Genomic DNA, 72,089 nt, shown 5'->3' on the forward strand with positions numbered 1-72,089 from the left:
GTTTTTGTTTTACCACAATAAGCACTCCAAACTTCTCATGAGAGCTTACAAAGTAGTGTGTAAAATAACATGGGGTGGGGAGAACAGTGAGAAAGCTGCAACCGTGACTCAGGTAAAAAGGTGAAGGGAGGGCGAGCACAGTGGCTCACGCCTGCAATCCCAGCACTTTGGGAGGCCAATGCGGGCAGATCATGAGGTCAGATCGAGACCATACTGGCTAACACAGTGAAACCCCGTGTCTACTAAAAATACAAAAAATTAGCCAGTCATGGTGGTGGTGGGCACCTGTAGTCCCAGCTACTTGTGAGGCTGAGGCAGAAGAATGGCATGAACCTGGGAGGCAGAGCTTGCAGTGAGCTGAGATCGCGCCACTGCACTCCAGCCTGGGCGACGGAGTGAGACTCCATCTCACGAAACCAAACCAAACCAAACCAAACCAAACCAAAAAAAAAAAAACGGTGAAGGACTCTGATGCATACATAACTGGGGATGGACATAAATGAAACCTGAAGATATTAGAAAATGAAAGCAGCACAATTCCTCTAAATTTAGAGTCAGTTGTGTAGCCTGGGTACAGACGCCCTCTCCAGACATGAAGAATCAATGCCATGTTTTCATCTGAATAATTTTCATCTCCTGGAGCCACCAACTCACTCCAACTGGAACACTAATTATGGAGTGTGTATAACACATGGTAGTGCTTTCATACATGTAGTCGTTTTCTGTGTTTGTTCACTTCATTTATGTCTAAACAACACCACGTCTGATGTAGAGACATAGGAGTTGGTAAAAAAAGAAATAAACACTACCATGACTGATGGCATCTCCCTAGTGTTCACCTAAAGAAATTAACACAATAAGATCAATAAACTCAATGATGTTAATTATAAAAATTAAAAGAACAACAAAGGAAAAATTGACATAGAGTTCTCCAACTGAAAAAAAATGTACTAAATAAAATGTTACAATACACTTACTATGGAATTACATGTTTACATTGTTTTGCAAGCACCATTAATTTCCAATTTCCAATAATTCTGGAGCAGATTATATAAAGAATACTTTATAAATTTTGATGCATTAGGTCTACTATCAATATCAGGTAAGTAAAACCTGGACTTACATAAGGATATTCTGAACTAGGAACCATAAGGTTTTAGAAAAATGAATTCAATACATATGGGAAAAACATTTGCTTTGAAATTCTTTAAGGTTTTTAGTTTGGTAGTAACTTATCAACACTTTAAAAATTACCAATTTGTTCTAACACATTTTCTTTCTTCTCAAAATAGGTACACATCCACATTCAAATACAATTACTTGCTTCATAATTCTCTTACATTTTATCTTTAGAGTAACACGTTTATATATTAAACTTTCATGTAAGTGAAAACTTAGAGTCTATGTGTGTTGGGAAGGCCATAGAGGTTGCATGTTCAAAGAAAAATGTAAGATAACATCTTCTACATACTCATTTAAGATTCAGAAATATATGGCTTTTGATTATATGCCTGTGTAATTTTCATAATAACCATCTTAATGACTCTATAGTTCGAAGAAAAATAATAAAAATGTAACCTATGGAAACAGTATTCTCCAACGTATTTGAAGTTTAAAGTCACTAAGGACAAGAATCACTAGAGACGCCATGCCACCATATTACTGAACAGTATGTTGTTACTGTCTGTTACCTAAAAACTTTAGTAAGGTAAAATAGGCTAATGTTGGTGGCAGGATAACACCTAATTCAATGCACAATTGTCTTAACACATTAAAACAATTTTGTTTTATTAAAACAAATGAAGTTCACACAGTCTAAGAAAAGCATTACAAAATCCACTATATTAATGTACAATCGGTAAAACAATTTACTAAAATTTGAATAATGCACAAGACTATTACTCTGAACATCTATCTCATGCAGCACTTACAACAGTTTTATAAGTCAACCACAAAAGCTTCTCCGTGTAGACTTTCTTCACACACCTCACATTTCAGTGTCCTCAATCTTCTGTTGAAAAGCATATAAATGATATCCTAATATGGAACCTCTCAAAGCTCCAAGCAGCAGAAATTGACCACATGCTTTTACACAGACACTAGGAATAAAGACACAGCATCAAGTAATTTGAGAGTTGAATTACATCAAAATTTGCCTTTGTAAAAATCTAAAACTCTTTCAATGCAAAAAACAGTGTACTTTGAATACAGTTTTAAGTTCTAAAATATTAGTCTCTTATTCCTGTTTAGCCTAACTAAATTATGTTAACTTTGAATTATTCTTTGTAATCAATACCCTGATTTAGAATAACATTGAAAGTGTTAGCATCTTAGTGGTTTCTACTGTGAATCTTCTGATATTCATTCAGACTTGATTTTTGATTAATTTTTTATATTTATTGCATCTGTTAAATGCTTTCATATAAACTCTCTAGCGTTTTCTAAGGTGTACTTTTAAAACATTTTTTTCATATTCATTACAGTTGTAGGGTTTCTTTCCAATATAAATTCTCTAAAATTGAATAAAATTTGAGCAACTGTTAGAGGGTTACCCTTCAGCATAAATTCTCCCATGTACAACAAAATCTGTAACATAAGTAAAAGTATTGCACCAATCTTTGTATTTGTAATGTTTTTCTTCAGGATAAAAACTCTTATGTTACTCTAAGGCTTATATTTTTGAAGCCTTTCCACGTACAAATGTATCACTAACATTACACCTTGTGCACTCGAAGGCTTTTATTTGGTGACATCTTTCCACAGATAAATGTAATGTGTATCATTATACTTTTATTGCTTTTATCTAGCATAAAACCTCTCATGAGTAAGCTCATAGCAGTTATTAAACACTTTGCCACATTCTTTAAAATCAGAATTTTTCTCAGTATGAATTTTCTTATGTGCAATAAAGTGTGAGCAGTGGTTGAAGACGTTCCCATATTCTTCACATTTGTAGTGTTTCTCTTCAGTATGAATTATCTTGTGACTTCAATGGCTTGAGCAAGATTTAAGGACTTTGCCACATTCCTTATATTTGTAGGATTTCTCGATAGTAAAAATTCTTACGTAGTAAGGTTTGAGCAGTGAGTAAAAGCTTCCCCACATTTTTTATACTTGCAGGATTTCTCTCTTCTTTGAACTCTCTTATGTTCATTAAGATGTGAGCATCGTTTAAAAGCTTTGCCACATTCTTCACATTTATAGTGTTTGATGGCAGTATGAATTTTCTTATGTCTAGTAAGGTGTGAGCACCGATTAAAGGCTTTGCCACATTCTTCACAGTTGTAGGGTTTCTCTCCAGTATGAATTCTCTTATGTTCAGTAAGGATTGAGGACCAGTTAAAAGCTTTGCCACATTCTTCACATTTGTAGGGTTTCTCTCCAGTGTGAATTCTCTTGTGTTTAGTAAGGTATGAGAACCTCTTAAAGACTTTGTCGCATTTTTCACATTTGTAGGGTTTCTCTCTGCTATGAATTACCTTATGTTCAGTAAGAATTGATGATGAGTTAAAAGCTTTGCCACATTCTTCACATTTATAGGGTTTCTCTCCCGTGTGGGTTCTCTCATGCACAGTAAGTAGGGAGCAGTGGTTGAAGGCTTTCCCACATTCTTTACATTTGTAGGGTTTCTTTCCAGTGTGAATCGTCTTATGTTTGGTGAGATGTGAGTGCCGGTTAAACGCTCTGCCACATTCTTCACATGTATAGGGTTTTTCTCCAGTATGAATTTTCTTATGTCTAACAAAGGGCGAACACCAGTGAAAGGCTTTTCCACATTCTTCACATTTGTAGGGTTTCTCACCAGTATGGATTCTCTTATGTTTAGTAAGGGTCGAGCACCAGTTAAAAGCTTTGCCACATTCTTCACATTTGTATGGTTTCTCTCCAGTGTGAATCCTCTTATGTTTAGTAAGGTATGAGAACCATTTAAAGGTTTTACCACATTCCTCACATATGTAGAGTTTCTCTTCAGTATGAATTATCTTATGATAAGAAAGGCCTGAGTGAGATTTAAAGACTTTGCCACATTGTACACATTTGAAAAGTTTCTCTGTAGTATGTCTTATGCTTTGTCTCTTTAGACTTGATGATTTACTAAAGACTTTCACACATTTATTATATGGGAAAATTTTGCTAGGTAGAGTTGACAAACACTGGTTAAGTCCATTATAAATTTCTTTTTGATCCTTACACTCACCCACATTTTCCCCATCTTTCCTTAAGTGTAAATCCTCAAGTCCACAGCTTCCATATCTTCTCAGTATCACCTTTTGGAATGAATCTTTCATGCCCTGTTCTGGCAAAAAGTCTTCAGTGCAATGAGAAGACACAGCTGGAATATAAAATTAACAAAATATCCCACTTGTTATTTTCAGTCAGATACATATACTTTACAAAGCTAACATAGAAAATTAAGAAAAGGACAGAATGACTTACTAGATGCAGCTGGGAAACACTCACTCCAAGGAGAGAAAACAAAATGTTGAGTAAAACATCACACTCTAAACAGATCTTTTGAGAGAAAGCTTAATTCAGAAGAAATGCAGACACTGTGGCTGAAGAGGAAGATGGAAAGCTTGCTCAAAGTCACTGGGCACCAGGACTGCCTCCTAGATCCAGACCAGACTTAAGGAAGGGATATGTGAAGAAACCCCATGGCAACACAGTCTAGCCATGGACCTCTGAGATTCTCACTTTGGTTCCTTCTCCTTGAAAGGCATTTCCCAGCTAAATCTAGCCTGAGCTCCTGATTATAGGATCTCATGTGATCCCTATACGTCTGTGAACTGGCAGGGGGAGCCACCTGGAGAATAGGCAGAGGCGCAGCTTAAACTCTTGTGGAGATCTGAAGCTTTCACTGTGCTGTGCAGCTGTAGCTGACCATAGGTGCCCATCCTCCGAGGCTCTGCATCTTGCACTGAGGGGATCCATCTCCTGCTGTCTGCCAGGCTGAGAGGGAGCAGGATTGTAGCTGTCATGGGACTGAGGTGAATCTGATCCATGCACCATGAATCTGGCTGGTCCTGCAGAAGGGTGCCCACAGCACAGCATCCACTTACATCACAGATGGTGCTTGACCCCAAAGGGCCAGAGGACAAATCCATGGGCCCAGTGCCAGCCGCCCAGGTCTTCCGCACACTGACTAATAATATTCAGCTGATATATGTGGTCTGAGCTTCAGTGGGGTAGAAGCCCACAGTGTCAGCACACAGAGAAGAGTGTGACATGGGAACATGAGCCAGCTTGGGAGCTGGCTTCCCCTTCATTCACATGAATAAACTGGGAAGGGTGTGGCCAGATGACCAGCCATGGTTTATATCCCAGGAAGCCTAGCAGCCTAGAACATCTGGAAGAGCTCAGCCATTTCAATGCAGATGGCTTGGAACAAGCCTCGCCAATTCAGCCTGCTCCCAGGGAAGACACTGGAGACAGACCTGCTGAGTTGAGGGACCACAGACTGGGTGGGCCCCACAGCCATCCGCTGGACTAAAAATCCTGGGCTGCAGGTGCAATACTGGTTACAAACCCATGGTGCAATTGCCCTGCCTGGTGATTTTCCATCCTCGAGCCGCTGCATCACCAAAGGACTCACAGAAACATTCCAAAACCCACCCTTACTTTTGCAAACAAAGGAGAACGGCAGGACCCCTGATATAAATACGGGTCTCCGGCCGGGCGCGGTGGCTCAAGCCTGTAATCCCAGCACTTTGGGAGGCCGAGACGGGCGGATCACGAGGTCAGGAGATCGAGACCATCCTGGCTAACACAATGAAACCCCGTCTCTACTAAAAATACAAAAAAAAAAAATTAGCCGGGCGTGGTGGCGGCGCCTGTAGTCCCAGCTACTCGGGAGGCTGAGGCAGGAGAATGGCGGGAACCCGGGAGGCGGAGCTTGCAGTGAGACGAGATCGCGCCACTGCACTCCAGCCTGGGCGACAGAGGGAGACTCCGCCTCAAAAAAAAAAAAACAAAAACAAAAAACGGGTCTCCTGGTGACCTAAAAGTGTGAACTGTCCCTAAGGGAGGGGGGAGCACAGACCACCAAAGCCCTCCTTGAAGCAAAGGAAATGGGTGCAGTGCCAGCAGTTGAAGGGAATATCACCAAGGCCCCAAAATAAATTTGGAGAGAAAATAATTTCTCACACACGATCTTCCCTCCCCAGAAATCTCTTAAGCGCCATGTACTTGGACTGAAGCCTGAATTCCACCACAAACAAGAATCCATTGCTTCAACACGAAGCACTCTATGAAATCCACTGCAGGAACTTATCTACAACCCAGGGACCTAGACAGAGCCTCTGCCTCTGAAAACAACCTTAAATGACACCAGCTGATTACACACAACATACACCACAGCCAAAACCTCAAGGAAAAAAAAGAATTAAAAAACATTTTCAAGCCCCATCCAAATCACAGAAAATTCAAAAGCAAAAGAAGCACCAGCTCCCTCAGATGAGACAGCAAAAGAACGCTGGCAATATAGAACGCCAGAGTGTTTCATACCTCAAAAGGATCTCATTAGCTCCTTTGAAAGAACCAAACACAACTTTATTTTTTTTTTTTATTTTATTTATTTATTTATTTTTGAGACGGAGTCTCGCTGTGTCGCCCAGGCTGGAGTGCAGTGGCCGGATCTCAGCTCACTGCAAGCTCTGCCTCCCGGGTTTTTACGCCATTCTCCTGCCTCAGCCTCCCGAGTAGCCGGGACTACAGGCGCCCGCCACCTCGCCCGGCTAGTTTTTTGTATTTTTTAGTAGAGACGGGGTTTCACCGTGTTAGCCAGGATGGTCTCGAACTCCTGACCTCGTGATCCGCCCGTCTCGGCCTCCCAAAGTGCTGGGATTACAGGCTTGAGCCACCGCGCCCGGCCAAACACAACTTTAAAAATTGTAAATTTTACTACGGGACTTTCAAAATACAATGCAAAGCCTTAAAAACAGAATAGACGAAGCAGACGAAAGTATTTCAGAGCTCAGAGACTGCTCCTTTATATCAACCCAGTCAGAAGACAGTAAAGAAAAAAGAATTCACTACAAACAAACACAGCTTCTGAGAGATACGGAATTATGTAAAGGGGTCAAACTTATGACTCATTAGTATTCCTGAGAGAGAAGGAAAAAAAACTAACCAACTTGGAAAACATACTTAAGGATATAATCTCCGAAATATTTTCCCATCTTGCTAGACAGGTTGACATAAAGATACAAGAAATTCAAGGAACTCCTTTGAGATACTATACAAGACAATCATCCCTAAGTATAAGTATAGTATCTGAATACTATACACATAGTATTCAGACTTTCCAAGGTCAACATGAAATAAAAAAAAAAAAAAGGCAACCAGAGAAAAGGGTCATATTACCTAAAAAATGAATTCTATCAAACAGTGGACTTCCTCACAGAAACCTTACAATCTGGAAGATATTGGGGGGTCTGTTTTTAACATTTTTAAAGAAAGAGGGCAGGTGCAGTGCTCATGCTTGTAATCCCAGCACTTTGGGAGGCCAAGGTGGGTAGATAACCTGAGCTCAGGAGTTCGAGACCACTCTGGGGAACATGGTGAAAGCCGGCCTCTATTAAACACAAAAAGTTAGCTGCCTGCCTCTATTAAATATAAAAAATTAGCCGGGTATGGTAGCGCTCACCCGTAGTCCCAGCTACTGGGGAGGCTGAGGCATGAGAATTGCTTGAGCCCCAGAGGTGGAGGTTGTAGTGAGCTGAGATTGCACCACTGCACTCCAGGCTGGGCCACAGAGTGAAACTCCATTTCAACAACAACAACAACAACAACAACAAAAAGATTAAAAAAAAGAAAGAAATTCCAGTCGGGAATTTTATGTTCCAGCAAACTAAGTTTCATAAGCAAAGAATTCACAAGCAATCACTAAGTGAATTAACTACCACTCAACTGGCATCACAAGCTGCTTAAGAGTGTTCTAAACATGGAAATGGAAGAATGATACCTACTATCACAAAAACACACATACGTACATAGCCCACAGACCCTACAAAGCAACTGCACAATCAAGACTACAGAGCACATGAAGCGAACAAAAACTAAGATATCAATATTAACCTTGAACACAGCAGTCTAAATGCTCCACTTAAAAGACATGAAGTGGTGGCCAGGCATGGTGGCTTGTGCCTGTAATCCCAGCACTTTGGGAGGCTGACACAGGTGAATCACCTGAGGTCAGGAGTTTGAGACCAGCCTGGCCAACATGGTGAAACCGCGTCTCTACTAAAAATACAAAAATTAGCCCGTAGTGGTGGCACGTGCCTGTAATCCCAGCTACTCGGGAGGCTGAGGCAAGGGAATCACTTGAAACCGGGAGGCAGAGGTTTCAGGAAGCTGAGATCATGCCTGCACGCCACCCTGGGTGACAGAGTGAGACTCTGTCTCAAAAAAAAAATAAAAAAATTCTAAAAATTAAAACGAAAATGACACAAAGTGGCAAATCAGATTAAAAAAAATAAGACTTAACCTTCTGCTGGCTTTAAAAAACTCATCTCACGTATAATGACACCCATAAACTCAAAGTAAAGGGAAAAAGTAACATCTATCACACAAATGGGAAAAAAACCAACAAACAAAAAAATGCAGTGGTCACTATTCTTATATTAATAAAATAGATTTTAAACCAACAATAGTAAAAAAGACAAACACATTACATACTAATAAAGGATTCAATAAATAAATAGATAAATCAATAATATTTAACTATCCTAAATATGTATGCACCCAACATTGGCACACCCAGGTTTATAAAGCAATTATTACTGGACCTAAAAAAAAGACTTAGCCAGCCATAGTGGAAGACAACACCTTACAGATAGCATTACAGATCATCAAGGCAGAAAACTAACAAAGAAATTCTGGACTTAAACTCAGCACTTGACCAACTGGACCTCATAGACATCTACAGAATAATTCATCTAATGAACACATACATACATTCTCATCTGTGCACAGAACATACTTTAAGACTGACCACATGCTCAGTCATAAAACAAATTTCAAAAATCCAGAAAAATTGAAATCATCTTCTTGAAACAGAGTGAAATAAACTCAAAACTCAATAGCAAGAGGAACCCTCAAAACTACACAAATACAGAAAACAAAACAACTTGTTCTGGAATGACTTTTGGGGAAACAATGAAATTAAGGCAGAAATCAGAAACTTACTTGAAACAAATAAAAATGGTGACGAGGCTGGGTGCGGTGGCTCACACCTGTAATCCCAGCACTTTGGGAGGCCGAGGTGGGCAGATCACGAGATCAGGGGTTCAAGACCAGCCTGGCCAACATAGTGAAACCCCATCTCTACTAAAAATACAAGAAATTAGCTGGGCGTGGTAGCAGGTGCCTGTAATCCCAGCTACCTGGGAGAGTGAGGCAGGAGAATCACTTGAACCCAGGAGGCAGAGGTTGCAGTGAGTGGGAAATAGCGCCACTACACTCCAGCCTGGGTGACAGAGTGAGACTCCGTCTCAAAAAAAAAAAAAAAAAAAAAAAAAAAGTGACAAAATGTAACAAAACCTTGGAATGTGGCAAAAGCAGTGTTAGGAGGGTTTATAGTGCTAAACTTTTATACCAAGAAGATAGAAAGATCTCAAGTTAACAACCTGATACCTTGCCTAAAGAAATCAGAAAAACAACAAAGCAAATCCAAAGCTAGAAGAAGAAAAGAAATAATTCAAATCAGAGCAGAACAAAAAAATATTGAAACCAAGAAAACCATTCAAATAATCAATAAAATAAGTTTTTCTAAAAGATAAACAAGATCACTAGATCTCTAGCTAAGTTAACAAAGAAAAAAAAAAGATCCAAATAAGCACAATCAAAAATGACAAACTATCAATAGACTAACAGACAACCTACTGGGAGAAAGTATTTGTAGACTACGCATCTGACAAGGGACTAATGTTCACGATCTATAAGAAATTTAAATCTACAAGAAAAACAGAAATAATCTCATTAAAAAGTGGTCAAAGGACATGGTCATTTCTCAAAAGACATAAAAGCAGCCAAGAAACGTGAAAAAATGAGACAAAAAGGGAGAAAAAGAAGGACAAAACAGCAACAAAAATCAAAACAATCAATAAAATGGCAATGGTAACCCTTCTCTATCAGAAAATTAAATATTCATGGAATAAACTTCCCAATCAAAAGACATAAACTGGTATAAAAACAAGATTCAACTACATTCTTTGTACAAGATACTCACTTTCAATCTGAAGAAGACAATAGACTAAAAGAAGGATGGTACAAGTCATTCTATTAGAATGTTAACCAAATCAGAAGAAACTAGGTCAAAATTACATAAGGCAAAATACATTTTAGGTCAAACACTGTTATAAAATATACTTTGGTCAAAATTCTCACAAGAGACAAAGAAGGACATTAAATAATAGTAAAAAGATTAATTTACTAGAAAACGATAACATATATATAATCATCAGGTTCCCAAATATATAAAGTAAACATTAACAAAATTGAAGAAATATACAGCAATATAATAATAGTAAGATATTTCAATATCCCACTTTTAGTAATAAGTTATAAAGCAAGGTAGAATATTAAATATAAGAACAGAGGACTTCAAAGCACTCTAAAAATTACACCTAACGGACACATAGCAAACACTCCACACAACAGCAGAATACACAATCTTCTCCATAGCTCACAACACATTCTCTTGGATATATCACTTGTTAGGGCACAAAGCAATTCTTAGCAAACTTTTTTTTTAAATTTTGAGACTGAGTTTCGCTCTTGTTGCCCAGGCTGGAGTGCAATGGCACGATCTTGGCTCACCATAACCTCCGTCTATTAGGTTCAAGCGATTCTCCTGCCTCAGCCTCCGGAGTAGCTGGGATTACAGGCATGTGCCACCACATCTGGCTAATTTTGTATTTTTGGTAGAGATGGGGTTTCTCCATGTTGGTCAGGCTGGTCTCGAACTCCCGACCTCAGGTGATCTGCCTGCATCGGCCTCCCAAAGTGCTGGGATTACAGGTGTGAGCCACCATGCCTGGCCTAGCAAACTTTTAAAAATGGAAATCTTATAGACTATTATTATGACCAAATGGAATGAAACTAAAAATTAGTAATAGAAAAAAATCCACAAATATATGGAAATTAAACACAGTCTTAAGCATGCTCATGTTCAAGGACTGGAAGAATTAATACTGTACAACATCTTTACAGCACCCAAAGTAATGTTCAGATTCAATGTGATCCCCTTCAAATTCCCAATTTCATTTTTTGCAGGAATAAAAAACAATGCCCAAATCAAATAAAATCTCAAGAGACCATGAAGAGCTAAATAATCTTTAAAATGAGGAAAGGTGTTGGAAGCATCACACTTCCTGATTTCAAAACACATGACAAAACTACAGTAATAAATGCAGTTTAGTACTAGCATAAAGGCAGACAATTAGACCAATGAAAAAGAATGTAGCACAGATATTATCTTTCATGTATATGGTCAAATAGTTACTTGCACACCCATATTAATTGTAGCATTATTCACAAAAATCAATAGGTGAAAGAAACCTAAACTTCTCTCACCACATGAATGGAAAAATACAATTTATAATATACAAATAATGGAATAATACTCAGCTTTTAAAAAGGAGAAAATCGGGTCAGGTGTGTAGGCTCACGCCTGTAATCCCAGCATTTTGGGAGGCTCAGGTGGGCGGATCACGAAGTTATGAGCTCGATATCATCCTGGCCAACATGGTAAAACCTCGTCTCTACTAAAATACAAAAAAAAAAAAAAAAAAAAAAATTAGCTGGGCATGGTGGCACATGCCTGTAGTCCCAGCTACTCGGGAGGCTGAGACAGGGGAATTGCTTGAACCCGGGAGGCAGAGGTTGCAGGGAGCCGAGATTGCACCACTGCACTCCAGCCTGGCAACAGAGCGAGACTCCATCCAAAAAAAAAAAGGAAGAAATCTTCTAACATTGACAATAAAGATAAATCTGATGGCATGATGCTAAGTAAAATAAGCCAGCCATAAAAAGACAGATATTGTATAAATCCATTTATATGAGACATCTAAAGTAGTTACACTCAGCAACAAAATAGAGAGGTGTTTGTAAAGGGTCAATGAGGAAAATGAGTAGTTTCATGTATGTTGAGTTCGAGTTTCCCAAGATAAAAACATGTGGAGATATACTGCATGACAGTGTCAATATACCCAACATAACAGAACTGTATAACTTAAAAATATTTAAGATTCTAAATTTTATGTTATCTATTTTGGACAATTAAAAATAAACAATTACACCTAAAAGAAATACAGAGTTATAAAGCTTTTTAAAAATTACCTTCAAATCACAAGTGTTTCTCTCACAAAAAGAAAATATACATTCACCAATGAATAGATGTTGAAATTACAACAATTTTCATGACTCCTCACCTAAACAGAATAAAACCACCATTGATGACCAACAAAAATATAAATATAAGAGTCATAAACAAAATGGGGTGATACTTATTCAGTCAAACACAGAGATAATTAAATTGGCAATAAACATACGGCTGATTCATATTTGACTTTTGCCTCACACTGCCTTAAAATGTACAGAGCTGAATACTGTCATACAAAATTATATGAATAAAAACTAAAAAATACTATGAATGTGAAATGGCCTATTATAAAAATTGTAACAAATAAATACAAAATTGCAAAGCAAAATTAAAAGAAACTATAATCCATAAAATTCTGAATAAACATAGTGGACTACTGATGAAGAATCCTTCTAGATAGCTATAATTTTCAACCATGACTGGCTATCCATAAAAAGTACACATTTTTGAATCAGGAGTATACAGTTAGAGCACTGTTTCACAGAAACCCCATTATAATTATTGATAAAAAGCTTTGAGAAAATAATTTTTAAGAAACAAGCACTTACATAATACTAGAGAAACTTATTAATATGTTGCTCTTCTTTTTACACAAAATGGTAAGGTGGTAATCTAGCCTGTAGAAGCAGAGAAAAGACTTACATTTTTTACTGGAGGAACAATATAAATATTGCAAAATATGGTATAAAATACTGATTATGAATTAGGAATAAATTATGCTATCATTCAGATAAAGGTAGAAGAATATAGATGAAAATGCAAAGAAAGCTTTTTAAATGCCGGCAACTTAATTATACAAACTAGGCCGGGCATGGTGGCTCACGCCTGTAACCCTAGCACTTTGGGAAGTTGAGGCGGGTGGATCACTTGAGCTCAGGAGTTCAAGACCAGCCTGGACAACATGGTGAAACTCCGTCTCTAGAAAGAATACAAAAATTAGCCGGGCATGGTGACACGCACCTGTACTCTCAGCTACTTGGGGGGCTGAGGCAGTCTATAGAGTCAGTCTATTTCCAAATGTCATCAAAAGATCACAAGGCATAGAGAGAAGACAGGAAATAATATTCATTTAAAGGAAGAAAATGACTCTTTGGAAATCAGTTTTTAAGAAATTAAGATCTTTGTACTATCTGACAAGGAATTCAAAATAATCATTTTAAACATGTTCAATGAGCAAAAATAGAATGTAGACAACTAAACAGAATCAAGAAAACAGTGCATGAAGAAATGAATATATCAACAGAGATTTTAAAAACTATTAAAAGTATTTTTTAAAAAAACAAAAATTGTGGAGCTGAATACAATAATTAAGTTAAAAAAATTATTACAGAGCCACAGCAAATAATGAGGAAATAGAAGTTATCAGCAAATTAAAGACATTTCACTTAACAAATACTGAGTTATAAAAGCAAAAAAAATACTGCCAACAAAGAAAATTTTATCTGGAAAAATTTACCTCTAGAATAAGGGAAAAAAAAAAGATGTTACAAGATAAACAAAAGCTGTCAGTCTTTGTCACCATGTGTATAGTTCTATAAGAAATGGTAAAGTAAATATATACATAGATCTACAATTCTCTACTATAATAATGGTGCGTAACACTGAAAATCCTGCCATAGAATTTAATAAACCAAAACACAAATTTGCGTAAATCTCTTAATAGATACACAATACGAAATGATATAATATGTGACATTAATAACAAAGGATGTAAAAAGGTATAGTTTTATATTCAATTGAAGTAAAGATGTCATGGGATTTAAGCATATGTTTCATAAACTCTCATTTTTCAAGGTGATCACAAAAATACCTATAAAAGATATGCAAAAGAAAATGAAAAAGGAATCAAAGTATGCCACTACAAAATTAACAAAACAAAAACAAAGGCAGTAAGAGAGGAAATGAGGGAAAACGTATTTATGACAAGCACAGAAAGTAATCAAAAACAAAACACTACTAGTAATTTTATTTCTTTCTGGTATTATTTTAAATATGAACAGATTGAACCCCTTAAAAAAGTAAAATAGCTGAATAAGTTAAAAACAAAATCTTACAATGTGCGTCTTTAGGGGACTCACTTTAGTTTTAAGGAGACAAACAGACTGAAAGTGACAGGATACAAAAATATATTCCATTCAAACAGTAAGCACAAGTGGGTGGGGTGGCCATAGTTAGACAAAATCCACTTTAAGTAAAAAACTTACAAAAGATAAAGATTGGTATTATATAATGGCAAAATGGATCCATTTACCAGGAATCTATAACACATATAACTGTTATATAAGTATAACATTAGCACTCTCAAACATATAAAACAAATATTGACAGAAGTTAAGAAACAAATACACAGCAGCACAATAATTATAGACTTCAAGGCCTCATTCTCAATCATAAATATAAAAAACTCAGATAAATTAGTAAGAAAATAAAAAACTTAAACGTTACACACCAATTAGACCTAAGAGACATATACAGAACGTTCCAGTTAAACGCAGCAGAATACATAATATTCTCAATCACACACAGAGCATTCTGTTTGGACGCATAACAAGTCTTAATAAATTTAAGGAGACTGAAATCATACAGTGTATATTTTCTGACCAAAATGGAATGAAACTAGAAATCAGAAGCAGAAGTAAAACTGTAAATCCAAAAAATGTGGACATTAAACCCACTCAAACATATTCTTGCTCAAGGATCAGATAATTTCATTTTGTTAAGATGTCAACATGCACAGCCACATACAAATTCAATGTAATATCAGAATCTTCATGGTACTTTTTTTTTGCAGAAATATATTTAAGTTTCTCAAATTCTTTTAGGAGCTATAACTAGCAAAACACCCTTTAAAAAGAATAACAAAGAAGTATTGCACTTCCTGGTTTTATAACACATTACCCAAAGCTATAAAGATACAAATAATGTGGTATTAGCACAAAGAAAAATAAATGGATGATAAAACAAAATAGAGAGCTCAAAATTAAGCACGTGTGTTCGTAATCAATGACCTTATATAAGATTGCTATGGCCACACAATGGGGAAGAAAATAGTTTTTTTAACAGATGATGTTGAAAACTGAGTATTTACATGAAAAAAATAAGTTGAGCCCTTCCGTTACCTGCACCATATAAAAACAGTATTTAAAATGGATGAAATACTTGAACATAAAAATATAACAAACTTCCTAGATAAATATATGGGGGAAAATATGACATTGGACTTGGCATTAATTTCTCGTTACAAAAGACAAAGAATTTGATGTCATTTTCTTAGATATGAAATCAAATGCATAAGGAAAAAATAATAGAGAAATGGGACTACATCAAACTTCAAAATTTCTGCACATCAAAGGAAAAATTTAGTGGGGTGAAAATGCTGCCTAAGAAATGGGTGAAATATTTGAAAATCACATATTTGATAGGAGTTAATTTTCACAATATATAAACAATGTCTAAAACTCAACAATAAAAAGTGAGTAGCTTAAGAAATGGACAAATAATTGAACTGGCATCTCTCCAAAGAAGATACATAAATGGCTTATAAGCATTTGAAAGGATGCTCAGGATTACTAACTTTTAGACCAATGCAAAGTACAAATCACAGTAAAATATTACCTCAAACCCATTAGGAGAGCCATTAAGAAATGTAACCACCCCCCCAAAAAAAATTGTTATGGATATGGAAAATTGAGAGGCCTTTTGAGCCACTGGTAGGCAAAAATGATGCAGCTACTGTAAAAAACATACTATGAAGGTTTCTCAAAAAATTAAAAATAGAGTTACTATATAATCCAGCAAACATGGAAAATCCTATTTGATACTGTTCTTGGCAGTTATTTTTTGGGGTATGACACCCAAAGCACAGAAACAAAAGCAAACATAAATAAGTGGGACTGCATCAAACTGAAATTTTTCTGCACAGCAAAGAAAATAAAACAAGGAAACTTACAGGATGAAAAAAAATATTTGCAAGCCATGCATCTGATAAGAAGTTAATATCCAGAATATATAAGGAATTCACACAAATCAAAGGCAAAGACAATAAGAAGAATGATAATAAGAACTAAATTGAAAAACAGACTGAATGGATAGGTATTTTTCCAGTGAAGACAAAGAGCGAACAGGTATGAGAAAAGGACCTCAACATCACCAGTCATCAGGCAGGTGCAAACCAAAATGATGATAAAATATCACTTCACATTTGTTAGGATGGCTATTATCAAGTGACATGTATATTTTTTGGGTGATGGATACCCTAAAAGCACTGACTTCACCACCATGCAATCTATCTGTGTAACAAGGTTGCACTCATATCCCACAAATTTATACAAAAAGAATAGGGCTGGGTATGGTGGCTCATGCCTGTAATCCCAGCATTTTGGGAATCTGAGGTAAGAGGACTGCTTGAGCAAAGGAGTTCAAGGCCAGCCCTGGCAACACAGTGAGACCCCTTCTCTGTCAAAAAAAAAAAAAAAAAAAAAAAAGAAATTTTAAGCATAAAAACATTTTTAAAAAGAGATAACAAGTGTTGACAAGTGTGTGATGAAAACAATCTTGTACATTGTTGGTGTGTTGTAAATTGGTAGAGTCATTATGAGAACCAGTATGGACATTCTTTAAAAAATAAAATTAGGCCAAGCACGGTGGCTCACACCTGTAATACTAGCACTTTGGGAGGCTGAGGTGGGTGGATCACGAGGTCAGGAGTTTGAGACCAGCCTGGCCAACATGGTGAAACCCTGTCTCTACTAAAAATACAAAAATTAGCTGGGCGTGGTGACAGGCGCCTGTAATCCAAGCTACTCAGGAAGCTGAGGCAGCAGAATCGTTTGAACCCGGGAGGCGGAGGTTGCAATGAGCTGAGATCGTGCCACTGCACTCCAGCCTGGGTGACAGGGTGAGACTCGATCTCAAAAATAAATAATATTTTTATATTTATATTATATTTATATTATTTATAAATTGTATATATTAATAAATAACTTATTTATATTATTTATAAAATAAATAAATTAAATTAAAAAAAATTCCACATAATCCAGCAATCCCACTTCTGTGTATGTAACCAAAGGAAATAAAATCACTATTTCTAATATTTGCATCTCCATGTTCATTTCACAATTGCCAAGACATGAAAACAAGAAAACATGAAGACATGTTTGTGGACACTGACTGGATAAAGAAAATATGGCATATATACACAATACAGTATTATTCAGCCATAAAAAATCATGAAATGCTGCCAACATTTCAACGACATGGATGGACCTGGAAGACATTATACTAAGTGAAATAAGCCAGACACAGAAAGAAAAATAATGCACGGTCTCACCTCTATGTGTAATCTACAAAGGATGAACCCATAGACACAGAGAGTACAAAGCTGGCTGACCCAGTCTAGAAGTAGGGAAAATGGGAAGATGTTCAATGAGTGCATGCTGCCAGTCATGAAATGAGTAAGTTTTGAGGATCTAATGCATAGCATCATGGCTATAGCTAAATCGTAATGCTCTATATTAGGGTACCCAGTCTTTTGGCTTCCCTGGGCCACACTGGAAGAAGAATTGTCCTGGGCCACGCATAAAATACACTAACGCTAATCATAGCTGATTAGCTTTCAAAAATCTCATGTTTTAAGAAAAATTTGTGTTTGGCCACATTCAAAGCCATCCTGGGCTGCATGCAGCCAGCAGGACACAAGTTGGACGAACGTGCTCCATATGCTTACATTTTAATAAGACAGCAAACCTTCAGTGTTCTCACTACAAAAGAAAACGCTGCATGGTGGCTCATGCCTGTAATTCCAGCACTTTGGGAGGCCAAGGAGGGTGGGTCACATGAGGCCAGGAGTTTGAGACCAGCCTGTAATTCCAGCTACTTGGGAGGCTGAGGCACAAGAATCACTTGAACCTGGGAGGCAGAGGTTGCAGTGAGCCGAGATCCCGCCACTGCACTCCAGTCTGTGTGACAGAGTGAGACTTGTCTCAAAAAAGAAAAAAAAAACAAAAAACCAAATAACTCTGTGAGGTAACAGATGCATTCATTAACTGTATTAATCATTTCACAATGTTTACACATACAATATCATTACATTTTACATAATAAATAGTTATATACTTTTAATTTGTGGAAAGTAACCACACGGTCCACACACGTATATGTGTGGGTATATTTGTGTGTATATGTGTACACATCTCAACTAGTACAATTGAAGACGCTGGGAAAATAAAGTTTAAATTACCAATTTTAGTTCACACTGAAAATATAAAATGTAGAAATAAAATAATATTAGATTTTCTTATATTTAGGGAGATGCTTAGCATTATAAAAAAATTACTGAATAGGAATTTCTGTAGAATCACATGTGAAAATTCTGTAAGGGGCTGGGCACGGTGGCTCACGCCTGTAATTCCAGCACTTTGGGAGACCGAGGCGGGTGGATCACCTGAGGTCAGGAGTTCTAGACCAACCTGGCCAACATGGTGAAACCCTGTCTCTACTAAAATACGAAGGTAGCTGGGCGTGGTGGTGCACACCTGTAATCCCAGCTACTTGGGTGGCTTAGGTGGGAGAGTCGCTTGAACCCAGACGGCAGAGGTTGCAGTGAGCCAAGATGGCGCCATGCACTCCAGCCTGGGTGACACAGTGAACCTCCGTCGCAAAACCAAACAAACAAAAAAATTTATTTAAAAAAAAAAAGAAAGAAACTTCCATAAGAAATCATAAAGCAGAAAACATACCACATCTGTTTGTGGTGTTACTGGGATTTTGGAACCAAATATGGTTAACACTAATACTCTCACACATTTCAGACATAATGCAAACAATAACAACAACAAAAACCCAAACCAAACCAAACCAAAACAAAACAAAAACCTTAAAAAAAAAGTTTAAAGGCCGGGCGTGGTGGCTCATGCCCGTAATCCCACCACTTTGGGAGGCCGAGGTGGGTGGATCACCTGAAGTCGGGAGTTCAAGACCAGCCTCAACAACTTGGAGAAACCCCATCTCTACTAAAAACACAAAATTAGCTGGGCCTGGTGGCACATGTAATCCCAGCTACTTGGGAGGCTGAGGCAGGAGAATCACTTGAACCCAGGAGGCGGAGGTCATGGTGAGCCAAGATTGTGCCATTGCACTCCAGCCTGGGAAACAAGAGCGAAAATCTCTCTCTCAAAAGAAAAGAAAAAAATAGTTTAACATAGAGTTCCTCAAAAGTACACATATATTCCTGTGGCCCCTGAGACAATGAAAGGGCAGTCAGATAATAAAGTCTGTTATAAGCCATGAAGAGGACTTTGGCTCTCACTGTAACCTCAAAGGAAGGTTACTTTTTAGAGAATTTAGGAGCATTAGACAGAAGATGCCTCCATGTGAGAGCAAGAAAAAATAACCATGCCCCTCAAAATCATCTCCATTGAAGCAGAGCTTCTCAAATAACTTTTGAAGCCCGTCTTCCCCCTTGGCCTTTGGAGCTTTCACCTGTGGCATGTGTTTCATTCATCCAACCTACCTGAGGGTTTAGCTATGGTCTCATGTCTCTTCACATTCCAGGGCTCCTGTCTTTGCTCCAGACAGCTAATCAGTTCTGGCTTAGAAACAGTCAGACCTGTTTTATTAGAAAAAAGTAATGTGATGCTTGTTGGGATTCTCCAATTACCAAGCTAGTGTTGTGCTCTGTAGAGAAGACAGAATATTATAGATGATTCTAGAAAATTAATAATAAGGCCGGGCGCATTGGCTCACGCCTGTAATCCCAACATTTTGGCAGGCCGAAGCGGGCAGATCATGAGGTCAGGAGATCGAGACCATCCTGGCCAACATGGTGAAAACCCATCTCTATAAAAATACAAAAACTAGCAAAGTGTGGTGGCACGTGCCTGTAATCCCAGCTACTTGGGAGGTGTAGGGAGGAGAACCGCTTGAAGGACGCAGAGATTGCAGTGAGCTGAGATCGCGCCACTGCACTCCAGCCTGGCAACAGAGTGAGACTCTATCTCAAAAAAAAAAAAAAAAAGAAAATTAATAACAAAATAATATTTCTAAACAGAAAGTTTAGAATATTTTATATTTTTGGGTGTTTAGCTTCCCTACCCAATACTACTTAATCAAAAATTGGTGGTAGAAGTTGGATTTTAAGGTCTGGTCAATAATATTCTATAAAGGAATTTTTATAATGGAATTCCAAGAATTACCACTAAAGGCTGGGTATGGTAGTTCACACTAGTAATCCCAACACTTTGGGAGGCCAACGAGGGTGGATCACTTGAGGTCAGGAGTTTGAGATCAGTCTGGCCAACATAGTGAAACCTCCTCTTTACTAAAAATACAAAAATTAGCTGGGTGTGGTGGTGGGTACCTGTAGTCCCAGATACTCAGGAGGCTAAAACAGGAGAATCACTTGAACCCAGGACGTGGAGGTTGCAGTGAGCTGGACTGTACCACTGCACTCAAGCCTGGGCAACAGAGCTAGACTCTGTCTCAAAAAAAAAAAATAAAAACAAACAAAAAGAATTACCACTAGAGTGAAAAATGCCCATCACCTCAAGGCAGAAGAAAGTTAATGTAAACATAAAACTTCTTGAAAATTTTCTTCTCTATCCCAACAAATCCCCAAGTTTTCCTTGAAAGCAGAGATCTAAAACTCATTTACACAAAGCAGAAATCCCCACCAAACATTCTACAGAGGAAGAAAGTAAAATCTTTAGTGTGAAATAGGAATTGTGTATTGAAATTCTTCTCACCCAGAGAGACCAGGTTTCTGTAGTTCTCTAGCATCACTTTCCTATACAAATTCTGCTGAGCAGGTTTCAGAAACTCCCACTCCTCCAAAGAGAATTCTATGGTCACATCCCTGAATGTCAACAGCTCCTGAAAAACAAAACAAAACAAAACATAGTGACCAACTGTGAATGGGCAGTTTTTGACTCCATGTGAAAAGAGAATTGCTGTGACTTATATCAGTTACTGGAATTATTCAAACCAGTTAAAAATACTGGTATTTTTAACAAAAATATTCTCTGATGTATTCTCTAACACTGAGGAAAGAAAATAGAATCCACGTGGCCAGGTTCGGTGGCTCACGCCTGTAATCCCATCGCTTTGGGAGGCCGAGGCAGGCAGATCACCTGAGGTCAGGAATTCCAGACCAGCCTGGCCAGCATGGTGAAATGCTGTCTCTACTAGAAATACAAAAATTAGCTGGGTGTGGTGGTGCATGCCTGTAATCCCAGTTACTCAGGAGGCTGAGGGAGGAGAATCGCTTGAACTTGGGAGGCAAAGGTTACAGTGAGCCGAGATCATGACACTGCACTCCTGCCTGGGCTACAAACCAAAAGGAAAATAGAATCCACAAAACCAATGTAGATACTTTTTTAAATAATCAGTATAAAATTAAGGGCATCAACACAGGCATATACAGTTTGAGTTTTATGTCTGCGATTACAGAGTAAGTTGTAAATATTACTCATACAGAGAAGTCACGATGGGTTAGAAGGTATCTGTCAAATTTTGATGTACACAACAACGAACTACAGATCTAGTTAAAATGCAGTCTGATTCGGTGATCTCAGGTGAAGCCTGAGTTTCTGAATTTCTAACAAGCTAGCCAGTGATACCAATGCGTCCGAATCAAGAATATTTTGTCAAACAGAACAAGTGGTTGAGCCCGTTTATCTGACTAGTAAACAAAGATAAGCCTTCATTTTCCAAAGCAAGCTTTAAGCAAAGAGAATCTAAAAAGAAAGGGGGAGTTTGCAGATTAAATGTGATGGTTTATGTACATCAGTCAGTAAATCTCCCAAAGTACTTATGAAAAATAAAGATAAAAATAATTAACTTTATAGTTTAAAAAAACCTGTCACAGACAGCCTTAACTTAGTGATTGAAATTAACATGAACCGGGCTGGGCATGGTGGCTCACGCCTGTAATCCCAGCACTTTGGGAGGCTGAGGTGGGCAGATCACGAGGTCAAGAGATCGAGGCCATCCTGGCTAACACGGTGAAACCCCATCTCTACTAAAAATACAAAAAATTAGCTGGGCATGGTGGCACGCACCTGTAATCCCAGCTACTTGGGAGGCAGAGGCAGGAGAATTGCTTGAACGTGGGAGGCGGAGGTTGCAGTGAGCTGAGATTGCGCCACTGCACTCAAACCTGGGCGACAAAGTGAGACTCCGTCTCAAAAAAAAAAAGAAGAAATTAACATGAACTACAACAGAACAAATTGATGTACAGTATCAACACACATGGGTGGACACATCATCAGAGCTATGATATTATTGGCAACAAAAAGTAAATTATAACCTTAATCTAAGCATAAAGAACACCTTTATGCAAAGTTCAAGCTACAGATATCTCCCAGGTTTTCTAACCTCTAATAATGTATTTGAATAGTCTTTCCTCAGCATTTTAGAGAGCAAGTCTTATCTAACTATTCTCTTTTCCAGAACCTTCTGAGTTATTCTGGGCAATTAGTGCCATCCCCTTTAAATGTGCATTTTAAAAATCCTGTTTCTGCATAGAGTTGATGGAATATCCAGATGGAACCTAAACAATACACATTCCCCCTTCACTAATATCTGAGGACCCTACACGATCCCTAAAAGAGATCTTAGGTATCTACACCTTTCCACATTGATGAGACACAAAGAGAACTTTATTTATTTATTTATTTATTTTTGAGACAGAGTCACTCTGTCGCCCAGGTTGGAGTCCAGTGAGTGGTGTGATCCCGGCTCACTGCAACCTTGCCTCCTGGGTTCAGGCGATTCTGCCTTAGCCTTACAAGTAGCTGGGACCACAGGCACGTGCCACCACAGCTGGTTAATTTTTTGGATTTTTAGTAGATACAGGGTTTCGCCATGTTACCCCAGCTATTCTCAAACTCCTGGCCTCAAGCGATCCTCCCGCCTCAGCCTCCCAAAGTCCTGGGATTACAGGCATGAGCCTGTAATTCTTATTACAAAGAACATTTTTATTCTTGCAGGTCATACACTTCATGGTGAGAACTGGTCATGGTATGTAAGAAGCCTAGATAGAAAGAATAAAGGAGAAGGCTCCGTTATATAAAACAGAAGAAGCGTCTCACACAACTGCAGCAGGTCAGAGGACAACATCTGGAAATTTTCAAGGACCACACTTTGAAGGGTGGGGCTCTAAGATGTTGATGCTGACCTGCCATGATGCAGAAAATGTTTCCTATGGGCTTTCTGTACATTCTCAATCCGAAGTCAGGCCCTGTCTCATGAGTCCCAGAAGCCAGTGCTTATATGTAGTTTCTAGTGACATCAACCTGGCTGTACATTATCGGGTGTTATAGCATGCTGTGCAAAACCAGAGGAGAGATCCTGTCATGGAGATTCCTTTAACGCATTAGAAATGATATGTCAACCCCAAAAAAAAAAAATGAGGTCAAATTAATATAAGTAGAGAGTTCATACGTGCCACATTTGAGAACAGCAAGAACAGCAACCCGGAAGCATAGATTCAAGTTGGCTTGAATATACACTTTGAATAGCAGCAGTGAGAAGCGGATTTTTTTTTTTTTTTGGAGACAGTCTCACTTTGTCACCCATGCTGGAGTGCAGTGGCATGATCTCGGCTCACTGCAAACTGAATCCTTGGTTCAAGCAATTCTCCTGCCTCAGTCTCCTGAGTGGCTGGGATTACGGGCATGCCCGGCTAATTTTTTTTGTATTTTTAGTAGAGGCGGGGTTTCGCCATGTTGGCCAGGCTGGTCTCGAACTCCTGACCTCAAGTGATCCACCCACCTCAGCCTCCCAAAGTGCTTGGATTACAGGCGTGAGCCACCGTGCCCAGCCGAGAGGTAGATTTTTAAAGGTAAAAAAGGGGAACAGAAAGTGGGCTGATACAAAGTTCTTTATCAAGGATTCTCATTAGTTTACAGGAATAACATTGATTAGTGATTGGCTATATAGGGTTAAGCTAGAAGGTGTGGGCTATAGTGTCCTGTGTGACATTATTAGATTAATTTATAGCTATGTGTGGCAGTAACAAGCAGTTTCAAGAGATGAATACATTGCTCAAAGGAGAAGTAGGACATAATTCTGGATTCATTTTAATGTCTCTCTGGGCCCGATAACTAACAGAACTTGCATCCCTCAGATAAAAGCTTTTTTACTTTCTCAAATCCCAGGGTCTGGATTCAAATTTGGGGTTTCCGATTTAGGTTTCAGAGGTGTGGGAAAGCAGCAGGTGCCCTCTGCACATTCGCAGGCATTTGTGCAGGAGCAGGAAAAGAACATTGTAAATTCTTAGGTCTATTCAATGCATATGTGTAACCCTGACAGGGTTTCTAGGCCCTAATTGTCTCTGAATTCATTTCAGATCTGAAGATGCCAGGGACATTGAAAGAGGTGGAATGGCTGTTGCTGCCCTGTAAAGTTATTTTTGTAGAAATCTGACCTGACTGCTCTACAAGGGACTATAGAACACAAATAGGCAGAGAGACCATTTTGCCTGCAAATTTGGGGTTTGCACAATTATGGGTTGTGACTGGAAGCCCAAGAGGGAAAGACCCTCTAGGGTGAAGTCTGATGGGTACCTTCTATGTTTATATCATACCTGGTCTTTTCAGACAGTGTTTTGAAAATGTAATTAAAAGCACAATCATCTCCAACCCTAGAAAAACTCTCCACAGTGGCAGAACAGAAAGCAAAAACTGTATGATTACACAATTAAGCCAGAGCGTGACATTAATTGCAGGCAATTTGCTAAGAGATCACAAAGACAGAAAGAACGTTGTCAGAATTAGACCTCAAGAAGAAGACGTGACAGCACTCACTTGTCGTAGTTTATCCTAAATCCACCTGGGAATTGGAGAGGTCAGTTGATTATATTCTATAAAAGATAAACTTCCCACATCTTCATGACAGGAGGTGGTTTTGCAACTTGGAGTGAAATTCAGGTACCTGGTGAAGGTAGGATTTTACTCCTCTATAGAAACTGTGGTGCCAGGTGCGGTGGCTCAATACTGTAATTCCAGCACTTTGGGAGGCCGAGGTGGGCAGATCACCTGAGATCAGGAGTTCGAGACAAGCCTGGCCAACGTGATGAAACCCCATCTCCACTAAAAATACAAAAAATTAGCCAGACGTTGTGGCGGGCGCCTGTAGTCCCACCTACTTGGGAGGCTGAGGCAGGACAATCGCTTGAACCTGGGAGGTGGAGGTTGCGGTGAGCCGAGATCACGCCATTGCACTCCGGCCTGGGTGACAGAGGGAGACTCCGTCTCAAAAAAAGAAAAAAGAAACTGTGGAAGAGGGATCTATGTTCTTGGCTATTTATATATTAAATCAATGGTTCCTGACTCAGAGTGCTGGGCCATGGTGCTCCTGCCCGTGAAGCTTAGGCTACAGCCTGCAGCCCACACACACCCTCACTGCTACATCTGCGCTCCAGCACCATGCCACAGAGCAGAGCCCTGGGCTGCAGGAGGAGGCACTCCTGGTTAGAATTATATTTTCACGATAATGGAAATGAAAGTGGTGTTCCAGCCTAAGTTTCTGGTTTTTTTTTTTTTTTTTTTTTTGAGACAGAGTCTCGCTCTGTTGCCCAGGCTAAAGTGCAGTGACGCGATCTCGGCTCACTACAACCTCCACCTGCCGGGTTCAAGCGATTCTCCTCCCTCAGCCCCTCGAGTAGCTGGGACTACAGGTGCCTGCCACCACGCCTGGCTAATTATTTGTATTTTTAGTAGAGACAGGGTTTTGTCATGTTGGTCAGACTAGTTTCAAACTCCTGACCTCAAGTGATCCTCCTGCCTTGGCCTCCCAAAGTGCTGGGATTACAGGCATGAGCCACCACGCCCAGCCTCCCGCTTCAGTTTCTACTGATAACGATGACATGGAAAAAGTACTACTGGATGCCCAGCACGAAGTCTGGATGGAGTTGCTCCACGAGTTGTCATCGTGACAGCTCACCTCACTCACAGACACAAGGCACCAACAGAGATTGTGAAACATCTAAGGCATTGGAGAGAAAAACAGTTATTAGTCTGTGGAAGATTATATTGAGAGAAAGAAAGAAGTTGAAAGCATATTGAAGGAATACTCAGATTCGATATGGGATTGGTTAAGTGAGCAAGAAAAAATTCCCCCCAATGTGTTTCTCTTTAAAGAACCAAAGAGCATAGCTTCTCTCAGCATGAAAAACACACGCATTCTGAAGAACAGATACAAATTCTATGTAGAATTTCTAGAGGTTTTTCTTCCATTTTTGCTGCTGTCTCATCTGTTGGCCACTGGACTGGGGATTTATATTGGAAGCCATCTAACAACATCCACCGGCATCTTTTGATGAGGAATAGGAAACAACATTGTTCACATACTGGAATTATATCTGAGCTTGTGGCACAGCTAAATGAAGAGCTATTATCATCCATGGGTGGGTGACTGCATCCATTGCATTTATTAGTTCTGTAAATGCTGCATGCCTAAGTTAGTAAAATGAAAAAATAGGGCCAGGTGTGGTGACTCACGCTTGTAATCCCAACACTTTAGGAGGCCGAGGCGGACGGATCACCTGAAGTTGGGAGTTCGAGACCAGCCTGACCAACATGGTGAAACCCCATCTCTACTAAAACTACAAAATTAGCTGGGCATGGTGGCACATGCCTGTAATCCTAGCTACTTGGGAAGCTGAGGCAGGAGAATCACTTGAACCTGGGAGGCAGAGGTTGTGGTGAGCCAAGATCAGGCCATTGCACTCCAGTCTGGGGCAACAAGAGCAAAACTCCATCTCCAAAAAAAAAGAAAAGAAAAAATAAGGTCAGTCCCGGTGGCTCATGCCCGTAATTCAAGCCCTTTGGGAGGCTGAGGCGGGCAGATCGCCTCAGGTCAAAAGTTTGAGACCAGCCTGGCCAGCATGGCGAAACCCTGTCTCTACTAAAAAATCCAAAAACTAGCCGGGCATATTGGTGAGTACCTGTAATCCCAGCTACTTGGGAGGCTGAGGCATGAGAATTGCTTGAACCTGGGAGGTAGAGGTTGCAATGAGCCGAGATCGTGCCACTGCACTCCACCCTAATCAACAGACTGAAATTCTTTCTCAAATATATATATGTATATATAGACACTAAAATCATGCTGACCTCTAATCATACCTATTGGATTAATTAGTAAGCATATTAATTGATGTGACAGAGGTGGGGTTAATATTTATTGTAACAATTTGTTACTATATTTTTTCTTTTTTTTTGAGATGGAGTTTTGCTCTTGTTGCCAAGGCTGGAGTACAGTAGCATGATCTTGGCTCACTGCAACCTCTGCCTACCTGTTTCAAGCAATTCTCCTGCCTCAGGCTCCCAAGTAGCTGAGATTACAGGTGCCCACCACCACACCCTGCAAATTTTTGTATTTTTAGTAAAGACATTGCTTCACCATGTTGGCCAGGCAGGTCTCGAACTCCTGACCTCATGATCCACCTGCCTCAGCTTCCTAAATTGCTGTGATTACAGGCATGAGCCACCATGTCCGGCCTATTTTCTTTTGATATAAAAAATAAATATCTTAGGATAAATAATTTTAATATATTAGTCATAATGTATGAGTATTCAAAAATTATCTGTAATATTAACTCAGTTAAAATAATTTATATTTCAAAAGAATGCATAATATTAAAATCATTATTTTAAAGGGGTTTGTCCAAAATAAATATTGTGCTGTTATATTCACACTATTATACAAAATACTGTTTATTTTATTTTTATATTTTTGAGACGGAGTCTCGTTCTGTTGCACAGGCTGGAGTGTGATCCCAGCTCACCGCAACCTCTGCCTCCCAGGTTCAGGCAATTATCCTGCCTCAGCCTCCCAAGTAGCTGGGATTACAGGCGCTTGCCACCACACCCAACTAATTTTTGTATTTTTAGTAGAGATGGAGTCTCACTATGTTGGCCAGGCTGGTCTTGATCTCTTGACCTCAGGTGATCCTCCCACCTCAGATTCCCAAAGTGCTGGGATTACAGGCGTGAGCCACTGCACCCGGAAAATACTGTTTAATTTAAATGGATGTAATTTGCCTACACAAGAGTACATATAACTATGCCAACTGTTCTTAAAAAACAAATAGAAACCAGGGTACAGGGTGTACTCTAAGCTGGTCTTGCTACTGCAGCATAAGCACTTCGACCTCCACATATTAGTAATTACCTTGGATCGTCAGTTTTCTACCGAAAACACCTATTGTTTTTCTCTCTCCAGATACTGAGGCGATACCCTTCAGTATCTGTGACCCTTTAGCTTTCTGGATTGCTGAATTAAATCCTATCCTTTGTGTTCACTTTTTGTATTTTTTAAGACAAAGTTTCACCCCTGTTGCCCAGGCTGGAGTGAAGTGGGCAAATGACCTGAGGTGAGGAGTTCAGAACCAGAATGGCCAACATGATGAAACCTTGTCTCTACTAAATATACAAAAAATTACCCAGGTGTGGTGATGGGCGCCTGTAATCCCAGCTACTCAGGAGGCTGAGGCAGGAGAATCGCTTGAACTCGGGAGGCAGAGGTCACAGTGAGCTGAGACTGTGCCATTGCACTCCAGCGTGGGCAACAAGAGTGAAACGCCATATTAAAAAAAAAAAAAAAAAAAAGAATTTACATATATTTTGAAGAAGCAGAGAAAAATGGTACATATAAAAGTCGTCTAGGCCAGGCACGGTGGCTCATGCCTGTAATCCCAGCATTTTGGGAGGCCAAGGCAGGAGGATCTCTTGAGGCCAGGTGTTCGACACCAGTTCGGGGAACATGGTGAGCTGCTGTCTCTACAAAAAAAAATTAGGCAGGTGAGTTGGTGCATGCCTATAGTCCTAGGCAATTGGGAGGCTGAGGCAGCAAGACTGCTTAAGCTCAAGAGTTCAAGGTTACAGTGAGCTATGATCACGCCGCTGTACTCTGGCCTAAGTACAAGAGTGAGATTCTGTCTCAAAAAAAAAAATTAATCAATCAATAACAGTACTTGTCTAAATTATATCCTTTAAGAAAAGGCAAAAGAACAAAATGTCTTCCCACATTTTCAAGTGGGGGAATGAAGCCTCTTATTTCTAATTTGCATTTGCTTCTGCAAAAGGTAGGTCTAGGCCCATGGTCTTGAACTACTGGACATCTGAATTCCAGTAGGTGCTGGATTCAGACAACTGAGGGGTGGCGTTGGGCACACTGTGTGCACATAAAAAAAAGGGTTTGTGGGTGGAACTAAAAGGCAAACGAGGGAAAGTTGCTATCAAGAAACCATGGGTGGGACAGTGCAGGCTTAGGGAAGGACTGGTTCATGCTATAGATCGTGTCCCAGGAGAGGCTATGCTCTGACTTCTTCCTGTGTCCATGTAGGCAGATGAGACTATGATTAGGTGACACAGAAGCCTGGGTTGGTGAATAAAACAGGTTGCCAGTACAGATTGCCTTTCAAGCTCTACTGATAAAATGTGTAAATACACTTAATTAAAAACTGAAGTTAAAATAAGTAATCTTTCCAAGGTGACAAACTCAGGAAGCGGCAATGCTGATTGGAACACAGACATATCTGACTCAGATGTCAAGTCAAGCCGTTCTATCACTTGGGACATTTTCCCACCCCCATCCTGCTCACTGAAGGGGACAATAACCGTACTACCAAGAGCCATTGTGCTGTGCCCCACTGTGTCCCTTAGATGCATTTTGCTTTGCAGGTTTGTGCACTGCCTCACCAGGTTGGGTGTTCCTCGTTCTTGGGGATATTTTTTCTCTCTTCACCAATCTGAGAAAATTTTCTCCTCAATACCAGCATCCAATTGCCTGGCCAGCACTGTATCTCTAAGAAACGGAAACTGGGAGCTGGGGAAGAAAATCTCAATGTCCTAATGGATTTGCTTTTAGAGGAAAGGTATACCTGATTTCTCCCAGGCACAATGCCCAATCACTCCACAGACAGGCGGCATTCCCATACCTCAGGCTGCCCCTGAGAGGAAATGACCCAGGGGCTGATATTCACTAGACACCGCAGGAGACACAGCCACCGTTCTGAAACTCAAAACCAGGAAAATAACACAGGGTGGCTGAGGATGCATTGCCCTGTGAAGTTTCCAAAGTGGAACCTCAACCTAAAAACATTCCCATAAGGTGTCTGTGCCTAGGAAATATTAAAGGGAGACTAGCACAAAGGTTTTGTTTTTTGGTCTTTTTTTTTTTTTTTTCCCCACAGTGGAGTGTTGGGATTATTCTCTGCTTTCATCTCCTGTAAAATGTTTGCAAATGAAAAACATTTATTTTTCTAAAAAGTGCCATCCGCTGCTCTTTGAAATAATGATTAATCAAAATACTGTATCTGAAATGTACAAAAAAGGACTAAGAGTTGATAATGTTGTGAATTAGAGAGGCGAAGTTGGTGTTGAAGACTGTCAGGAAAGAACTGAAAATTTAAAATTCGACTGCAAGCCACAGTTAGGCTGGGGCAACAGAGTGGTGGATTTGAGACTCTGCTTGTCACACATTTGGAAAATACAAGAGAAAATCACTTCTCCTGTGGAGTGTTAATTAAATAGCAGGCAGTTGAGGTGGCTCTAGTGCCCTGAGTTCCTACATTAAAACACACACACACACACACACACACACACACACACACACACACACACACGCAAATACATTTCTTGTAAATTGCTACCTTAGGGGGAAACAAAATTCAGATTTAAGCAACCACAAACCTTAAATTAACTTCTGATTACATAACCAGGCAATGACAACCTGAATAGTCTAAATAAGATGATCACATAACTGGAACGAGTCAGTTACTGAATTCGGTTTGCTTCTTCCTTCACCTATGAAAAAACTTTCCTTCAAGCCCTTCGGTTGGACCCCAAACCACAAACCGTGGCTGGGTGCTCTCCGATCATGAATCACTGTTAACTTCAGTAAGTTTTTAACATTTTAAAGGTGACTCCCATTGTTTTTTAACAGGAGAAGGAAAAGACTGAGGACCCCCAGGATCACAGCACTTCCCACGCACAAACTACACACGGGGTCTGGACTCTGCCCTGAGGACCCTTCCATTGTCCCCGCAATCGGGGCAGACGCGAGAACGCGCGCGGTGCTTCCCAGGGTGGGCTCCGGGCGGGATGCGGAAGAACGGAACGAGATGCCCGCCCGGATTCCCGGTTGCTGGCCCACCTCGCACCCTGTGCCCGAAGGGGACCGAGGGCCGAGCTGTGCCTGCAGGGACTCCAGTCCGCAGACCCCGCAGCTGACAGCTGGGAGGCCCCGGTCCCGTCACAGCCGGTTCCGGCCGCTTTCAACCAGCCCTGCCCCCACCTCGGGACGCGCGGCCTGGCACACTCACCATTTTTCGGCTTCCGGGATGTCCCGGAGTCTTAGCTCTGGATCTCACAGCATCTGCAGGTCAGAGGGTGACAGAGGCTGCGACAGAGTCACCGAGACCTCCTAGCGCAAAGGATACTAAGCAATGAAGATGGACCCTGAGCTCTGGCTGGAGCGAGACAAAGGCCCCGCCAGCTCCAGGACACCGCCCCCTCTACCTTGGCTGCGCACCTGATTGGACAGTTCCCACTCCAACGCCCATGATTGGATACAGTTCCACGCCCCGTCCCCTCAGGTCATGAGTGATAGTAGACGTGATCTGAGAATGGGTTGAAAAAGGCAGGAGTTACAGGTTTTTCCTGAACCCTTTTCTGGCGCCCTTCCTTCCTTAACTGGAAACTGGCCCCGCCTGGGGAACATTTGCATTTAACTTTGTATATAAGGTTATCTTTATTTGTGAATAATAGACATATGCTATTCACAAATGGAAACAATATGACAATTATTTTAAAATTTCAGATTTCATCACTTTCCTAGCCTCCAGTCTTTTGAGCAGGCAGCCTGAGATGTCACAAGGGAGGCAATTCTCTAAGAAATAAACTGTGAGGCACATATGAATTTTAAATTTTCTAGTAGCCACATTTTAAAAAACAAACCAGGCATGGTAGCCTGTGCCTGTAGTTCGAGCTACTAGGGAGGCTGAGGCGGGAGCATCACTTGAGGCTAGGTGTATAAGACCAGCTCTGGCAACATAGCGAGACCCCATCTCTGCAAAAAATAATTAAAAATTTCGCCAAGCCTGGTAGTGCACGCCTGTAATCCTGGCTACTCAGGAAGGCTGAGAGGCAGGAGGATCACTTGAGCCTGGGAGGTCAAAACTGCAGTGAGCCACGATCGCACCACTGCATTACAGCCTGGGTGACAGAGTGAAACCCTGTTTAAAAAAAAAAGATCTCTGAAGAAGGCATTTTCTCTTTCTGCAATTTAGCCAAGCAGTTAAGTACGTCTTGAAGTCATCTTCGAGTTTTTTTTTTTTTTTTTTTTTTTGAGACGGAGTCTCGCTGTGTCTCCCAGGCTGGAGTGCAGTGGCGTGATCTCGGCTCACTGCAAGCTCCGCCTCCCGGGTTCATGCCATTCTCCCGCCTCAGCCTCCCGAGTAGCTGAGACTACAGGCGCCCGCCACCACGCCCGGCTAGTTTTTTGTATTTTTTAGTAGAGACGGGGTTTCACCGTGTTAGCCAGGATAGTCTCGATCTCCTGACCTCGTAATCCACCCGCCTCGGCCTCCCAAAGTGCTGGGATTACAGGCTTGAGCCACCGCGCCCGGCCATCTTCGAGTTTTTAACAGGGCAAGGATGTTTTCTAAAACCCCAATCTCCAGAGTTGCCATGAGGCAAATCCCCCCAGCATACATGAAAATCACTCACAGCTAATGCATTCCTCATCAGATCCAGCGCTTCTTACCCCTGGCAAATAAAAATCACCTGCGGGGCAGGGAGCGGTGGTTCACGCCTGTAATCTCAGCATTTTGGGAGGCCGAGGTGGGCGGATCACCTGAGGTCAGGGGTTCGAGACCAGCCTGGCCAACATGGTGAAACCCTCGTCTCTATTAAAAATACAAAAATTAGCCGACCATGATGGCACACGCCTGTAATCCCAGCTACGCGGGAGGCTGAGGCAGGAGAATGGCTTGAACCTGGGAGGCGGAGGTTGCAGTAAGTTGAGATCGCGCCATTGCAGAGTGAGACTTCGTGGCGGGGAGGGGGGTTCGGGAGATGGTGGAGAATGGCAGGGCGGGGCAGGATGGAAACTTAAAATCCCTTAAGCCCAAGTTGCAACAGACCAATTAAATTAGAATCCCTGGAGTTGGATCTGGGCAACAATATGGTTTAAAGCTCTCAGGGTGATTACAGTGTGTAGCCAAGCCCCCAAACCACTGCTTTTCACCAACAGTTTGATGAATTAGTTACAAATGGTTTTTCAAATGCATGTAAAAACGTTTGCTGCTGAGTTGTGACCTTGCAATCTTAACTCATTTCCTACTTACTATACTTTGCAGAACCAACCTCTGCTACTCGCTTTGTTCCTGATTCTACCTGGCTCCATATGTGCTTAGTGCATACTATGCACGGGGCACTGTGCTGTGTGCCCTGGTCCCGGTGAGCATCATTCTCGGGGGAGAATCTTGCTGAAAACAAAATCACATCCCAAAAAGTTAAAATCATCCTACTGGCTGGGCACGGTGGCTCACACCTGTAATTGCAGCACTTTGGGAGGCCGAGGCTGGTGGAACACAAGGTCATGCGTTCGAGACCAGCCTGGCTAACACAGTGAAACCCCATCTCTACCAAATATACAAAAAATTAGCCAGGCATGGGGGCAGGCGCCTCTAATCCCAACTACTTGGAGGCTAAGGCAGGAGACTCTTGTAGTGGGCCAAGATTGCACCAATGCACTCCAGCCCAGGGGACAGTGCGAGACTCCATCTCAAAACGAACAAACAAACAAACGAAAAAACCATGCTACTTACAGAATTGAGGTGAAAATTAAAAGACCTAGGGGGTCACCCAAAGTTAGAACCTGAATCAATAACTTGGAATATTAATATATATCTGATGGTGCCCTGAGCACACATGTCCATTTTATTTTATTTTACCTTATATTATTTTATTTTTATTTTTTGAGACAGAGTCTTGCTCTGTCGCCCAGGCTGGAGTACAGTGGCACGGATCTCGGCTTACTGCAACCTCCGCCTCCCAGGTTCAAGTTATACTCCTGCCTCAGCCTCCTCAGCAGTTGGGATTACAGGCACGCACCAACACGCCCAGCTAATTTTTTGTATTTTTAGTACAGACGAGGTTTCACCATGTTAGCCAGACCTTGGGTGATCTGCCCGCCTCGGCCTCCCAAAGTGCTGGGATTGCAGGCGTGAGCCACTGCACCCTGCCACATGTCCGCCTTTAAAATAAAACAAAATAAAGCATTACTATTATTCTCAAATATTAATCTATAACTACTATGCAAACATGTAATATTTAAATTTTGATTGATGTATAACATGCATACAGAAATATATGTGCAAAACATTTATGGAAAGCTTGATGAATTATTACAAACCGAACTTGGGTAACCAAGAAATAGAATCAGACGTACTCATGCCCGACAGTCACTTTCTCCTTCTCTTCCCAAAAGTAAGAGCTTAAGAGTTAAGTGTAGATCGACTTTGTCATTTTGTAGAAGTGTTTTATTACAGAGCATTAAAAACATATACAAGATACAAAGAAGGTGTATAATAGACCTGTTACCCAGCTTTAACAGCAACCTGACACGTGCCATTTTTGTTTCATTGACATATCAACCAATTTCCCAACCCTTTATTAATTTTTTAGTTTTTTTTAGATAAAATGTATATACATTAAAAGGTGCGATCTTAACTGTACTTTTTGGACAAATCAACTCGCTCATATAAACATCTCCTCTTTTAAGAACAGAATTACTCCACTTAACAATCATAAATGTGCCCTCAAGTTACCTCAAAGTATTATTTAAAATCTAGATTTTTATAAAGTAGGTCTGAGTTTGGACTCAGAATTCATATTTCGGATCCATAGAGCACACGGCAAGTACAATGTCTCTTTTACCTAAAGTAAATACCATTGGATGAATAAAATTAAGAAAAATTGACTTAAGGTGAAAGGACAATCAAAACATCTGTGCAATATGCTATCTGTAGGAGCATTTGGTTAAGAAAAACAAGTTCACCAAAATTTTTTATTATTTTAATAACCAAAATTGGCAAAATTCCTACTCTTGTTTTCATAGAAATGCTCCCTCACAATAACAAATTTTCATATAGGAATGGGCGCGGTGGCTCACGCATGTAATCCCAGCACTTTGGGAGGCCGAGGCAGGTGGATCACGAAGTCAGGAGTTCAAGACCGGCCTGGCCAAGATGGTGAAACCCCGTCTCTACTAAAACTACAAAAATTAGCCAGGCGCAGTGGCAGGCGCCTGTAATCCCAGCTGCTCAGGAGGCTGAGCCAGGAGAATCGCTTGGACCTGGGAGGTGGAGGTTGCAGTGAGCTGAGATCAGGCCACTGCACTCCAGCCTGGGTGACAGAGTGAGACTCCGTTGCAGGAAAAAAAAAAAAAAAAAAGGAAAGAAAATTTGTATCATGAGAAGGCATTGGTTAAAAACAGCAAATATTTGAAAGTAAATGTCTTATAACATTAAGTAGCAGATACCTTTTGAAGCCCATAGATGGCCTTTACATAGTCACCCAAACTTCAGTTGTTAACACAGTAAGTGCAGATAATTTTTATAGCTTCCTATTAAAATTGTGTTAATGCCTTTACAAATTTTAACTCAAGTTTTCTTCTAAAATTCACTAACTTAAATTTTGTATATGGCATATAAGTTCCCTTTACATTCAACTTAAATTTCCTTATTAGGCAGTACCTGTGTGTCTACCACCCAATATTATTTGGGGTTCCTTCATTCGCACAGACATCACGGCTGGAGAAACAGGCTGTTCCTGCTTCTTCTTCCTCTTCAGTGCATCAGTTCATCAGTCAACCAAGTCGTGTGGGAGTGGAGGTCATATATCCCCTAGCATAGAGGGTGTCATTCCTGCGCACCCTGCTCAGCATAGAAAAAGATCAGAAGGTCCTCTTAGGGGACACTTACTCAGGGAGGGCTAAGCCCCTTAAGTTGTGAGAGCTCTAATCAGCAGGTATAGACTGTTCAGGAGGGAGGGATGAGGCAGCCATTCTGAACCTGGAGCTCCGCCACCTCTTGTCCCATCTCCAGACAATTCTGGAGGGCTGTTCTGGCACATGTCTGAAAGGTGCACGTGGAGGAACAGTGTGGGCTTTGATCTGGTTCAGATGATGTCTGTCCTGGAGAGGCAGGAGGTCAGTGCTCAGTATCTGGGCTGGTGTCTTCGAGGTCACTAGGTTACGTTTTTGTATCCAAGTCCATTTTCACTAGGGAAGAGGCCAGACAGTCTAAATGGCTTCCAGAGCCCCTCTCTGCTTCTCTTTGGGAGATAGGGTCTGAAACAGGCCAAGTCAGTATTTTGGGGAAATTCTACAAAGTCTGGTTGGAAACTGGGGAGCCCTCTTGCCTGGTGCTTAGTATTTGCAGTCCTAGCCACATAGATGTTTGTTAGTCCTAGCCACACAGAGCTAGGTTTGCATTTACATCAGCACAACCTTAAGTCAGAGTTGAAGAAGTGGCCAGGATAAATGTCTGGGTTGCAGGCTGGAGAACATCATAAAAGCAAACTGCTAGTTTGCTGATTTTCGTCTTGGCAATGAGCATTGAGTCCTGGCCAAAGTGCTTGAGTGCAGCATGAGGCTGATTCAAAAATCCACCTCCATGCATCGGCTGTCCATAAGATAAGAGGAAGCTCAGTTCATGTGTTGATGAGAGGCTCTGCCAGGTGAAAGAATCACAACTCAGGTGTCTTGACAGCTGGCTGACTTGTGAGAAAAGATCCAGGACAGATCTATTTTTGGATGCATGGACAGGTTTCAGCCTTCTAGAATAATGTGGGAGAAATGGTATGCAAATAAAATATGGTAGGAACTCCTGATAATGAAGAGTAAAAACATGAACTTAATAAAAAGAAGACAGAGAACCTATAAAAACATTCCATGGTAAAAGAAATACAAATGGACTTTTCTAGCATAAAGAGGCATTCAACCATAATGGTGATCAGGGGAAAATAAATTACAAAATAAATGTGTTTGGTTGGTGTGTAATCAGGGATACTAATCTGTATCTTTGTTTGGGTTTCATTTTGAGATTGAGGATGGGAAATGGCTTATAGCCCTCAGGGGCCTTTGAGAAATGTGGCAATCATCCCCAAGAGCTATGTTCTTCCTGTTCATTCTTGACACTGGCTGAAGAGCCTCAGCTGAGAGAACGACCCACAAATACAGGTTAGGGATAGACTGTGGGGCTCTGTGCCTAGAGAGAGGAGAGTCACCTAAACTCCTCTTTACCGCAGCCCAATTCAAATGAGGATAATTCCAAGGAAACTAAACTCAAAGTCAGAAACAGCACTGCTAGGTTAGGCAAGAATTTGACTCTTCCAAGGTGAGAAGAAACAGAGGATGGATTAACACAGCCTTCCCTGGGAAAGAAACTGGGAGCTTTTTTAGCAGCTAGGGCCTTATAGATCCTGGACTCTGTGTAAAAAGTAAAGTAGAGGTTCCTCTTCAAAGACTTTCCTCCCCATTTGATTATGAATAAATAGTAACTTCTCTTAGAAGCAAAATTTATTCAAAGACCGGTGCTCCTAAATATTTGCCCTGGCATGCTTATAGTGGTCCAAGCAAGCATTAGGTCACAGCATGTTACTCTTCCTTATTTGAAGGTGCTTTTACCTTTCTCAGCATTCCACAAGTTACTTCCTCCTTCCTTCGTTCTCCTCTACCTTTGTCTCTTTTAAAAAGTTCTAAGTTGCTAAACAATCGGGGACAAATACAGAATGTGAGGTCCTGTTCCAGCAGTAGGGTGGATGTGTCGGCTTATAAATAACCCTGTCTCTTGTTGGGTGTACTCTCGTGGCAAAACTGCTGGCGAGTGTACCCTTTCTGCGGGAAGTAAAAATGGCCTCACTAAATAAATTAAATTGATGCTCAAGTGCTATTTCTTTACGGCACTGAAAAACAAACATCTCAAAACACTCTGGAAACAGAAAATGTGGCTCCTGCAGGAAAAGGTCTGCTACTTGTCAGACACTTTTACACTCATTGTGGTAGTAAATGACAGAACCTGTGGTGGTCCTAGGAAAGAAACTTGAACAGTGTACTCAGAATGGTGAACTCTGGGTTTTCTTGAGGGTCAAGATTACTGACATTTCATGTATTATATTTCATGTAAGACATTTGATGTCTTTTGGATATCTTATGACAGTTATGCATTTCTTTATAATCAGAAAAAAATTAGCATATAATCATGCATATATGTTTGTATATTGTACAGTGTACCAAAATGAATATGTATTTATATTCTCCTCCTTCTTTTTTTTTTTTTTTTTTTTTGAGACGGAGTCTTGCTCTGTCTCCTGGGCTGGAGTTGCAGTGGCCGGATCTCAGCTCACTGCAAGCTCCGCCTCCCGGGTTCACGCCATTCTCCTGCCTCAGCCTCCCGAGTAGCTGGGACTACAGGCGCCCGTCACCTCGCCCGGCTAGTTTATTTTTTGTATTTTTTTTTTTTTTTTTTTTTTTTGAGACGGAGTCTCGCTCTGTCGCCCAGGCTGGAGTGCAGTGGCGCGATCTCGGCTCACTGCAAGCTCCGCCTCCTGGGTTTACGCCATTCTCCTGCCTCAGCCTCCTGAGTAGCTGGGACTACAGGCGCCCGCCACCGCGCCCGGCTAATTTTTTGTATTTTTAGTAGAGACGGGGTTTCACCGTGGTCTCGATCTCCTGACCTTGTGATCCGCCCGCCTCGGCCTCCCAAAGTGCTGGGATTACAGGCGTGAGCCACTGCGCCCGGCCCTATTTTTTAGTAGAGATGAGGTTTCACCATGTTAGCCAGGATGGTCTTGATCTCCTGACCTTGTGATCCACCCGTCTCGGCTTCCCAAAGTGCTGGGATTACAGGCTTGAGCCACCGCGCCCGGCCTATTCTCCCCCCCCCTTCAATTCAGAAAAAGCTGAAGCTCTTTACTCTCTCAGCCTGAGTCCAGGGAGGACTGATATCCACAAATTAGTGGATAGAAACTAATCAGCATTCTCTAATGGAGAAGTGTTTCTATTGTTTGCAGGTTGATAAAATCATGGTGAAATTACCATGCTACTTTTTTTAGTTTTTATTGTTTAATATAAAATCTAAAACAAAACACATTAAATGCTTATTGACACATGTATTTATTCCTCACCTGGTTCATAATATCTGCCTAATTTTAAATTTTCTTCCATTTCATAGGTTTCAATTGATCTTATTTTATTGTAGGATATTAAATCTTATACAGGCATTGTTATTTTATATATTATGTTCTTTTATTTTGTATATTTTCTATTGGCATTTTACACTGAAACAAAGCAGTGTTTCATCATATAAATGACTTTATCTGTATTTTAAAAATAAGTCTGGCCAGGTGCGGTGGCTCACACCTGTAATCCCAGCACTTTGGGAGGCCGAGGTGGGTAGATCACGAGGTCAGGAGATCGAGACCAACCTGGCTAACACTGTGAAATCCCATCTCCACTAAAAATAAAAAAACAAATTAGCCCAGCATGGTGGCGGGCGCCTGTAGTCCTAGATACTCGGGAGGCTGAGGCAGGAGAATGGCATGAACCCGGGAGGCAGAGCTTGCAGTGAGCCGAGATCGCGCCACTGCTCTCCAGTCTGAGTGATAGAACAAGACTCCGTCTCAAAAAATCCCTAATACTATCCACATACGAATTTGGAGAAGGACACAAATATTTAAACCAAAGCAAAAATTTATGAGGAGAAAAAACTATGTGGAGGATGACATCACTAATACTTGATGTGTCAAAAATTGGTGTTCCTATGACAAAGGAAAGAAATGACTTATTCTTCATGACATAGAACAAAATAAAGGTCCAATGAAAGATAAATCTATACGGAAAAATAAATTGGTGTTGACAAGGTGAATTCTACAGGCTGTATCAGCATTTTGGAGGCTTCTGGGGATGGGCAAGGCCCCAGAGTTTCCTCCTGTGACATTCTCCCTGAAGTTGCTCATGCTCTTATTCAGTTTGAAAGTGTATAAAACTGTTTTTTTCTGTTCCAATATTGAAGAAATTCAAAACAAAAAGGCATATGTATGCATGATTCTCAATCAATCAGTCAGTGGTGCCCGGCTAAGGAAGGGCAAAGAATCTCACATCCACAGAAGTACGATGTTCTGTCAGATAAAGATGACTCCCTATGCCAGAGCCACATATTTTACATTTGATCAGAATCTTTCACAGGAAGCATTGCCCTGCAGCCCTACCACAGACTTAACCCTGAGAATCCGACTTAAACACTGATGAACACGCGTGCAAGTGTTCTGATCTACATGGATCCTCTCTTAATGGTTCCTTCCAGGGATCTGGGATCTTTCCCAAAGTCATCTGCCACACACAGACCAACTCAAAAATGTGGACAAAAGCTTTGATCCTCACTGGCACACCTGCCCTGTCCTATCAGCTTCTCTAGAAGTACGCTGCTCTAATTGCTCCTGAGAGACCCCATCTTAAGGTATCTCTCTGTGCCAACATAATAGATTTCATAAAGTGGGAAGACAATAGGCAAGAGTCAAGTTATGCTGGGGGCTAAGATTCCCTTTACCTATGTCTCTAATTTACGCAAATATTGACTAACACAAATTCATCTCTAAGTGGTAGGAAACGTGAAGGAGGAGCCTCAGTTCACAGAAGAAGGAGAAAATGTAATCAATGCTGCCTAGCGTCCAGCTTAAGCTTACCCATGGGGGACTGAGTCTCTTCTGAAAAAAAGCAATGGTTCTCCATAGTATTAGTCTGTTCTCATGCTACTAATAAAGACATACCCAAGACTGGATAATTTATAAAGGAAGGAAGTTTAATTGACTCACAGTTCCACATGGCTGGAGGTGGGCGGTCGGTTCAAAATCATGGAGGAAGGCAAGGAGAGGCAAAGTCACATCTTACATTGTGGCAGGCAAGAGAGCATGTGCAGGAGAACTGCCCTCTGTAAAACCATCAGATCTCGTGACATATATTCATTATCACAAGAACAGCTTGGGAAAGATGCACCCCTGTGATTCAATTACCTCCCACAAGGTCCCTCTCACAACACATGGGAGTTATGGGAGCTACAATTCAAGATGAGATGTGGGTGGGGACACAGCCAAACCATATCATTCATCACCTGAAGGAACTGTGGTCTCAGACAGCTGGGCATTGAGAATGCGTGCTGCCCCCTAGAATTCCACACCTACATCATAGAGAGATAGAACAGTCTCAAAGGATTCTAAAGGGTAATGTGGGGAGTCAAAAGGAGGAGATGAATTCACAGTCCCTGCCTTACCTTCTGGTCTAACAAATACTACTCCTGTCCTGGCCCAACAGGATTCCCATACTCTTTTCTGGGTTGCATGAGGAGTAATTCAGAAAGACAAAAACTTATTAATGCCCCTCCATTCCCCACAGCTTCTGAGGTTTAAGTTGTTCATTCCCTGGGTTTTAGGTTGTTGTTCTCCCTCTACCTCCACAGAATCAGTGTGTCCCATTCCAATACCTGTAATTTCACCTGTATTCTTGTCACCTCCTACTTTCTCCTAGACATTTTATGTAGTAGAGCCAGGCGAAACAGAGACAAGCATATTTACATAAAACTTAACCAGAACTAAGTTGGAGTTCCGTAAGCCCCATTGCGCTGGGATGGCACTCAGGCTGGCCTAAGATTGTGGTTATGGAAAAGAATGTCACATTTTGCCCAGGAATGATCAGTGTGGAATCTCAAATTTGGGAAATGGATCCTTAGAGCTCCCAACCGTTTCATCCTTCTCTTGGAGGTAATCTGGAAGAGATGATGCCCTTTTGGAGGAAACCATGTCTAATCAACTAATTACCTAACCAGCATGTGTGGAAAGAAGGTAAAATCAGACAGTTGACCCATTTCGGTAGATTTGGTAATAAATGCCACAAAGTCAGAGTTCAAGTGGTCTCAAAAGCCTAAAAGGTGACACAGATTAGTTTCAAGGAACACATGGTGTCACTGAGTGTTCCAGCTTCCCAGAGGGTGAGAACCACGGCAACTCTGAGCAGGCTGGGAAACGATCCCGGATCCTTGCAGTTCTGTGAGAAATCAAACTTCCGGCACTTTGGAAGTCAAGAAGCCAGAACGTTGGGGGATGCGGGATCACAATTACTTGGTGAGATACGCTGCCCTGGCTACGTTCACTCTCATCAGGTAGGAGAGGTTAAAGAACAGCCAGGTTCCCCCTCCGCATGGCGGAAGTGCTCTGAAGGCATGGAGGAGCTAGGCTGCAGGTGGAGCCTTCGTCCACCATGCCGGGAGCTGAAATTTCTTAACCAAAGCCGGCCAGTGATGGCCGGGCTGCAGGACTACAATCCCAGCGTGCACAGGGATCAGGGACTGTGCGCATCACTGGAGGAAGGGGCAGAACGGCGCGCGCCTCGCTGATCTTTCTGGGAGATGTAGTCTCTTGGCAACTCCCAGCCCTTTGGCTAGAAGGCTACAGGACTACAATCCCTGCCTGTACCAGGCTCGGGGGCAGTTCGCAGCCCAGAAGAAGGGGCAGGGCGTTGCGCGCCGCGCCTGGTATGCTGGGAGCTGTAGTCTCTTCACCATTCTTAGCCAATGGGTAGGTAGCTTCAGAACTACAATCCCAGTATGCGTCGGGGCCGTGCGTAGCCCTGGAGGTAGGGGCAGAGCGGTGTAGACTTACTGGTGTCCAAAGCGTTGCTGGCAGGCAATTCCGTGCCGCTCCCTTGCCAGGGAGCGTGAATACAGCTAGGGACATGAAGAGTAGGTCTGGGCTGGGCATTGAGGAGGGTATTAGGCTAGGAAGTATACTTTACCTTTGTCCAAATCGGGCGGTTCGGCCTCCCCTCACTGACCCTGTGCAGCTGGGTTTCCTCTCTCACCCGCACCTGAGGGTCTTTCCAGAGCATTGCATCGTCTCCAGCCCAGGGAGCTGCCTTCTTTCCTAAACTGCTATGGAAACTGTCCTGATGTGTGAGACAATGTCCATTGTGCCTCAGCCCTCTGTCTTTTCCAGCCAGAGCGCGAGCTCAGCTGCTTTTGAGAGAAATCTGCCACCTGGCCCACCTGCGCACAACTTAAGAACTTTGTAGGGGGTGACAAGGGCTGTGTCTTCGGGGAAATGTCACGGGCACTGGCGACTTTTTCGCAAATGTGAAAGTTGAGAAATCAAGAAGGTTAATTACTGGGTTGCCCAGGATCTGCTGAGAGCAAAGGAGAAAACCCCATTTCCCAGGCATGTGTCTTGTGAGCCATTTTTTATCAACCCTCTTAAGTGGACAAGCTCCAAAACACAACCTGAAGCTGATGATGATTTAGGCCATTTACGCTTGAACTAATTGGCCTCATCTCAAGTCAGTGTCTCAGAGACACAGTGGGACCTGATCCGTCAGGAACAGATAGCATTCCAGATTTGTGGGAGCAACTTTTGAGATGTGGAGCACTGGGGGGTCCTTTGAAACCTGTCAGGTTTCACATCTCTGCTTTGGATGGAAAGACCATCACCCACAGCAGTTAAGGATGTTCCTTAACTCACTGGGGCTCATCTGTTGAATTTTTCTATCTAGATAACGGAAACATCTAGGAGCACTTCTGCTTCCATGTAACCTCTTAATAATTGACGTCCTTAAAATTCTATGTTCTCAGGGACAGTTCCTTTGGTTCCCATATGGTACCAGCTTTCATGTTGTTCTATGTAATATGTAAAAACCTGGATGTTAATCTCCAAGACATTGTTCACATCACACATTCCAGTATGTTTCATTTGTGATTTCTGAATGTAGGACAATATCAAAGAACTGAAAACCTGTTCATAAAAATTGGACTCTATTACTGTAGTTAGTGAATAATTTACCCCTGAGGGTTAATTATACCTGAGTTCATTAGCACCTGTGTAAAGAAAAGAAAAAAAACAAAAGCAAAAATATGTGGCATCGGCCAGTCGTGGTGACTCAATGCCTGTAATCCCAGCACTTTGGGAGGCCAAGGTGAGTGGATCACCTGAGGTCAGGAGTTTGAGACCAGCCTGGCCTACATGGTAAAACCCCATCTCTACTAAAAATTCAAAAATTAGTTGTGGGTGGTGGCGTGTGTTGTAATCTCAGCTACTTGGGAGGCTGAGGCAGGAGAATTGCTTGAACCCGGGGGATGGAGGTTGTAGTGAGCCGAGATCATGCCACTTCACTCCACCCTGGGCGACATGCCTTGTACTGTAATGGACAGTCTCTCCCTTCCTGCCTAATAAGCCCTATTCAATTTTAAATAGTAGCCAATCAGGTCAGTTAGATCGTGCAGTACGACTCTAGCCAATGGGGAAAGGACACAGCTACAGGATCTGCTGCGTTAGGGATAAAAACCCGTGCCCTGCCTTGCTCAGTGTGCTCTTGCAGCCACGCCAGGCACAAGTGGCACTCTTCTGCAGAAGTAAATTGCCTTGCTGAGAAAGCTTTCTGCCAGAGTGCTTATTCTTCTTTGTGGCACCAAGCATTTATTTCCAACGATCTTGGGGGCTCGTCTGGGATTCACTTTCTCCTCTGGGGAGAGGTCCCCCATCATCTCTCATGAGGAGATGTATCCGACTGCCTTGTTGCCATGGCCTCAGAGGCAAGGGGATTGAGACTTCCCCTGGAGTGATGAATAAACACGGACTGTCAACAGTGAGGGTGGAAGGATCCTCACACACTTCCGTGACCAGGTAACTCTGTGCACAGACCAAGGTAAGAAACGTGGCAGGTGCAAGAAAGTATTTCCTTGGTGGTCAGGATATCTTGGAGGTTGAAAGTGCATGAATGAGATCCAAGGACATTGAGTGTGGAGTGAGGGAGTCCAGTCTGAGTTCCATGGTCACCTCATATGGCTTATTGCGGCCCTCCTGTAAAGGAGTCCAGGTCAGGAGCTTATAGTGAACCCACCAATGCTAAGAGGGACCTAAATTCCCTCTGAGGAAGTGGCCAGAGAGGATGAAGCAAAAGGAGAAGAGTGCAAGAGACCTCCAATAGGTGGGGTTAAGCCTCTCAGGAGAGGGAAGGCAAGAGATCTCTAATATAATGGGTTCAGCCTCACCCCAAACTTCCAAGGTAGGAAAGGCAAGAAATCTCTAGTATGACGGATTGAGCTGACTAGCACCCAAATGGGAAATACTCCAAGTAAGACAGGTAGTAAAAAGGATAAAGCTAACAGCAATGATATTCCCCTTGATAGTCCCCTAGGTTTCATGTTAAAATATTGGAAAGATAATGAAAGGACTAAGCATAAGGAAAAGCAACAAATGATAAAATGTTGCTGTTTTATTTGGACTCAAGAACTCATCCTCAAACCCTCAGTCTTCAGGCCAAAGTTTGGGTCAAATGAGGATGTGATGTGTCCGCTTTTAATTCAATATGTGAATGATAAAAGTCCAGTCAAGAAGAGCTGGACTATGCTCTTTGTTGGAGACAAGGACCTGTCCTCCTTTTTCCTTTAAAGAGAACCGGGGGAAACCCCGATCTAGCACCTCTGAAAAATAAGCTTGTTCCAATGCCTAAAGACTCCAATGCATGGGATCCCCTGGACCATCTTCCTCTGCTTAGTACCCCCGATCCCCCTCCTCAGGAAGCCACTGCTGCCCCAGACCCCACTCCAAATCCCCTCCTCCGTACAAGCCTTGTTCTTGGGAATTATCATCCCATCAGCCTGCTCCTTAGCAGCCTAAGTACCATTCCCTAAAAGGACTGTAGTGTGAGGTAGAACAATGTAAAAAGGATTTTTTCCTCTTGCGTCTAAGGAGTCAGCCCCAACCCTCTTCCCCTTAAGGGAGGTGTCCCAAGGAAGGGGGCCATTGGCTTCATGAATGCTCCCTCAACTAGCTCAGAAGTTCAAAATTTAAAAAAAGAATTCAAGCAGCTGTTAGATGACCCTTGGAGTGGCAGATCAAATTGACCAATTTTTAGGACCTCAGTTACACACTTGGGCCGAGTTAATGTCCATACTGGACATCCTCTTTTCAGGAAGAAAGGAACATGATCTGTAGGGCTGCTATGGTAGTCTGGGAACATGAACATCCTCTTGGTCAAAACGTTCCAGCTGTGGACCAAAAATGCCCCATCCAAGACCCCCAAAGGGATAATAACAATGCAGCTCACCGGGAAAATATGCAAGACCTCAGGGAAATGATAATAAATTCGGGAGTCAGTACCGCCCCACAAAAATAAAATCTTTCCTGAGCATTCAACATTCAACAAGGGAAGGATGAAGGGCCTATGGAATTCATAGATAGACTGAAAGAGTAATGAGAACATATGCAGACTTAGATTTAGAAGACCCACTAGGGCACAAAATGCTAAAGCTTCATTTTGTCACCAATGGTTGGCCAGATATCTCGAAAAAATTACAAAAGATAGAGAATTGGAAAGACCATCCTATGAGTGAGCTTCTCAGAGAAGCTCAGAGAGTATATGTGAGGAGGGATGAAGAGAGGCAAAACCAGAAGGCAAAAATGATGTTATCCACCTTCCAGCAGGGGGCTCCAAACCCACACACTTCTAAACAAAGCTTCCAGGGGGCCAAAACCTGTGAAGGATCCAAGCCTTCATCTGTCAGGCCCTATAAAGGGCATAGGGAAGCAAAACCAAAGAATCCTAGAGTAGGAAAAGAGGAAGGACAGGATAAGTGTTTTAAATGTGGTAGAGAAGGTCACTTCAAGAGGGAATGTTCTGACTGGGAGAAGGAAAAGAAGTTATTCCACTCGTGACTTTTGAGGAAGAATGGGGGGTCAGGGGCTATGTATTTTTTCTCTCGAATCCCACCAAAAGCTCTTGATAAATTTAGAGGTGGGGCAAAAATATGAGCTCATAACACTTTTAGTAGATTCAAAAGCAGCCCGCTCCTCTGTTTGTTTCCCTCCATCTGAGATCACCTGCTCCTTGGAAGAACTTTCTGTTTCAGGGGTAAAGGGAGAAGGATTTAAAGCCAAAATCCTAGAGGAAGCAGAAGTCAGATACAAAAACCAATCAACTCATATTAAGTTTTTATTAATCCTTGACCTGAGTCAGGAATTAACCAATTAGGAAGGGACTTAATGCTAAACTAGTTATAGGCTTACATGTTGGCACAGAGGGATTCCTCACCTCATTAAACCTACTTATCATCATGGATGAAAAATACATTCATCCTGCTGTCTGGTCAAGAGAAAGAAATCGGGGAAGACTTTATGTGTATCAAGTCCCTTCGATACACATAAAGTTCAAAACGCCTGGGAAAATAGTAAGAAGAAAGCACTATCCCATTCCCCTAGCAGGCAGAATAGGCTTGAAGCCCATAATTGAAGGTCTCATTCAGGACAGGCTCTTTGAACCCTGTTTGTCCCCTTATAACACCCCAATACTGCCTGTAAAGAAATCAGATGGGTCATATCAACTAGTACCTGACCTCAGAGCTATCAACCAGATAGTCCTGGCTACTCATCCCGATGTCCCTAATCCTTACACCATCCTCAGCAAAATCCCATATGACCATCAATGGTTTACAGTAATAGACTTAAAAAACACCTTCTGGGCATGCCCCTTGGCTGAAAACAGCCGGGACATATTTGCTTTCGAATGGGAAGATGCTCATTCTGAATGGAAGCAACAGTACCCATGGGGATTTTTGCCCCAAGGGTTCACAGATTCCCCTAACCTCTTTGGCCAAATTTTAGAACAGGTTCTGGAACAGATTTCTACCCCCAAACACATATGTTTGCTCCAATATGTAAATGTTCTTCTTATAACTGGTGAGGGTGTAGAACAAGTGACTGATTTTTCCATCCATGTCCTTAACTGTTTGCAAGGAGGAAGGTTATGAGTTTCAAAGGGAAAGCTTCAATTCGTAGATCCAGAAGTGAAGTACTTGGCATACTTAATAAGTAAATGCAAATGAGGGATAGAGCCTGAACGAGTTGAAGGAATCGTGTCATTGCCTTTGCCTGACTAAGCAAGAACTCAGAAAATTTCTAGGATTAGTTGGGTATTGTCACTTATGAATTGACTCATAGGCCCTAAGGACAAAACCTTTATATCTAAAGCTTACCCAAGAAAAGCCTAACCTTCTCCCGTGGACTTCTGAAGAAATCCACCAGGTTGAAGAACTTAAACATCAACTTGTAATTGCCCCTGCCCTAGCCTTACTTTCCCTAGAGAAAGCATTTCACCTTGTCGTTAATGTGAACGAGGGGGTAGCTCTAGGAGCACTTACCCAGGAACACTGGGGGCATTGGCAACCTGTAGCCTTCCTATCAAAAGTTTTAGATCCACTAACCTATGGGTGGCACGAATGTGTTCAGTACATTGCAGCTACCACCCTGTTAACTGAAGAAAGTAGGAAAGTAACCTTCAGAGGAAACTTAGTTGTGAGCACACCCCATCAAGTTACAACTATCTAGAACCAAAAAGCAGGGAGATGGCTCACCGACTCAAGAATTTTTAAGTATCTAGCTATCTTATTAAAAAGAGATGACTTAACATTAACCAGTGACAATTCACTTAACCCAGCAGGTTTCCCAACAGGGAGCCCAAATCAAAAAGGGTTAGAAAATAAGCGTTTAGATCTTATTAATTATCACACAAAAGTCAGGCCTGATTAAAGGCCCCTTTCAAAATGGGACAACACCTAATCCTAGGTGGTTCTTCTCGAGTGATTGAAGGAAAAGGCATAACGGACATTCAGTAATTGATGGTGAAGCTCTCCCAGAGATAGAGTCGGGAAGATTGCCTAATAATTGGTCCGCTCAAACATGTGAATTGTTTGCACTAAATCAAGCCGTAAAGCACTTGCAAAATCCAGAAGGGACAATTTATGCTGATTCCAAATATGCCTTTGGAGTAGCTCATACCTTTAGGAAAATTTCCGACTGAACAAGGTCTTATTAATAGTAAAGGCCAAGACCTGGTCCACAAAGGTATAATGATAATTATATTAGATAATTAGATTATTAGTATTAGATAATCTCCAGCTGCCAGAAGAAATCGCTATTGTCCATGTTCCAGGACACCAAAAAAATACCTCCTTTGGAAGCTGAGGGAATAACCTTGCAGATTAAATAGGCAAACAGGTTGTCATTTCCTCTGAAATGCCTTTTTTTCACTCAACCCCTTGCCTTCCTCCCCCAACTGCAGTTCCTATCTTTTCTTCTGCTGAAAAAGATAAATTAATAAAAATAGGGGCCAAAGAAAATTTATGCATGGTGGTGCATGCCTGTAATCCCAGCTACTGGGGAGGCTGAGGTGGGAGAATCGCTTGAGTGCGGGAGGTGGAGGTTGCAGTGGGCCAAGATCATGCCATTGCACTCCAGCCTGGGCAATAGAGTGAGACTCCCTCTCAAAAAAAAAAAAAAAAAAAAAAAAAAGACCCTACTTTAGCCACAAAGACAAAAAGACAAGATTGTACTTTTACAGCACACACTCATGGGATAAAACAAGGACCTTTGTCCCGATGGAAGTTCTAATGAAGAAGAATAAGCATTGTCAAATGTAGGTGTGTGCCTTTGGACTTGGGCTGGTTTATCTCTGGCCATATATACAACATAGAGTAGGGGTCAACCTTGACATGACAGTTAATGACTCCCATGGCCTTAGTGCATTTACATCTTACAGAAATCAACAACAAAGTCCAGTGCTTTCTTCTTTTATGTTAAATGCAGCAGAGTGGATGTCAGAGCATATTTGTGTACTATTCTGGATATAGTTTATAAGGCAATTAAGTTTATACATGTATGAAAGTTTCTTTCTATATTACTATTAGTACCAATATTTATCAATACTTCCATATTCATTCTACATCTTTATTCTCTATAAATATAAATAAAAATATTGATACATTCGGGTATATATACACACATAGGTAAATAGATTTTTATTTTTATTTTTTTTTGAGATGGAGTTTCACTCTTGTGGCCCAGGCTGGAGTGCAATGATGCTATCTTGTGTCACTTTAACCTCTGCCTCCCGGGTTCAAGCACTTCTCCTGCCTCAGCCTCCCAAGTAACAGGGATCACAGGTCTATGCAACTATGCCTGACTAATTTTCATATTTTCAGTAGACACAGGGTTTCTCCATGTTGGTCAGGCTGGTCTTGAACTCCCCACCTCAGGTGATCCACCCACCTTGGCCTCCCAAATTGCTGGGATTACAGGCATGAGCCACTGCACCTGGCCAGGTAAATAGATTTTTTAAACTTATACACAGGATGAGTATGTCTATGTAAATATGTATACAAGAAATATTCCCCAAAAGACCATTTTCAATCACTTGGCATATACACATTATGCAGGTATGTAATTACTTCCAATCTCTTTTACTCAATAGCATTTCAGAATGAAACATATTTGTACAATATTGTTTGTATAAACAAAATAACCTTCACCTTCAATAGCATAGGCCTCAGAAATGAGCTGACAGCAAAGCCACATTATACATGCTGTTCAGGTGTGCATTTCAGCATCCTGCATTCCTTCTCAATGTATGTATGTGTTCTTCACATCAACTAGTTTGGCCCTGCTTTGATAAATCTGTAGTCATTCCTTAGATACTTAGATAATTGGCTGATTGAATCTACCTAGGCTAAGAAAATTGGCTGATTGGAATCATCTTGGGCTAATCTAGTTGGCTAATTCGATTCACCTATAGTGATATAATTGCCTAATTGGTATCACTTGGGCTAATTTAATTGGCTGATTGGAATCACTTGGGCTGAGCTAACTGGCTGACTAGAATCACATGGGCTGAGTTCATTGACTGAATTTCTGTGTCTTGAGGCGAATGAGTAAGGTAATGACCTCTTACATACTTTTCTTTGGGGCCTTTTTTTCAATACATACTCACAAATGGACATTAATTAGATGTGTATATAAGCCTTTGTGTTTGTATATGTTTTTGTATAACATGTCTTTTTTTTTTTTTTTTTTTTTTTTTTTTTTTTGAGACGGAGTCTTGCTCTGCTGCCCAGGCTGGAGTGCAGTGGCCGGATCTCAGCTCACTGCAAGCTCCGCCTCCTGGGTTCACGCCATTCTCCTGCCTCAGCCTCCCGAGTAGCTGGGACTACAGGCGCCCGCCACCGCGCCCGGCTAGTTTTTTGTATTTTTTTAGTAGAGACGGGGTTTCACCGTGTTAGCCAGGATGGTCTCGATCTCCCGACCTCGTGATCCGCCCGTCTCGGCCTCCCAAAGTGCTGGGATTACAGGCTTGAGCCACCGCGCCCGGCCTGTATAACATGTCTTATATCTGTTTCTAAATCTACAGAAGTGCCTGGCCGGCTGCAGTGGCTCATGCCTGTAATTCCCAACACTTTGGAAGGCAGAGGTGGGTGGATCACCTGAGGTCAGGAGTTCGAGACCAACATATTTGTGCTACACATGCTCACAGGCACGTAGTACACCCTATATCCTTGTACTTTAATCAGGATATCTGTGCTGCACGTGCTTACGGTCATGTCCCAGCTCACAGCCTATGCCCCTTTCTTATTTGGGAATATTATTACTTTTCTAAGTCTTTTCATAAGTAACTTCCTCTTTTCCTTTGTTCTCCATTGCTTTTACCTATTTAGGAAAGTTTTAAGTTGTTAGCCAATCAGGTTCAGTTTAAATTGTGAAGTCTGGCTCCAGGCAATGGAGACAAGACACAGTAGCAGGGACAAGCTGCGTAAGGGATAAAAATTGCTTCCTTCCTTTATTCAGGTGTTCTCTTACCATTATCCCATCTGCAAGGAGCACCCTTTGCAGAATGTAAATTTGCCTTGCTGAGAAAACTTTTTGTCTGAATCCTGATTTTTCCTTGTGGTACCAAGGAACAAGCATTCTATTTCTGAATGAATATTTTACTTATAACAAAATGGTGGCCCATATGGGGAACCATTCTCCTCCAGGGGGGTCTCCAGTCCTCTCTCATGAGGAGGCACCCCACTGCCTCTTGAGGCAGCCTCAGGGGTAAGGAATCAAGATCTACTTGGTATCACAAATAAACCTGGACTCTCAGCAATGCAGGAAGAAACCAGCCAGTGACCTGGAGTAAAGGACCCTCATATACCACGTGGACCAGGCAACCTCATGCATGAACCAAGGAAGGAAATGCCAGAGGAGCCGGTAAAGTATTTCCTTGGTGGTCAGGACTAAGAAAAGAAAAGCAGCGGGGCAGTGAAGCATTCCTTGGTTAGGACATACCAAGGAAAGAGGAGCCACAGGGGCAGTAAGGCATTCCTTAGTTAGGAGTAAGGGAAGAAAAGCCACTGGGAGTGATGAAGTATTCCTTAGTGGGGATGTCTTACAGGTTACAAAAAGGTGAAAAATTCCCATTAGTGGGAGACTGAACCTCACACACTCCTCTGGCAGTAGGAAAAATAGAACTTCCCTTTCCTCTCTTCTCAGGGGAAGAAAGAGGCTAAGCTCCGTTCCTACTGGCCGCTCCCTAGGGACAGGAGAAGGAGAGGGGAGAACAGCAGTGTAGGTGGCTGGCAGAGGCAGGGAAAGACCAGCAGAGAGGAGAGAGAAACTGAGAGAAGAAGTCAGAGAGAAAGAGAGAGAGATTGAGCAGCAAGCACAGCTCCACATTGTTGCAGATCGCTGGCACCCAGCAGAGTGGCGGCTGGAACGCTCTCCTCGCACCTGGCCATGCAGCCAGAGCCACTCAGGCCACCGGCCACCAATCTCCAAACCTTCCATGCCACTCGGGAGTGTCTTGCCACCCTCGGAGGACGGCAGGCCATGGACACCTGTAAGTTGGAGCTGAGCAGAAGAGTGTGAGTGCGTCAGGGCCAGGAGCCTGTGCCACCCAGCCAGGCAGCCAGTTACACCAGGAAGGGTGTGGATCCCTCTGCCCAGCCTGGCTCTGCATGGAAGAAGAGGGCGGGCACTGGCGCTGGGAAGAGAGCAGAGGAGGAGAAGTTCTATGACTCATGCAACTTGCCTCGGGTATCTGCTAAGTCTCTTGGCTGGCGGCTGTCCAGGACCTGGACTGCAGCCACGCGGATCCCATCCAGCCCAAGAGACTAAGTGGAGAGAGAAGAAAGAGGGGTTGACAGAGAGAGAAAGAGAGAAAGTGCAAATGAGAGAGAAATAGATGGGGAGAATCAGTGAGAGACTGGAAGAGACAGAGATCAGAGAAAGACACAGAGGGTGAGAACAGGGAGAGAAATACTGTAAAAGGAAGTCGGAAAGTTGAGGCATGTCAAAGTTTGTGAAAGTCATATAAGAATGTATACAGGAAATATTGTATAATTTAAAAGTAATTAGACCTCCTGAATATAAAACTATTCAAGAAACAGTTTATATGCAAGGTATGTAAGGAAATTAAAATGTATTTTTAGTAAAAGGATTTTAAAAAGGTGCTAAAGAAAATTCAGAAGAAAAAATATTACTAAACCAAAGACAAATGTTATCTAAACCCCTTATAAAAGAAATCTTGTTCCAACTGCATCGAGGAACCCAGGCCAGCCCAAAGTTAATGCCAACAAATTTCCACCTCCAGCGGCTCCTAGAGAGGCCGCGGCATCAGCCAGCAGGGGGACCTAGCTGTGGACAGACACTTCCCGTGCTGGGGAGGGCGCTGGGCAACCACTGGACAGCGCAAACCAGCCAGAGGCCAGGGGCCAGATGGTGGGGGCTCAGGCAGGAGCAATGTCCAGGGACAACCGGGCGAAATCACAAAGACCCTCATCCCCAAGGCCGCAATGCACAAGAGTGGTGAGAGCCACAGCAAGTCTGAAACATTGAGAGGGTGCGAGGCCGCCATGTCTCCCGGGTGGCGCTAAGCGAGTGTGGACGGTAAGCCACCCAGGTGCGGAGGCAAGAGACTGAAGGCACAAGCTGTTCTAGTATAACAAAGAAAATACTTAAAATAAGAATAGTTATGTTAGACATAGACTATAGATTGATTATGTATGGATATTACTAATCATTAGTTTATAGCATTACTCTTTATTCCAATGTGATAATAATCTTTGTTCTACTATTGTAACCTAGGAAGAAGAGTGTGAACCCTCTGTCATGCCCGGACAGGGCCACTAGAGGGCTCCTTGGTCTAGCGGTAACGCCAGTGCCTGGGAAGGCACCCATTACTTAGCTGACCAGGAAAGGTAGTCCCTCTAGCCGGGCGCGGTGGCTCAAGCCTGTAATCCCAGCACTTTGGGAGGCCGAGGCGGGCGGATCACAAGGTCAGGAGATCGAGACCACAGTGAAACCCCGTCTCTACTAAAAATACAAAAAATTAGCCGGGCGCGGTGGCGGGCGCCTGTAGTCCTAGCTACTCAGGAAGCTGAGGCAGGAGAATGGCGTGAACCCAGGAGGCGGAGCTTGCAGTGAGCCGAAATCGCGCCACTGCACTCCAGCCTGGGCAACAGCGTGAGACTCCGTCTCAAAAAAAAAAAAAAAAAAAAAAGGTAGTCCCTCTTTCCCGGGGGGAAGTTAGAGCGAAGAGTCCGCTCCACTGCCTCTTGTGGAAGGCCTGACTGATGTCAGGCCCGCCAGCAGCCATCTGGAGGCCTAACCATCTCCCTGTGATGCTGTGCTTCAAGCGGTCACGCTCCTGGTCTGCTTTTATGTTCCGCCCTGTACACCTGGCTCCGCCTTCTAGATAGCAGTAGCAGAATTAGTGAAAGTAGGAAAGTCTTTGAAATGCAGGGAAGAAATAATGACTCAAGGTGTCTGTCTCCACCTCCGCTACCAAACAGGGAAGGGCCCCTTGTCTGGTGGACACATGACTCGCGTGACCTTACCTATCACTGGAAATGGCTCATACTCCTTACCCTGTTCCCTTGCCTTGTATCCAATAAATAACAGCACAGCCAGGCATTCCAGGCCACTACAGGTCTCCGCGTCTTGGTGGTCGTGGTCCCCTGGGCCCAGTTGTCTTTTCTTCTATCTCTTTGTCTTGGGTCTTTATTTCTATGATCTCTCGTCTCCGCACATGAAAAGAAAAAATCACAGGCCCTGTAGGGCTGGACCCTATGGCGAGGATCTTCCACTTTCTGTTTTCTCAGAACTAAAAGTCTTTTAGCACAGGCACCACCCCTAGAGTGTCCAGCACACCAACATCAGCCTGGAGACCACGTCCTCATCAAAGGATAGAAGAAAGGAAAACTTGAGACAGCCTAGGAAGGCCCCTACCTCATGCTGCTACCCACCGAGACTGCCGTTTGCACAGCAGAAAAAGGATGGACACGTCACACCCCAGTCAAAAAAGCATCATTACCTTCAAAATCATGGGCCATTGTTCCAAGGTGAAGGCCTACCAAATTAAAGCTAAGAAAAACTCTATCTACCTTTTCTTTTTCTTTTCTTCCTTTAACTGCTCGCCATCATTTTTTTTTTTTTTTCAGCTTTCTTTAAAAAATTTTTTTATTATGCTTTAAATTCTGGGGTACATGTGCAGAATATGCAGTTTTGCTACAGTTATACATGTGCCATAGTGGTTTGCTGCACCCATCAACCTGTCATCTACATTAGGTATTTCTCCTAATGCTATCCCTCCCCTAGTCCCCCACCCCTCGACAGGCCCCAGTGTGTGATGTTCCCCACCCTGTGTCCATGTGTTCTCATCATACAACTCCCATTTATGAATGAGAACATGTGGTGTTTGGTTTTCTGCTCTTGTGTTGGTTTGCTAAAAATGATGGTTTCCAGCTTCATCCATGTCCCTGCAAAGGACATGAAATCATTTTTTACGGCTGCATAGTATTCCATAGTGTATGTGTGCCACATTTTCTTTATCCAGTCTATCATTGATGGACATTTGGGTTGGTTCTAAGTCTTTGCTATTGTGAATAGTGCCACAATAAAAATATGTGTGCATGGGCCGGGCACAGTGGCTCATGGCTGTAATCCCAGCATTTTGGGAGGCTGAGGCGGGCGGATCACAAGGTCAAGAGATTGAGACCATCCTGGCTAACACAGTGAAACCCCATCTCTCCTAAAAATACAAAAGTTAGCTGGGAGCCAAGATCACGCCACTGCACTCCAGCCTGGTGACAGAGCAAGACTCTGTCTCAAAAAAAAAAAAAAAGCAAAACAGATAATGAGAAAAATATGACTGCTAGACACACATAAAACAATAACAATGTAACTGGTAATAACAACTCCATTTCTTTAATCAATTATTTAAAATATAAATTAATTAAACTACTTAATAAAATGAAATGTGGTCTTGGGACTTTGGAAGGCCAAGATGGGTTGATCACTTGATCCGAAGGGTTCACTACCAGCTTGGGCAACATGGGAAAACTGTCTCTACAAAAAATACAAAAAGCTAGCCAGGTGTGATGGCAAATAGTTGTAAACCAGCCACTTGAGAGGCTGAAACAAGAGGATCATCTGAATTTGGGAGGTTCTGGCAGCAGCGAGCCCTGCAAATCAGCCTGGTTGGCCAAATGAGACCATATTTGAAATATAAATGAGGACTGGCACGTTGGCTCATGCCTGTAATCCCAGAACTTTGAGAAGCTGAGGCAGGCAGATCACGAGGTCAGGAGTTTGAGACCAGCCTGGCCAATAAGGTAAAACCCCGTCTCAGCTAAAAATACAAAAATCAGCCAGGTGTTATGGCATGTGCCTATAGTCCCAGTGACTCGAGAGGCTGTGGCAGAAGAATCTCTTGAACCCGGGAGAAAGAGGTTGCAGTGAGCTGAGATCGCTCCACTTCACTCCAGCCTGGGTGACAGAATGAGACTCCATCTCAAAAAAAAAAAAAGAAAGAAAGAAAGAAAGAAACCTACACTGAAAAAACACACTAATATGAAACTTCAAAATAAGAATAAGAGAAATGTTTACTCATAAAACCTGGTATGCAACATTGATGTATCATTTAAAAACATTTGTCAGGCTGGGTACAGTGGCTCACACCTGTAATCTCAGCACTATAGGAGGCTGAGGTGGGCGGATCACCTGAGGTCAGTAATTTAAGACCAGCCTGGCCAATGTGGGTGAAAGCCCATCTCATACAAAAATACAAAAATTAGCTGGGCATGGTGACACATGCCTGTAATTCCAGCTACTTGGGAGGCCGAGGCGTAAGAACTGTTTGAATCCAGGAGGTGGAGGTTGCAGTGAGTCAAGACTGCACCACTGCACTCCAGCTTGGGTGATAGGGCGTGACTCCATTTCAAAAAAATAATTTAAAAATATTTGTCTAGGTAACTGCAATATTTAGCTGTTACTGTGTCTCATTAAATGCAGGTATTTTGAATCATTGGCATGTACTGTGTGGCAGTGAAATTTCAGAGAATATGCAGTATAATTATAAATAGAAGATTCTAATGAGAAACTTTTAATAAATAAGCATTAAAAAATTAGAGTTAGTTTTTATATTCTAAATATATGTTATTCTTACACAAAATGAAACTGCTGTAATCTAACTTTTGAAGCAAACAATAGCCTTACATTGTTAAACATAGAAAATATATCAGAATAGGGTTAGACCCTCTGATATGTAAAACATATATTAGGAAATAAACTATGTTATTATTTAGATATAGGCTGAAAAAAAGTAGATAAAAATCTTATAATTCTGTACTGCCTGCAGCAAACTTAAATTTATAAGTAATTATTTTAGTAAATATGGAGTGCCTACTAATTATCTCATTTGCTTTAGGCATACCACGCAAATTCCAGCATATTGTCCTAAATATCTGAATCTAAAATTACAGACAAATTTGAAATAGAAAACAGAAATTAAAAATGTATAGAGAGTGACATCAGTAAGATGAAAAGATTAAAAGTCCCCTACATTCATATCCTCTTACAGCAAAATAATGTCACCCAACCCTGACAAAAATGCCTTTATGAGAGAACCAGGCATTATGGCTCACACCTGTAATGACAGTTACATGGTACATTAAGGTTGGAGAACTGCTTCAGGCCAGGATTTCGAGACCAGTTGGGTTATGTAGCCAGAGCCCATCTCCAAAATAAGTGCCCGTAAGAGAGATTTGAGATCCATGGAGGGAGTTGTGAAATGCTGTTAAAGCTGAAGATTGAGAAGTGTTCTATTCAGAAGGCAGGCCCTCATTGAGATGGGAAAGTGCAGGGTCCCTGTTCTTGGCTACAGACCAGGATAGGGTTCACCCAACTTGGTCCCACTGAGGATTGTGAACTTACTCTGTAACTATCCCAAACTCCTCCCAGCCACAGTCTGGGAGAGGTCCTGCCATTCCAGAGACCTGGAGGAAGGCACCCATTTACAGCCACAAAGGCAGACCTGCAGACATTGACCTTTACTGTTTCTGAAGTGGCTCAATGACTCAGTTTCAGTTACCTAAGCCATAGTTTATGGTCAGTTCTGCCTATAGAGAATCCACACAGTTACCTGAGAAAATGCTGATACTCAGTGAAAGCCATACTCGTCCGCTTCCTGATATAAAGCCCACTATATTCAGAACCCACTGCAAAAACCTGCCCTAATGTCTGCCCTAAGGAGCAAAGTCCTGAAGGATATTCAGTCTGTCCAAAAATAAAATGGGAATTACAACCCCCCAAGCCCCTGTAACAAGCCAACTAAAGGTGGACCCTAGTGGAGATCCAGCAGCCTTGTGACCAAGCTACAATCCCTCTTCACTACAAACTCAGAGGGCATCTCATCACCCTAAGGACCCAACAAAAGAAGATCTTTACCTTCTAAAATCAGTTTATGAAAACATGAAGAAGTGTTTGCTCCATCAAATTCAGACACCAATACAAAACTATACTGTGCCCATTGTCAATGCTTCTATTTTATTCTAGCACTGGAAATATATGGCAGAAGAACAAGTCAAAGAAATAAAAGAAGCCATTGAAATTGAAAAACAGTAAAAAGCTGCTGTTTGTGGATCACACAATCTTATATTTAGAAAACCATAAAGAGTACATTGCAACCTATCTAAACTAACAGATACACTCGGTAAATTAGCAAAATGTAAAATTAGCATAGAAGTATATGTATGGTTTCATCCACTTAAACCATCTGATAAAATAGAGGAAGAAAAAAATCTTATTTACTATAGCATTAATTAATAAATTTCTGAGGAAAAAATTAACCAAGGAGGTAAAAAGTCTTTACAATCAGCACTTTGGGAGGCCGAGGCGGGCGGATCACGAGGTCAGGAGATTGAGACCATCCTGGCTAACACGGTGAAATCCCGTCTCTACTAAAAATACAAAAAATTAGCCGGGTGTGGTGGCAGACGCCTGTGGTCCCAGCTACTCCGGAGGCTGAGACAAGAATGGAGTGAACCCTGGAGGTGGAGCTTGCAGTGAGCCGAGATCGTGCCACCGCACTCCAACCTGGGGGACAGAGCAAGACTCCGTCTCAAAATAAATAAATAAATAAATAAATAAATAAATAAATAAATAAATAACTCTCCTAATTTCAACATCTATTTCCTTTTGAATCTATCTTATTTTTGTGTCTGAGAAACACTTTTGGATTTGAGGATAATTTAAAAACAATAATAACTCTATCGCTTTTAGGTATTATTGCTTATTTCTACTTATGTGTTATGTGTCAAAAAAAAAAAAAAAAACCACAAAATTTACAATAAAACATTTCTAGGCCTTTCGGGATGGCTTACGCCTATAATCCCGTCACTTTCAGAGGCTGAGGCAGGCAGATCACAAGGTGGTTAGATCGAGACCATCCTGGCCACCATGGGAAAACATAGTCTCTACTACAATACAAAAAATTAGCCAGGTATGGTGGCACGCACCTGTAATACCAGCTACCAAGGAGGCTTAGGCAGGGGAATCACTTAAACCCGGAAGGCGGAGGCTGCAGCCAGCCGAGATCGTGCCACTGCACTCCAGCCTGAGAGAGAGAGTGAGAAGTACATCTTTCTAAATATTGTTTGTTCATATTAATTATATTGACATTATTATGCAACATATGATTAGAATGTTTTTATCTTGCAAAGCTAAATCTCACTACACATGAAACAACTACCAATTCTTCCCATTTCATGGCACTTTTCAAACACTACATTGTTTTCTGTTTCAAAGAGCATAACGGTTTTTTTTTGTTTTTTTGTTTTTTTTTTTGAGACGGAGTCTCGCTCTTTCGCCCAGGCCGGACTGCAGTGGCGCTATCTCGGTTCACTGCAAGCTCCGCCTCCCGGATTCACGCTATTCTCCTGCCTCAGCCTCCCGAGTGGCTGGTACTACAGACGCCCGCCACCGTGGCCGGTTAATTTTTTATATTTTTAGTAGTGACGGGGTTTCACCGTGTTATCCAGGATAGTCTCGATGTCCTGACCTCGTGATCCGCCCGCCTCGGCCTCCCAAAGTGCTGGGATTACAGGCGTGAGCCACCGCGCCCAGCCTGCTTTATATATCTTATACAATATCTGTCTGTTTGTGGCTGGCTCATTTTATTTTGCATAATGTCATCAATATTTATCTTAGTGGTTGTTAGATACGTGTTGTGTATCATTTCTAAATATTTGTAAATTTATTATTTGTATTATTGTTTTATACTCTAATTCCATTTTTGTCATAGAAAGGAATCTATTAATTTTCAGCTTTAAAAAATGAGTTAAGACTTTGTTTTTGGCCTAACAGGTGGTCCATAAAGAAGAAAGTTGTAGAGCTACTGAGAAGGCTGTGTATCCTGATGTTTTTGAGGAGTATTGTGTATACCTTCATTGGAAATAATTGTTTTTTTACTGCCTTCTACTCCTCTGTTCCCTTACTAGTATTCTGTCTTGTTTTATTATTAAAACAGAAAATGGGTTACTGAAACAGCCTATTATAATTATATTTCTCTCTATGTGTTTATTCAGTTTTCTTAGTATTTGCTTTATATATTTGAAACCCTAATTTGAGACACACACACACACACAAATACAAGCATGTATAAACAAATTTGTCATAGTTCCCAGTGAATGAATCTACATATTGTTTAACGTGTTTTTGTCTTTTTAAGTTTTGACTTAATGTACATTTTATAAAATATGGGTTTTTGACTTAAGATGTAGCTTGTATATTACTATTGTGACCTCTTCTGCTCTCATTTGGTTAACATTTACATGAAATTTCTACTTCCATCTTGCCACTTTCAGTCTTTTTTTGTTATTAGATCTCAACTGAGTTTTGTAGAAAGGCAAGTTAAATCTTGATTTCACAAAATTTTTAATAAACCCTTTTATTGAATTTCTCTTGATTGGAAAGATAATCATATATATAATTTTAAATAGTTTTCTGAAAGAGAAAAACTTATGAATGTTATTTTATTATTTGTTTTATTTGATTCTTGTATCTTTGTCTCTCATTTTCCTTTCTTTTATTTATTTATTTTTTGTATTGCTTTCAGGTTTTTAAAATTTTTCAGTTGTGTATCTATACAGGTATTTTTTTTTTTTTTTTTTTTTTTTTTTTTTTTTTTTTGAGACGGAGTCTCGCTCTGTCGCCCAGGCTGGAGTGCAGTGGTGCGATCTCGGCTCACTGCAAGCTCCGCCTCCCGGGTTCACGCCATTCTCCTGCCTCAGCCTCCCGAGTAGCTGGGACTACAGGCGCCCACAACCGCGCCCGGCTAATTTTTTGTAATTTTTAGTAGAGACGGGGTTTCACCGTGGTCTCGATCTCCTGACCTTGTGATCCGCCCGCCTCGGCCTCCCAAAGTGCTGGACAGGCGTGAGCCACCGCGCCCGGCCTACAGGTATTTTCTTAGTGGTACCTTCGGGGATTATATGAAACCTCTAAAAGATCCAACAATATATTTAAATGTGGTTAAAAATTAACTTAAGGTACATACAAAAATTCTTCATCATTACATCTGCCTACATTGCTGCTCTGAAAATTCTCTTATTTGTGAATTTTGAAATTTTACTTATATATGTGTTTGTTATAAATATCTTTGTGTATATCCTAGTTTTTTTGTTCAGCTTTTTCATGTTTACATCATTTTTTCTTTTTTTTTTTTTTTTTTTTGAGACGGAGTCTCGCTCTGTCGCCCAGGCTGGAGTGCAGTGGCGCGATCTCGGCTCACTGCAAGCTCCGCCTCCCGGGTTCCCGCCATTCTCCTGCCTCAGCCTCCTGAGTAGCTGGGACTACAGGCGCCCGCCACCGCGCCCGGCTAATTTTTTGTATTTTTAGTAGAGACGGGGTTTCACTGTGGTCTCGATCTCCTGACCTTGTGATCCGCCCGCCTCGGCCTCCCAAAGTGCTGGGATTACAGGCTTGAGCCACCGCGCCCGGCCATCATTTTTTCTTTTAAGAAATTTTTCAGTTACTTTTTGTAATTTTTATATCCAAAATTTTTATTTTTGGCTATTTTAATATTTCTTGTTGTTATCCTCATTTTTCTGATCTTCAGTAGTTTTCTGCATTTCTATTTCACTTACTGAATATTATTATATTTTATTTATTTATTTATTTTATCTGAGATGGAGTCATTATCTGTCGCGCAGGCTGGAAGCAGTGGCACAATCTCAGCTCACTGCAACCTCCGCCTTCCAGGTTCAAGCGATTCTCCTGCTTCAGTCTCCTGAGTAGCTGGGGTTACAGGTGCTTGCCACCATGACTGGCTAAGTTTTTGTATTTTTAGTTGAGACAGGGTTTCACCATGTTGGCTAGGCTGACCTTGAACTCCTGACCTCAAATGATTTACACACCTTGGGCTCCTAAATTGCTGGGATTACAGGCATAAGCCACTGTGCCCAGCCTATTTTATTTTATTTTTGAGACAGTCTTGCTCTGTTGCCCAGGCTGCAGTGCAGTGATACAATCTCCAGTCACTGCAACCATCCCTTCCCGGGTTCAAGCAATTCTTGTGTATCAGCCTCCCAAGCAGCTGGGATTACAGGCTCATGCCACCATGTCCAGTAAATTTTTGTGTTTTTAGTAGACACAGGGTTTCACCACGTTCTCTAGGCTGGTCTCAAACTCCTGACCTCATGTGATTTTCCCACCTTGGCCTCTCAGTGTGTTGGGATTATAGGAATGACCACCAACCCTGGCCTGTTCAATTTATTTAGAATTTTAAAAATTACTTTATATGCTGTTTATATTGCTTTTGAAATTTTTTTTCATGGGGCCATGTTTCTCTAATATTTTGTGTACATTATAATCTTTGATTGAGATTTGGACATTGACAGAAAGCTACCTGTTCCAATCTTTATAATATAGTTTGTCCTGGCATAGTCTGAAATCAATTGTCTTGGCTGCAGATTCTGGGAAATTCTCAAACATGTTCTTAGGATGTGTCTTGTCTAAATTTTGTGTTTATTGTTTAGTTAAATTGGCTTATTAATTGTTTTTAATAATTAGTAATCACTTGCTGCAGCCATTCCCTGTTTGGGGTACTACAGTTTCTCTGCTTCTATAACATTTACCTTTAGACTCGGTGGACTCAAACTGTCATTCCAACGTATATCACCACTTCTTTCAGCCTTTTATGTCATGGGAGACATTAATCAGTGTCTAAAAAGCATGTGGAAGCCAGAAATAAAGATGTATGTGCCAATGTTTTCCTTTTTTCTTTTCTTTTTTCTTAGTTGGCAATTTATATTTGTGTGTGTGTGTGAGACAGAGTGTCACTCTGTTCCCTATGCTGGAGTGCAGTGGCATGATCTTGTCTCACGATATTCTCTACCCCCACAGTTCAAGCAATTCTCCTGCTTAAGCCTCCCAAGTAGCTAGGATTAGAAGTACCTGTTTCCATGTCTGGCTAATATTTTGAATTTTTAATAGAGATGGGGTTTCACCATGTTAGTCAGGCTGGTCTCAATCTCCTGACCTCAGGTGATCCACCTGCCCTGGCCTCCCAAAGTGCTGGGATTAAAGGCATGAGCCATCACATCTGGCTGGAAATTTCTTTTCTTTTTCTTTTTTTCTTTTCTTTTTTTTAATGAGACGGAGTCTTGCTCTGTTACCCAGGGTGGAGTGCAATGGTGTGATCTCAGCTCACTGCAATCTCTGCATCCTGGGCTCAAACAATTCTCTGCCTCAGCTTCCCAAGTGGCTGGCATTTGCCCACCACCATGCCTGGCTAATTTTGTTTGTAAATGTATCCCATATTTATCAGAATCTTGCAGTTGAAGTAATGTGTTTTTGTTGTTTCTTTCACTTATGTGTTTTCATTTTGCCCGAGACCATTGTCCAGAGCAGAGCCTACAAGATTCTTTCCAAATTGTGATACTGAGAAGATATGAAAAATGTGAATATGGCAATTTAGAGTTTAAAAAAGGCTGTGAAGGTGTGGATGAGTGTAAGGTGCACAAAAGAGGTTATAATGGACTTAACCAATGTTTAACAACTACCCAGAGAAAAATATTTCCATGTGATAAATATGGGAAAGTCTGTCATCAATTTTCAAATTCAAACAGACATGAGATAGGACATACTGGAAAAAAACCTTTCAAATGCGTAGAATGTGGCAAAGCTTTTAACCAGTTCTCAACCCTTACTAGACATAAGAAAATTCATCCTAGCGAGAAACCCAACAAATGTGAAGAATGTGGCAAAGCCTTTAAGTACTCCTCTACCCTCACTACATATAAGAGAATTTATACTGGAGAGAAACCATACAAGTGTGATAAATGTGGCAAATCTTTTATTGCATCCTCAACCCTTAGTAAACATGAGATCATTCATACAGGAAAGAGACCCTACAAATGTGAAGAATGTGGCAAAGCCTTCAATTGATCCTCAATCCTTACTACACATAAGAAAATTCATACTGGAGGCCGGGCGCGGTGGCTCAAGCCTGTAATCCCAGCACTTTGGGAGGCCGAGGCGGGCGGATCACGAGGTCAGGAGATCGAGACCATCCTGGCTGACACGGTGAAACCCCGTCTCTACTAAAAAATACAAAAAACTAGCCGGGCGAGGTGGCGGGCGCCTGTAGTCCCAGCTACTGGGGAGGCTGAGGCAGGAGAATTGCGTGAACCCGGGAGGCGGAGCCTGCAGTGAGCTGAGATCCGGCCACTGCACTCCAGCCTGGGCGGCAGAGCGAGACTCCGTCTCAAAAAAATTCATACAGGAGACAAACCCTACACATGTGAAGAATGTGGCAAAGGTTTTCACCTATCCTCACACCTTACTACACATAAGATACTTTATACTGAAGAGCAACCCTATAGATGTAGAGAATGTGGCAAAGCTTTTAACCATTCCACAACCCTTTTTTCACATAAGAAAATTTGTTCTGGAGAGAAACCACACAAGTGTGATAAATGTGGCAAAACCTTTATTTCATCCTCAAACCTTAGTAGACATAAAATAATTCATACTGGAGAGAAACCCTACAAATGTGAAGAATGTGGCAAAGCCTTCAACCGATCCTCACACCTTAGTAGACATAAGATAATTCACACTGGAGAGAAACTCTACAAGTGTGAAGAATGTGGTAAAACCTTTACCTGGTCCTTAAGCCTTAGTAAACATAAGAAAACTCATATTGGAGAGAAACCCTACAAATGTGAAGAACGTGGCAAAGCTTTTAACTGGTCCTCAGACCTTAATAAACATAAGAGAATTCATATTGGACAGAAAATCTACGTAGTGAAGAATGTGGCAAAGCTTTTAGATGTTTCTCATACCTTAATAAGCATAAGTTAATTCATACTGGAGAGAAACCCTATGAATGTGATGAATGTGGGAAAGCCTTTGACTACCCCTCAACTCTTACTAAATATGAGAATTTATATGGAACATAAACCTTACAAGTACAAAGAATGTGACAAAGCTTTTTAAGAAAGTTCTCAATGCATATTAAAACAATGAATTTATAAGTAATTAACTTCTAACTATAGAGGATTCTACTATACTGTAATTCAAGATTAAACTGTAAACACTTTAACATGAATATTTCTTGAATGTATGATTGGTTATGTAGATAGTTTCTTTTAGATTCATGTGACCAATGTAATAATTAGAGAAAACATTTGAAATGGGATAAAATGAATCAAAATCACATCTTTTCAATGGCTTGGCATAATTGCCATGCGTTTGGAAATGGCCAGATGACTAACAAGAAACAAAGACAAGATTTTGGCTTTGCTCTATCATTGTTTTTGACCTCTTAAAATCTGAAATCCTGGCTAAAGTATTCAAAGGGAGTATTTTATAGGTGAATTCCTAGGGTTTCAAAGGCAATGAGGGAAGAATTTTGATAGGCAGGAAAATTCACACTATATATACACATTGCTCTTCTCTGATTCGCTTTAACACTGAAAAAGTGAAGATTGTAAATGTAGACTCAGAGTAAATTAACAAAAGATTTGTTTTTCAAAAAACCGAATGTATAAAATAATAGGTAACAGATGCCATTAGCTGCTAAAAAATAGTATGACTAAATTCAGTAAGTATCTAGCCATGCAAATAACAGTCTAATTAAATGAAGACCCTAATAGGTGCATGTGGAAAGCATTGTTGTGCAGTGTTTTCTCAGCATTTTCTTCTGCCTTTTTACAGAGGTACCAATTTCCCCTGAGTGACTCAGGGTGCATACTGGGAACTGAGAATGCTGTGTTCAGAGTGATTACTGAAAACATGGTTAATACACTTCTTCCATACTACAATAAAATGTTATAAATCTAACTCTGCCTCAGAAAAGCTTTTAGTAAAAAATTATCTATAGTTTACTCAATTTGGGCTCGTGGAAAATTTCAATATTCCAGATAATTCAGATACTTAAATGTCAAGGAAATCCCATAAAACATATTTGAATAAGATACAGTCATCTTAGCTAAGAATTTTATATTACCAGTAAATTTAGAAAAAAATAGAAAAATAGTACTTTAGGTACTGGTGCCCAGTAATGAGAACATTTTCACATTTAGCACAACGTGATTTGGTGTGTGGCTTGGATATCATAAATCTTCACTGAGCTAATGGCTGATTGGATTTACCTGGCCTGAATGGAAAATAAAAATCACCTCTGGCCTACTCTTCAGCTTTTTTTTAAAAAATACATATAGATTTAAGATAAGTGTCTAAATAAACATATACACGGAAAACGGGTAACATAGGTATGTCAGCGTAGTTTCCATTATTGCATATGTCCTGTGGAGAAGCCTCAGAATAAATAGGTCAGAGGTCGTTTTCCTTCCCAACTTCTGCCGCCCAGATGAGTTTAATGATCAGCTTAGATGGATATAAGTCAATTAGCTAAACTGGGAAAGTGAAGGCATCCAGGCAGGACCCAAATGGCAAATGTGAATCACATAGGCATACAGTGAGAAAGGAAGCAGGGCCCTGAAATGCTAAGCTGGAACTAGAGTCTTACATGGCTTTACCAAAAACTTACTTCCCAGGCCATGCACCTAAACGTGAAGCTTTGTTGATGTTTAAACACAACATTGTATGGCTGTGTTCCATTCTGAGATGATATGGATCCATATAGGTGAGAGTAAGTTTATATCTGCATCCTCAGTGTAGGCTGGGAAATTTAAAATGTTTGTTGATTAATATCTTTTGTATACATAAATAGCTACATAGGCAAACTCATATAATTCTTTATGTATGTGTTTTTATTATTTTATTTTATCTTGAGATGGAGTCTCACTCTGTCGCCCAGGCTGGAGTGCAGTGGTGAGATCTTGGCTCACTACAAGCTCCACCTCCCGGGTTCACACCATTTTCCTGCCTCAGCCTCCTGAGTAGCTGGGACTACAGGCTCCCACCACAACGCTCGGCTAATTTTTTAGTATTTTTAGTAGAGACGGGGTTTCACTGTGTTAGCCAGGATGGTCTCTATCTCCTGACCTCGTGATCCACCCACTTCAGCCTCCCAAAGTGTTGGGATTACAGGCATGAGCCACTGTGCCCGGCCTATGTATGTGTTTATTTGTCTACCCATCTATATCTACATACAGATCTAGCTATCATTTTTTCCATATGCCTACAGAATAAAGATATAGGACTTCAAAGGATAAATAGGTATTTTTGTACTCATAGAAATGTAAACAAAAACTTCAATAAATGCAAAATCTTATTTGCCCTTTAAATTTTATTCATAAGAGTACACAAATGGAGGTATCCTCTGACCTGCATCTTGCTGCATGTAATGTTTTCAAAGAAAGAATTGGTTTTTGTTGCTCACATCTGTTAGCAAAAATGCACTAAGGCCATGAGAGTCATATCACCAAGTCAAAAATGGCCTTTCTTATTCTGGTGAATGTGAAAACATAGATAAACTAGCCTCCGCTTGAAGGCCTTAACACAAATTTGCAAATGAGAAATAATTCTTTTTTTTTTTTTTTTTTTTTGAGACGGAGTCTGGCTCTGTCGCCCAGGCTGGAGTGCAGTGGCGCAATCTCGGCTCACTGCAAGCTCCGCCTCCCGGGTTCACGCCATTCTCCTGCCTCAGCCTCCCGAGTAGCTGGGACTACAGGTACCCGCCACCGTGCCCGGCTAATTTTTTCTATTTTTAGTAGAGACGGGGTTTCACCATGGTCTCGATCTCCTGACCTTGTGATCCGCCCGCCTCGGCCTCCCAAAGTGCTGGGATTACAGGCGTGAGCCACCGCGCCCAGCGAGAAATAATTCTTTTTAAAGCTTCTCTCAGTTTTAGAGCTCTTATTTTCAAACACATGATACAAGAAATAGTATTTTTTTCTGTCTTTTTTTTTTTTTTTGAGACAGAGTTTCACTCTTGTTGCCCTGGCTGGAGTGCAACAGCGTGATCTTGGCTCACTGCAAACTCTGCCTCCTGGGTTCAAGTGATTCTCCTGCCTCAGCCTTCTGAGTAGCTGGGATTACAGGCACATGCCACCATACCCAGCTTATTTTGCTGTTTTAGTAGAGACGGTGTTTCTCCATGTTGGTCAGGCTGGTCTGGGATTCCTGACCTCAGGTGATTCGCCCACCTCGGCCTCCAAAAGTGCCAGGATTAAAGGCATGAGCCACCGCACCTGGCAGAAATAGAATCTTATTGTTTTGTTTGCTCAAGTAGTGACATTTTGGGTAAGAAAATTAAACACCAGGTATCTGACTTGAAGATAAACTGCTATACTGAAAGCAAATTTCAAGGTGTTTTCAGATGCTTTTTTCTCTAGATTTAGATAAAGATGTAAGATATGTAGATAAACATACAGACAGGTGCGGTGGCTCATGCCTGTAATTCCAGCACTTTGGGAGGCCAAGGCAGGTCGATCACTTGAAGCCAGGAGTTCAAGACCAGCCACACTAACATGACAAAACCCTGTCTCTACTAAAAATACAACCATTATTTGAGCATGGTGGTGTACATCTGCAATCCCTGCTACTAGGAAGGCTGAAGCATGTGAATTACTTGAACCTAAGAGGTGGAGGTTGCAGTGAACCATGATCACACTGCTGCACTCTGGCCTGGGTGACAGAGTGAGACTGTCTCAAAAAATATATATATAGATATATCTATCTATCTATACATATATATACACACAAAGACACAAGAGCGAGACAGAGTCTCACTCTGTTGTCCAAGCTGGAGTGCAATGGTGAGATCTCAGCTCACTGCAACCTCTACCTCCCGGGTTCAAGCAATTCTCCTGCCTCAGCCTATCCAGTAGCTGGGATTACAGGCACTCGCCATCATGCCCAGCTAATTTTTGTATTTTTGTAGAGACGGGGTTTTTCATGCCCAGCTAATTTTTGTATTTTTGTAGAGACGGGGTTTCACCATGCTGGTCTTGAACTCCTGACCTCAGGTGATCCGCCCACCTCGGCCTCCCAAAGTGCTAGGATTGCAGGCATGATCCACCACACCCAGCCTAAAGTAGACTCTTTATGGTAATGGGAAGAAAGTCTAGGTCTCTCTTTAGAAGATAGACTGTGATACTGAAAGCAAATATAATGGTACATGGTGTCTGGCCACATTTCTTTTCTTTTTTTGAAATGCACTCTGTCTCCAGGCTGGTGTGCAGTGGTGCAATATTGGCTCACTGCAACCTCTGCCTCCCAAGTTCAAGCAATTCTCTGCCTCAGCCTCTCGAGTGGCTGGGATTACAGGTGCCCGCCACCACGCCTGGCTAATTTTTGTATTTTTAGTAGAGATGGGGTTTTACTGTGTTGGAGAGGCTGGTCTTGAATGCCTGACCTTGTGATCCACCTGCCTCAGCCTCCCAAACTGCTGGGATTATAGGAGTGAGCCACTACATGTAGCCAACCTGGCCATTTAATCCTAACTAGAATGTGATTAGCTGAGATCCACTGAGCTTAGAATTGCCTCTTAAATTTAATGTGTAGAGAACTAATTTGGTATTTCAAGCCCCAGTCTAATTTGATTCTACAGGGTTTTTTTTTGTTTTATTTTTTTAGACGAAGTCTTACTCTGTCACCCTGGAGTGCAGTGGCTCAATCTCACGCCAACTTCTGACTCCCAGTTTCAAGTGATTTTCCTGCCTCAGCATCCTGAGTAGCTGGGATTACAGGCATCCACCTCCATCACCCGGGTGGCTAATTTTTGTATTTTTAGTAGAGATGGGGTTTCACGATATTGGCCAGGCTGGTCTTGAACTCCTGACCTCAGGTAATTTGTCCACCTCGGCTTCCCAAAGTGCTGGGATTACAGGCATGAGCCACCATGCCCGGCCGATTCTGCAGGTTTGAAAGGGGTCCATGGATTGGCTTCATTCACAGCTAATGCTGACCCTACTTGCCCTAGATCACTTACAACAGCACTCAACTGGACAAAGCGCCACAGCACACAGTTCCTTAAACCCATACTCTTCTCACAACACAAATGCTTTCGGTCCAAAATAACAACCACCAATCACTATCCTAAAACATAGCATTCTCTGCTGGTTCTTTAAACTTTACAGAGGCTGGAGAAGGCAGCTCATGTCTGAGTAAGTCTGCATTTGGAAAATAACATGCGCACATGCATGAATGCAATGTTTATGGAGCATGCGCTGTGTGCTCAGAAGCACACTACAGAGCACTGTGCTGGAAAGACAACATAATGTGAATTTATCCTCATAACACCCTGGCAGGTGGTTACGAACTGTCCCATAATTCCCTGGATTTATATGAAATGCCTAGCACAACAGTGGCTCATGCCTGTAATTCCAGCACTTTGCGAGGCCAAGGCAGGTGGATCACTTGGGGTCAGGAGAGAGGGCAAATTAGGGGACCTGTGAAAGGCAACTGAGCAGGGATCCATGGGAAAGACCCTCCGAGGCACAAGATTCTCCCATTACCTTGCAGTTTTGCTGATGCTTCTCCTGGGAAACATCTGCAGTAGGTTCTTCCTCTGTAGTTCTTCTTACCGTGCCTGCAAAACAAACTATCTTTAGTGTCTGCATGGGTTTCCACTTCCTGTCCCCACCTGAGGAATGGAAAGCAAGGGCACAGTCCTTGCTCATGTTTTGGAGTGAAAGGAGCATGAAGGTCATGTGAGCTTTGCCGAGGCTTCTCCTGGCCTCACGTCAGATCTAGCCCCTAACTCCAAACAGCCCAACATAGTTTCTTAATGTACAAATAAGATCTACTTTAATATGGTCTATTGCTATTGGACCTGCCATATGCAATTTCAAGATATTCCCCTACACCTGCCCACAATGATCCTCCAGGAATAAAATGAGCTCCTGAGTGAGAAACTCTGGTGTCTACTGAACTTTTTGTGTATTTTTGTTGAGTTTCTCTATCCATGCTTTGAGAGGGCTGTGGACATGGAATTCCAATGATTCCGATGTTCAAGGGTGGTTTTTACCCTCCAGATGTCTCAACTTTGCCTTTGGTCTTCCTGTCAGTCCTGTTAAAGGGTTGTGAAGTCTGGAGTTGCT

The 72,089-nt window shown here is 41.7% G+C and overlaps 1 protein-coding gene and 1 pseudogene across 1 annotated transcript; one reads left to right on the top strand and one right to left on the bottom strand.

Annotated features, from left to right (window-relative positions):
* Window positions 1-445: 445 nt before the first annotated feature.
* Window positions 446-31,904, bottom strand: LOC105489730 (zinc finger protein 682). The gene is made up of 4 exons (XM_071086655.1): window positions 31,710-31,904; window positions 21,127-21,253; window positions 19,896-19,991; window positions 446-4,333 (listed from the first exon to the last, which is right to left on the bottom strand). The coding sequence occupies exons 1-4, from the start codon at window positions 31,710-31,712 to the stop codon at window positions 3,063-3,065; spliced, it is 1,497 nt and encodes a 498-aa protein (XP_070942756.1). The 5' UTR covers window positions 31,713-31,904; the 3' UTR covers window positions 446-3,062.
* Window positions 31,905-64,449: 32,545 nt separating this feature from the next.
* LOC105489729 (zinc finger protein 737-like) lies at window positions 64,450-66,038 on the top strand (annotated as a pseudogene).
* Window positions 66,039-72,089: the final 6,051 nt, after the last annotated feature.

The sequence above is a fragment of the Macaca nemestrina genome, chromosome 20 (assembly GCF_043159975.1).
Source record: "Macaca nemestrina isolate mMacNem1 chromosome 20, mMacNem.hap1, whole genome shotgun sequence".
NCBI classification, from domain to species: domain Eukaryota; kingdom Metazoa; phylum Chordata; class Mammalia; order Primates; family Cercopithecidae; genus Macaca; species Macaca nemestrina.

What these genes read in the sequence shown, in the direction of transcription:
- LOC105489730 (XM_071086655.1), bottom strand. An exon ending in CAGAAACCTGGTCTCTCTGG is followed by an intron (nt 19,992 to 21,126) that starts GTGAGAAGAATT and finishes CTAATAAAACAG; the next exon opens with GTCTGACTGTTTCTAAGCCA. An exon ending in GACCATAGCTAAACCCTCAG is followed by an intron (nt 4,334 to 19,895) that starts GTAGGTTGGATG and finishes TTTATATTCCAG; the next exon opens with CTGTGTCTTCTCATTGCACT.